At 39.5% G+C, this 72,089-nt stretch overlaps 1 protein-coding gene and 1 long non-coding RNA gene across 2 annotated transcripts; both read left to right on the forward strand.

Annotated features, from left to right (window-relative positions):
* The first annotated feature begins 9,808 nt into the window (after nucleotides 1-9,808).
* On the forward strand, nucleotides 9,809-55,562 carry IQCN (IQ motif containing N). The gene is made up of 2 exons (XM_031948212.1): nucleotides 9,809-9,860; nucleotides 46,769-55,562. Exons 1-2 carry the CDS (start codon nucleotides 9,855-9,857, stop codon nucleotides 55,448-55,450), a joined length of 8,688 nt encoding a protein of 2,895 aa, XP_031804072.1. The 5' UTR covers nucleotides 9,809-9,854; the 3' UTR covers nucleotides 55,451-55,562.
* A 12,516-nt stretch (nucleotides 55,563-68,078) lies between these two features.
* On the forward strand, nucleotides 68,079-69,483 carry LOC105749416. Its single transcript, XR_001120526.2, has 3 exons — nucleotides 68,079-68,196; nucleotides 68,583-68,722; nucleotides 69,313-69,483. It is a non-coding gene; the product is annotated as an uncharacterized LOC105749416 (long non-coding RNA).
* Nucleotides 69,484-72,089: the final 2,606 nt, after the last annotated feature.

Consider the following 72,089-nt stretch of genomic DNA (forward strand, 5'->3'; position numbering starts at 1 on the left):
CCCCAAAATCCCAACTACTGGGGCAAGAGTTCACTATTTGACAAAAATTGCTAGGAAAACTGGAAAGCAGTCTGGTAGAAATTAGGCCTAAGCCAATATCCCACAATATATGCTAAGATAATCACCAAATGAATAATTACCAAATGACACATATAAACTATGAAGAAATTACCTATGAAGAAAAATAGTATGTGACCAAAAAATTATAGAAGGGAAAATTTTGATCTTATAGTTGTTTGTTTTTTTTTCACAAGCAAAATCATTGCAGCTAAAATTAGAAGAGAAGTAGATAATATTTGGGGGAAGAGGAAATTATTTCATTGAAATTCTTTTATAAGAATATTATTTGCAAGATATATAAGGAACTGATTTAAGTTGATAAAAAATAAGTCATTTTGTGACGGATAAATGAACAAAGGTTATGAACAGACATTTTTCAAGTGAAGAAACCTAACCTGCCATAGCTATACTCCAGAATATCTTAGAGATATGCAAATTAAAGCAACTCTGAAGTTCCACTTCACACCCTATGAACAAAGATGACAAAAGCAGAAAATGACAAATTTTGGAAGGCGGCAGGAAAAAAAAAATGACCAGACACACCAATGCACAGTTGATGCATCTGTGAATAGTCACCTATTCTGGAAAGTAATTTGGAACTATTTCCCCAAAGTCACCAAAATGTGCATCCCCTTTCACCCAATAATATCATTCACTACTAGGCCTATTTCCTAGAGAAGTCAAAGAAAAAGGAAAAGAAATCCTGTGTACCAAAATATTTATAGCAGCTCTTTTTTAAGTGACAAAGAACTGGGGCTATAAAAAATAAATTGGGGTTATCACAAAATATGATGGAGGGGGTAATATGATAGAAAACCTGTATGAACTAATGCAGAGTGAATTGAGAAGAACCAGGAAGACAATTTATACGATAAAACAATATTGTAACAACAATCAAATTAAAAAATACTGATGACTTTTGTCTATTACAAATTCAGAGAACTGACAAGGAAGCATTCTGACAGAGAGGCAGTAGATTCTAAGTACAGACCAGCATATATAATTTTTGGATATGGTCCATGAGGGAATTTCTTTTGTTTGACTACACATTGACAATGGATTTTGCTTTTTTTCTTTTCTTCTTAATGACAGGAAGAGAAAACATATTTTTTTTTGCCTATAGACAAAAATACAATTAATTTTTTTCATATCTGAATACAATTTTATTTTTATTAAAGTTTTTTATTTTCAAAACATGCATAATTTTCAAAATTCACCCTTGTAAAACCTTGTGTTCCAAAATTTTCCCTCCCTTCCTTCCACCCCCTCCTATAGACAAGTGATCCAATATATGTTAAACATGTGCAATTCTTCTACATTTATTTCCACAAAAAATGCTTCAAGGCAAAAAAATCAGATCAAAAAGGGAAAAATGAGAAAGAAAACAAAATGCAAGCAAACAACAACAAAAAGGTAAAAATACTATTTTGTGATCCACATCAGTTTCCATAGTCTCCCTCTGGGTGCAGATAGCTCTCTGCATCACAAGACCATTGGAGCTGGCCTGAATCACCTCACAGTTGAAAAGCATGTCCATCAAAACCAATCCTTGTATAATCTTGTTGCTGTGTACAATATTCTCCTGGTTCTACTCACTTCACTCAGCATCAGTTCATGTAAGTCTCTCCAGGCCTCTCTGAAATCATCCTGCTGGTCATTTCTTACAGTACAATAATATTCCATAACATTCATATACCATAAATCTTTGCAGTAAGTTTTTCTGATAAATATCTTATATTAAAGATATGTAACAAATGTATTTGAATTTATAAGAACAAGGACGATTATCCAGTGCTTAAATAATCAAAGGATGTGAACAGTTTTCCAAGGAAGAAATCTGAGCTATCAATTGCAATTTGTTAATGCTTCAGAATAAAATAAAACAAAACCAATACAGTTAAACTTTTACACATTTACTAACTATGTGACTTTGGATAAGTAAATTAAACTCTTCTAGCCTGTTTCCTTATTTGTAAAATGGGGATAATCTTAGCATCTACCTCAGAGGCTTATTGTGAATATCAAATGAAATTATAGATGTTGCAATAAACACATTGCTGGATCCAGAGTCAAGAAAACATGAATTCACATTTTGCCTCACATACTTGCTGGTAATGAGAACCTCCTTGAGTCATTTAATTTTTTTCTGCCTCAATTTCCTCTTCTGTAAAGCAAGAATAATAATAGCATTTACTTCACAGGATTTTGTGAGAATCAAACAACAATATATAATGTGCTTTGCAAACTTTAAAAGTGCCATGTAAAAGCTAATTATTATGATGATGTCAAAGGGACTCTGGTCAAACAGACACAATAATGTTCTGTTGATGGAAAGATAAATTGGTTCAGCCATTTGGGTACGCAATTTGGAACTATGTACCCAAAGTTAATATACTATGACTGACTTGTACTACTTTGACTGAGAAATACAACTAGGCCTGTTTCCCAAGGAGAACAAAGAAAGTGAAGGATTCATATATATAAGAATATTTGTAGCAGTTCTTCTTGTAGTAGCAAAAAACTAAGTGCTTGCCAATCTATTGGGGAATTATTACCTAAACAAATTATGACATATCAAAGAAATGTAATATTATGCTGTAGAAAATGACAAAATGGAGAATTTCAGAGAAACCTGGGAAAACCTAATGTAGAGCAAAGTGGGGAGAACCAGGAACACAATTTATTAAATAACAACTTTATCAAGAAAACTACTTTGAAAGATTCAAGAATCCTGATCAATGCAATGACCAACCATGGCTCCAGAGAATAGATAACTCTTGTTAAATCATAGTCTTATTATGTGGAAGGATACCTATATTTTTGGACAAAGTCAAGGTGGGGGATTGTTTATTTGTATATTTGTTATAAAGGCTTGGGTTTTCTTTTACCTTTTTTTCGCCCAACGGGTTGGTGGGAGAGTTATGGGGGGATAGGGCCAGGGTATTGAGAGAGAGGAAAAGGAAATGGAAATGGTGGGGGAGGGGGAGACACAGAAATAGAAAAGGGAGAAAGGAAAGATGGAGGAAAAGAGAGGGAAAGATGGAGAAAGAGAAAGGGAGACACAGAGAAAGGGAGACACAGGGAGAGACAGAGACATACACATACAGAAAGAGAGGGAGGGAGAGAGAGGAGAGAGGAGAGGAAGAAGGCAAAAAAGAAAGATAAAGAAGGAAAGAAGGAAAGAGGGAAGGAGAGAGGGAAAGAAGGAAAGAAGAAAAGAAAGAGAGAAAGAAAGAGAGAAAAAAAGAAAAAGAAAGAAAGAAAGAAAAAAGAAAGAAAGAAAGAAAGAAAGAAAGAAAAAAGAAAGTAATTGAGGTATCTTTTTTTTAAATATAGAGAACAGGAGGAACCAAAATTAAAGAAAAACAATATGGCTTTAAAAACAACAGATTACTTTAAAAAAAAAAGAAAAGAAAGAAAGAAAGAAAAGCAAACTACAGATAACAAAGAACTGTGGGTTTTTTTAATTATAGCTTTTTATTTACAAGATATATGCATGGGTAATTTTTCAGCATTGACAATTGCAAAACCTTTTGTTCCAACTTTTCCCCTCCTTCCCCCCAGATGGCAGGTTGACCAATATTTGTTAAATATGTTAAAGTATAAGTTAAATACAATATATGTATACATGTCCATTCAGTTATTTTGCTGTACAATTAGCCTGTGAAGGAAATCAAAAATGCAAATTGACAAAAATAGAGGGGTTGGGAATTCTATGTAGTGGTTCATAGTCATCTCCCAGAGTTCTTTCCCTGGGTGTAGATGGTTCAATTCATTACTGCTCTATTGGAACTGATTTGGTTCATCTCATTGCTGGAGATGGCCATGTCCATCAGAATTGATCATCATATAGTATTGTTGTTGAAGTGCATAATGATCTCCTGGTTCTGCTCATTTCACTCAGCATCAGTTCACATAAGTATCTCCAGGCCTTTCTGAAATCATCCTGTTAGTCATTTCTTACCGAACAATACTATTCCATAATATTCATATACCACAGTTTACCCAACCATTCTCCAATTGATGAGCATCCACTCAGTTACCAGTTTCTGGCCACTACAAACAGGGCCGCCACAAACATTCTTGTACATACAAAAACCTATAGTTTTATGTACAATACTCATTTTCTGCTCTACCACGTATTAAGAAATGCATGTTCTACTTGATATTTATTAAATTCAACATGGAAATACAATTTGTTTAAAAGGAGGTAGTGAGTTCCCCTGCAGATCTTTAAGCAGAGATTAGATGGTACTTTTTGCAGAAAGGAGTCCTGTTCAGGTTCAGAGCCCAATCGATGGCTTTTGGGTCCCATTTAACTGTGAGATCTGCTGATCTGTGTCACTTCCTCTCCTCCCCCCACCTTGCCCCAATTCTACCAGAGTTCCAGTAGTAACCCTCCTCTGCTGTCCTCCCCACCCAGGGGTCCCAACTGTCATCTCAGAGGTAACATCACCTACTCCCTTGCTTGGGGATGGGGACAAGGAGTTTGTTGTCACTCAGCATCCTCCTCACTCAGGTCTCACTAACTCTCGCTTTCTCCATCACTCAGGATTCTTCAGCTCTCTCCTGCACTCCACCCCATTCTCTACCATTTAGACATCTTAACTACCCCCCCCTCCATTACCAAATCTTCCTCCTTCTTCCACCCTGTTTCTGAGCTCTTTTGTCAAGAGCAGAGTTCCATGCTTTAATGCTCTAGGTGCTTAATAAATGCTTATTCTCTTCTCTTCTTTCTCTCCCCCAACCTGTCTGGTTTCAGTAGGTAGATGGTAGCAGTTTGGGAGGACTCGGGATTGGCTAGAACCTCCACCAGGTCATAATACCCCTGCCATTTCCCGGATTCCGTGTGAAGAGCTTCGTTCTGGTAGCTGGGTCCAGGGCAGTAACAGGTGAGCCCCCGGTCTATGCCCACCTAGGTGGACAAGGTTGCTAGGTGCTAGTGCTCCTTCCTCCCTACCCTGACATCTCTAGGGAAACCTTGGTGGTCTATTTTGTAAAATGATTTTCTACTCCTTTGTCTCAATACTGGAAATGTATATGGGTTTTAGGTGCCTTGGGATGCCCACAGATGTTACCTGCTGGAGATAATCCCACTTTCCTTTTTCTTCTCCTTGACCCTCCCAAGACCTTGCTGGTCCTTTCTGTAAAATGGATCCTTCTTCTTGGCCCTTGGAAGCAGAAAGGATGCTTCAGAATGTTCTTCCCCACCTCCATCTGCTCCTGATCTCCTTCCTTATCCAGTGTGTCTGAACATCTTTCTATTGAATCCACATTGATTGAATACCAAGCTTTCATATTACCATCCAAGATCAGTTTGGGCACAGAAGCGCCTTTTTGAGGGAACAATCCTCTGTCACCTGCCAGTCTTGGTTCCCTGGGTCTTCAGCCTCTCTATGGGGGAGCAGGCCATTTCAGGGGCCAGAATCTATTTCAGAAATAGGGAGCCCTAAAATTGGAGGGGGCCCAGGTCTAGCCAGCTGGCTTCAGAGAGCCCTTAGGTCTCAGATGCTGGCTTCTTTCCAGCCAGTTTCCATTGCTTTTATCTAATCTAAAGGCGTTGTGGGAAGAATTATGGATGGACTTGGAATCAGGAGACATGTGGGTGATCGTGAAATCACTTGATCTCTTTACCTCACCTGCCAGATAGTCAATATTTATTGATTGTAGTCGATTTTAAAAGATTTTCAAGGCTTACATAAATAAAATTTTAAAATACTCTAAAGAAATAAATACTATAATGGATCTGTAATCTTGATTTAGTTCTTTGAATGATATCTATTGAAACTCTTTCTCAGGGCCACTCCTCCATGTCCTCTCCTCAAGTTAGCCACAGAGAGTCCACCCTATATGTTGAAAACCTTCTTCAATTTCTCCCAGTGCCACGAAGAGAAGAGAGCTCTACTCTTCTCTTAGCCAGAGAGCTCTCTGGCTATGACGTACCATCCCTTCTTCTTGGGACCATGGGACTAGGCCATCTTTGTTCTCTCGCATATGATTACTTTATACCTTTGTCAAAGAGCTTGTACAAATATTGTGCGTTAATCTTGCCTATCTTTGAAGCTGATTATTGATTACATGCTGCAACTAGCTTATATCCAACATGCTTCCTTCTATAGCCATTTTCAGTTTGTCCAAGATAGTGGGGTTCCAGGTCCTGGTACTAGAGAACAAATACTTTTATTGAAAACAAAGGCCTTTTCTGTTGTGAGGAGCTTGGAATTAGTCAAAGTGCTTTGCAGTTCCCTGAAAGCAATCTAGTCCTCTCTCCTTCTTCCTTCCAATTCTGGGCCCTCAGCTCATTGTACATCTCTACTGCCCATCCCAGACAAAGATATTATCAGATGAATTCATATAAGGGTGCCTAGTGAAGGGACAAATGGAAATCTAAATAGATGTTCTTCATCCTTTGGCCTTTTCTGTGTGGATAGACAGGACAAACTCCTTTGAATGATCTTTGATATTTTCAAGTTTTTACAATGTCCAGGTACTTGATGCAAACAACACACTGTCATTCACAAACAGAAGTCTCACAATATTGAGAGAATCCCTCTTTGACCTGTCCTCTATGTTGGATTTTTTCTGTGACTGGTGTATAGTGAACATATTATCCATGCTTGTTGCCTGTCTGCCATACATCTCAGAGTTGTGAGCTTATATTTCATGGGGGTGAGAGGGATGAACCCATTAACTAAGAGCTCTCTCTTCTCTCCTCATCTCACATAACTCAGATGCTCTTCCCAATTTTTGTCTCTCATCCCTATCTCACATGAAAAATGGTCCTTCTTCTTTCCTTCTCTCTGTTTCTGTCTCTCTCCATGTCTCTGTCTCTCTCTGATATAATTGTAAATTGTTTTTCCAGAATACATTAACTAATAGTGACAGTTTCTCCAACACTATTTTCAACTTTTGTCCTCTACCAATTTGCTGAGAGTGATGTAAATTCTGAGTTTTTTATTTGCATTTATCGCATCATTAGTGATTCAGCATAATATTTCAAGTGATTATTGATAGGTTTCGATCTTTTGTTACAACTAACATTTATATCCTTAGATCATTCCTATATTGGAAAATGTCTTTCAGTTTTAAATATCTGGGTCAATACTAGCCAATTTCAAGTATTAGACTTATATTAGAGATAGTATAAGATTTAGCCAATTGACTGTTTCCTTTTTTATCCTAGCTAGACTGATTTTGTTCCTGCAAAAGCTTTTAAGTTTTATTTGAAATTATCTAATTACTCTTTTATGTTCATCACTATCCAAACCTTGGTTTCTTAAGAATTCTTTACATAAAATAACCTTGATGCTTTACCTCAAAGCCTACAAATTGTCAAAAATGACAAAAAATGGCAATAATCAATTATGGAGAGGTTTGGAATAATAGGTATACTAATATATTGTTGGTGGGGTTGTGAAGTGGTGCAACCGTTTGGAAAACAATTTGGAATTATGCAAATAAAGTGACTGTTATATTTATACTCTGAACCAGAGATTCTGTTACTGGGCTTTTATATCCCAAGGAAGCCATGGAAAAGAAGAAAGTCTCCACGTACACCAAAATATTTGTAGCAGCACTTCTTGTGATACTTGAGAATTAGAAATAAAGTTGACACCCATCATTTAGAGAATAGCTAAACAAATTGTGGCACATGGATGAAAGATATCTTATTATGCTATAAGAAATGATGTGTACGATGAATTCATGGAATCCATGGAAACTTGGACAGATCTACATGCACTGATATAGAATGTAATAATCAAAGCCAACAAAAACAACATACACAATAAGTAAAATAATGAAATGTAAAGAAAAGCTGCACTTCAAAAAAACTGAATAGTAAATGTAACAAAATTATAAAGCTCAAGCAGGACTTAAATGAAAGGATGTGAGAGGATACCCCAAATCTATCACTTCGTAGAGACATGAAATCCAACAGATATAATACATTGAACATGTTTTCAGGCTTTCTCAATGTACTAATTAGTAGTTCCAAGTTTTTTTTTTCTTAAAAAAAAATACTATTTGATATATGGGATGGCTCCCAGAGAGGGGAAGGCAGAGAGAAAGTTGGGGAAATTCTTTCTATCCCCATACCTTCAATCATAGCTGTAAAAAGTGCTTCCTTCCATTCTCTATTTTTAAAAACATAATGTGACCTTTTATTTTTATGTAACATGTTCATTTTGAACTTACTGTGGTATATAGGGTAAGATGCTAATCTAAATCTATTTCCTGTCAACCTGCTTTTCATTTTTCCTGGTTCATGATAAACAGGGAAAACATTCCTGACTAGTTTATATCCTTTAGTTGATCAAACATAGGACTACTGTGTTTAATTTTTAAAATTTCTTTCTCATGTTAATCTGTTTCATTTTTTCTTCTTTAATTATGACAAAAGTTTTGGTAATTGCAGCTTTCTAGTTTGAGATCTGGAAACACCGGATCTTTTATATTACCACTTATTTTTATCATTTCCCTTGAGATACTAAACCTTTTTGTTCCCCCAGATAAATTTTGAAATAACATTTTGTCCAGTTCTATAAAATTTGATTGGTGTGTATGTTATGGGACAGGCCTGACTCAGACCAGCTTGCTGCTGTGGGTTCAGAATTGAAATAAAATGTGACTTATGGATAATTTGCTGATTAACAAAAAGAGAGCTGGAGCTTAGAAAGGATCTTCAGCAATAATACACTTTTTATTAATTTGGATATAGCTTCCCTGCTGTGGTGTAGAACATGCTTCATTTGTTCATTAGGAAACAGTATCAAATCTGAGGGTAAAACTCCAAACTTTTCTTTTCTTTTTTTTTTTTTTTTTTTTTTCCAAACCTAAGCCATAGGAAGCTACATTAGTGGCCAGAGCCTTATTCTCCGAGTCAATTCTAAAACAATCTAGACCAGCTTATATAGTAGATTTCTTCTATAATATTACATTAATTCTGTGCATTAGTTGGATAGCACTGCCATTTTCTTGTCTAACATACATCCCAACTTAGAACAATGAATATCTCTACTTAATTCTTTGTTGTTGTTTTTCAAAAGTAACAAATATATTAAGTATTCTGTGTCCCAACTTTTCATAAGTAGATACTTTCAAAAGTTTCCTATGGTTTCCTCATGTTGATTCACTCAAGGAATTCCTTTTTTAAACTATCTACAATTCTTATAGCACAAATATTATTCATTAAATGCTTGATAGAATTCATTTAAAAATCTGTATAGATGAGAGTATTTCTTTTTTTTTTTTTTGATAATCCACTTATACCTTATTCAGTTTTTCTTTCCGAAACTGAATTGCTTAAATTTTCAATTTTTGTTTTGTTTTTTGAATATTTTCTAATTTTGGAAGTAATCATTTCTTTTAAATTTTTATTTGCCAGCATATAGTAATTTCTGATTATTATTATTATTTCTTCTCTGTTCATTGCAAACTCACCTTTTTCTAATGTGCTTTTAAAATTTGTTGTTTTGTTTTTTTTCCCCTTTTTGGATCAAGTTAACTTAAGGTTTATTGATCTTTTTAGCTTTTAAAAAATGTACTAGTATTATCATTCTGAGATGATTTTTGTTTTCCCATTTTATCTATTCCAGTTTTTAAAATTTCTTCTAATATTTATCTGGGGTTTGTTATTTTGTTAATTTTCTAGTTTAAAATATATATATATATATATATATATATATATATATATATATATATGTTCAATTCACTAACTCTGTTTTTTTCTGTTTGTTAATTTTTCTTCCAGAAATAGTTTTTCTTCTGAGGACTGACTTAATTGCATTCTCCATATGTGGGTATGTTGTCACATTGTTATCATTCTTTTTTCACAGTTTCAGTTGTTTTTATGATTTGTTCTTTGATCACTTAATTATTCAGGTTATTGCTACTTAGTCTCCCTTGTGATCTGTATTTTTTAAAAATTGGATTCATTTTTAAATTTGCTATTTTCATTGTTATAGATATAAGAAAAATTCAATATTTCTGCCTTTTATATTTTTGTAAATTTACTGTGTGATGCTAAGAAATATATGTTCATATGAATATAATGTACATTTCATAATGTTCTCATTCAGAAGTCTCCTTAAGTCTTTTGAATATAATTTTTTCAGTTGTCTCTTGTGTTCTACACTTTACTTGTTTATTTTTCTATTAAATGTATCTAGTTTTGACAAAGGAACATTGAAGTCTCCTACAATTATTGTTACTATTTTTTTTTTCTTTTTACAATTTGGCTTACTTGTGAATTTATTTGGTGTATATAAATTTAATAACGATATTATTTCATTACTAGGATGCATTTAAATATAAAGTAATTTATTTTATCTGACTTAACATTGTAAATTTTTATTTGTTTTGTCTGAGAACATGATTACCTCCCCTACACCATTTCCATCTTTGGGGGAACAGTCTGAAAGCTTAGTTCACTTCTGACAGCATAAGTCCTAAATTCATGATGAAATCAGAACTATCAGATAAGTCCTTTTCTTAACTTCTGTTGGCCTGGGATTTTTGAGGTCACTCATCGTTTCTCAGAGCATGACTACTGGATATTAGAGTATTTTCTTGACTTTCAAAAGTTTTAAGGTCTTGGAGGCTCCCTCTTGTTCATCTAGATTAAAGAAGAACAAATACAAAGTCCAAGGACCCAGGCCCCTTTAAAGGACTCAGAAGACTCTTTCCTTATTCAATTGTCTCTTGTCAGATGTTAAAGCTGATGAGATTTTTTAATTTCTCCAGTCAATCAACAAACCTCCTCTTTAACATAATTAATCAACTAGACCCAGTTGCAGAATGTCCATTGCATGTTCCCACATTTCTTTGCATCTCTTTCCATCTCATGAAATTTCTCCCAGAAACAAGTTTTCTGGCCTCCTCCATGTGGAAACATAACACCTGACACATGCTGAACAGGTACCAAATACCTTCCCTTTATCTTGTATATAATAAATTATTGGATTAAAAAATATTTTGATGTCTACTTATTTGTTTGTTTATTACCAGTTTAAACATTTGGAAGTACCTGATACATTTCAGGTACTATACAGAACTTTGAGGATACAAATAAAAAAAGGAAAGACAATGTCTATTTTCAAAGAACTTAATATTCTTGTACAGCCTTCCCTTGCTTAAATCCAATTCACCTGATGTTATGGCGTCATGTCTTCAGAGACATATCAGTCCTCTTCAGGTCCTCTTCAAAAACAAAGGAAAACCAACAATCTAATGGGGGTGGGGGAGTGAAGACCTATAGTCCTCATAGTACTGTGCTTTGTTTTATTGTGTTTTGTAGATAAGTGTGGGGCTGGTTTTTGCTCTTTTTTGTTGTTTAAACAAATTGAACAACCTGTGGTAACTGGTCTTAAGCAAGTCTATGGGACCATTTTTCCAATAGCATTTGCTCATTTTGTGTCTCTGTGTCACGTTTTGATAATTCTTACATTATTTCAAGCTTTTCATTTTTATACATCTTTTATGATGATCTGTGATCAATGATTTTTGATGTTGCTACGATAATTGATTTGGGGCATCATGAACTATGCTGGTGTAAGATGTAATGGATAAATATATGTGTTCTGATGATTCCACCAATCTGCTGTTCTTCATTTCTCTCCTTTTCCTTGGATCTCTTTCTTTCCTGAGACACAGAAATATTGAAGAATATTACATCAACTTAGTTGATAAAGCAGTGGCAGGGTTTGAAAGCATTGATTCCAGTTTTGAAAGAAGTTCTATTATGGGTAAAACATGATCAAACAGCATTTCCTGCTCCAGAGAACTCTTTTGTGAAAGGAGAGTCAACGGATATGGCAAAATTTATTTTTGTCTTTTTTTAAGAAACTAGCCCCAACCTTCAGCAACTATCATCCTGATTAATCAGCATCAAAGCAAGACCTTCCACTAGAAGTTTATCTCTCATAAAGGCTCAGATGATGGCTTAACAATAAAATATTTTAAAAAAATTAATGTATATACATGGGTCCTTTTAAAGACACAATACTATTTTCTTTTTTTATTAAAGCTTTTTATTTTCAAAACATATGCATGGATGATTTTTCAACATTGACCCTTGCATAGCCTTGTGTTCCAAATTTTTCCCTCCTTCTCCCCACTCCCTCCCCTAGGTGGCAAGCAATCTATGTTATATATGTTAAGTCCAATATATATAAAATTGTATAAAGATATTTATACAATTATCTTGCTGCACAAGAAAAATCAAATCAGAAAAGAGTGAAAATGAATAAGAAAATAAAATGCAATCTCCATCCCGATAATTCCAGCGTGTGTACAAGGTACCATCATGTCACAAAGAAACTATTTTAACTTTAGATCCTTGTGTGGGGCAATTGTTTTTTAAAAAGTGACAATACATGCCATTAAGGATTCTGTAATCGAATGCATTAAATGAATAAATGAATGAAAGAAGAAAAAATAAATAAATAAAATGCAAGTGAAAAAACAACAAAAAGAGTGAAAATGCTATGTTGTGATCCATCCTCAGTTCCCACAATCCTCTCTCTGGGTGCAGATGGCTCTCTTCATCACAACATCATTGAAACTGGCTTCAATCATCTCATTGTTGGAAAGAGCCACGTCAGATTTGATCGTTGTATAATATTGATGTTGCCAACACAATACTATTATATACTTAATAGATTATAGTATAGCGTAAACCTAGTTTTTATATGTACTAGAAAACCAAAAAATTCGTGTGACTTACTTTATTGTGATGTTTGTTTTATTGTGGTAGTCTGGAACTGAACCCACAAAATCTTTGAGGTATACCTGTTCTCAAAAGGAAGGTGAAAGGAAGGAGGAGTCCCAGAGGGTATCTGACCCAGGGGACATGATAGAGATGATGATGGAGTAGAAATCAAACAGAATAGCTGGTATTTTGAGCCCTTATAAAAGGAGGATATGGGAGTTTTTCCTCTGTCCTTCAAATCTAAACAGAGGGGCAGAAAGAAAGCAACTGAAGGTACTGAAGAGGTGTGGGGGAAAAAATTGAAGCAACCTCCAAGATGATGAATTTCCTGGTAATGAGATTATCTGATGACAAATTTATCATAGATGGGTAAGATGAAGATGATGTGAGCAGAGGGGATTGTGACAAATGAATCAGTTTAATTGGGGAATTTAATCCATCAACACTTAAGGTTTTCTTGTCAGTCAACATGCATTTATTATGCACTTATGTGCCATTATTTTTACAATTATATTTGTGTATATATATATATATATATAATTATATTTGTATCTAGGGATACAAAATAAAAGGTAAAAACCAAACTAAAACCAAACAAAATCATTTTTACATATATATGTATATATGTCAACCATATAAATGGAAGGCACTCTTAGAATAAAAGGATGGTGGTAGGGTGAGGGTAGGTATGAATGAGGCATTAGGAAGGGCCTTTTGCTACACTTGGGATTTAGGCTGAGTCTTGAAGGAAGCCATGAAAGTTAGGAAACAGAAGTGAGGAGGGAGAGAGCTCCAGGCATGAAGGACAACCAATATGAAGATGGAGTTGGGAGAAGAAGTATTGTATATGTGGTAAAGCATGTAGCCAATATGATTGCATTGGAGTGTACATGATTAAGAAAATAACATAAAAAGACTGGACATGTAAATTGGGGCTAGATCTTGAAGGACTTTAAATGTCAAACAGAAAAGTTTGATTCTAGAAGTAATTGGGATAATCAGGTATTTCTTGGAGAATTGCTATAGATAAAGCTATAGCTTAGAAAAGGCATCTTGATGCCCATATGGTAGATGGTCTAGAAAATAGGAACAGAATTGGGGTGAGGAGGTCAATTTGAAAGGTATTACAATAGACAGACAAAAGATAATGAGGAACTGGATTAAGAGACCAATTGTGATTTGAGGAGATGGTAAAGCATACTTCTTGCCTGTTGGCAGAAAGCTGTCATACTGTAGATTGCAAGAATGGGGCTTACAATGTGTTATTTTGCTTTACATGATTACATTTACTTATTACAAGAAGAGATTCTACTGGAAATGATGGTGCATTGTTGAAAAATGATGCCATTGTATAAAAAAAAGAAAATTATGGAAACATTTAAAAGGAGGAAGATCAAGAGAAAGAAAATGGAGGCTATCCATTTTCTTGTCCATTCCAAAGCTTAAACTACTGCTGGCTCTGCCGTTTACTATTTGTATGACTAGGTAGATTAGCAGATTACTTCACCTTTCTGTGACTCAGTTTTCTCAACTGTACAATGAAGAGATTGATTAGATGACCTCTAAAATTCCTTCCAGCCCTTTATGGTCTGTTGTATTCAAATTCTCTTCATCATTCCCTGCTTAATCCTTTTTTTCTAGTTTGATGAAAAGATGGATCTTCTTATGAAAACTAATGGCTCCACTCATCATCTTAATCATGTTCCCTACTCTTTCCTCTGAAAGTTTTCTTCTCAATCATTCATTTTCAATCTCATCTTATCCACTAATTCCTCCTACAAACATGTCTAGGTCTTCCTAACCCTTAAAAAAATCTTTATTTGATTCTGCCAAACACTGAAAAAAAGGTGGGTTACACACTTCCTCACCTCCTATTGCTAGCGTCTTGTAATCCCTTTACAATCTGGCATCTGAATCTGTCACTTGATTAAAATGACTGCCTTCACGACTGCCATCAGTCTTTTAACTATTACTCTGATGAGCTCTTCTCAATCCTTATTCTTGACTTTCCCGTTGCTTTTGCCTGACAGCATCTGTGTCTTCTCACCTCCTTTGCTTCTATGGCACAGTTATGTTTTGAGAGTGCTGAGATCAGTTCAAATTGGCTCAAGAAAGCCAATTATTGAATTTTCAGGATGAGTATTTAAAACTCAGAAACTGGCAAATGCTTCAGAGCTTACTTTTTGATTCTCCTTATTGACTAGATGGAGAAAATGTTAATAAAACAAGCTGTATTAAACTTAAAAATGCATTGTCCGTACTTCTACCCATCTAAACTCCCCAAAAGCCAGTTGTTAACATCTATTAGTATACCATTATAATCTCTTGGTTCTTCTCCTACTTGTAGGACCAAGGCTTCTCAGTCTCCTCTGCTATTTCATCATCCCTTTCCCTTTAATTGTGGGTCTGTTCTGAGAGCTTTTCTTTCTATGTAGATTCCCTCCCTTAGCGACTTCACCAGACTCCATAAGTTTGTCAGATCTATGTTTCTAGCCCTAATTTCTCTTAAACTCTCTCAAACTCATCAAATTCAGCATGTTCAAAACAGATCTCATTAAGTTTTTGCCCAAACGTATCCCTCTTCTTAAACTTCCTATCTCTTTTGGTAGAATCACCATCCATATAGTCACCCCAGATCTGCAAACTTGGAATAATTTTTGACTTTTTTTGCACTTAATAGTGTTTTTTCCCAAATAATGATGAATGTTGGAGGGGCTGCGGGAAAACTGGGACACTGATGCATTGTTGGTGGAGTTGTGAATGAATCCAACCATCCTGGAGAGCAATTTGGAATTATGCCCCAAAAGTTATCAAACTGTGCATACCCTTTGACCCAGCAGTGCTATTACTGAGCTTCTATCCCAAAGAAATACTAAAGAAGGGAAAGGGACCTGTATTGCCAAAAGGTTTGTGGCAGCTCTGTTTGTAGTGGCTAGAAACTGGAAAATGAATGGATGCCCTTCAATTGGAGAATGGCTGAATAAATTGTGGTATCTGAATGTTATGGAATATTATTGTTCTGTAAGAAATGACCAGCAGGACGAATACAGAGAGGCTTGGAGAGACTTACATGAACTGATGCTGAGTGAAACGAGCAGGGCCAGGAAATCATTATATATTTCAACAGCAATACTGTATGAAGATGTATTCTGATGGAAGTGGATTTCTTTGACAAAGAGACCTAACTCAGTTTCAATTGATCAATGATGGACAGAAGCAGCTACACCCAAAGAAAGAACACTGGGGAATGAATGTAAACTGTTTGCATTTTTGTTTTTCTTCCTGGGTTATTTCTATCTTCTGAATCCAATTCTCCCTGTGCAACAAGAGAACTGTTTGGTTCTGCACACATATATTATATCTAGGATATACTGAAACATATTTAACATGTATAGGACTGCTTGCCATCTAGGGGAAGGGGTGGAAGGAGGAAGGGGAAAAATCGGAACAGAAGTGAGTACAAGGGATAATGTTGTAAAAAATTACCCTTGCATGGGTTCTGTCAATAAAAAGTTATTATAATAAAAAAAATAAATTAAAAAACCAAAATACATTAATAAAAACTTTTTTTAAATAGTGTTTTTCCCAATTATATGTAAAGATAGTCTTCAATATTAATTTTTGTAAGATTTTGAGTTCCAAATTTTTCTCCTCTAATTACTTCCATTACCTCTACTTAAGAAAGCAAGCAATCCAATATAGGCTATATCTATAACTATGTTAAACATATTTCTATATTAGTCATCTTGTGAAAGAAGAATCAGAACAAAAAGGAAAAAATCATGAAAAAACCCCTAAAATTTAAAAAGTGAAAATAGTATGTTTCAATCTGCATTCATACTTCTTTCTCTGGATATGGATGGTATTTTCCATCAGATTTTTTTTTTTGGAATTGTCTGAAGTTATCATATTGCCAAAGAGAATTAAGTCTGTCAAAGTTGATCATCTCACAATGTTGCTGTTACTGTGTACAATGTTCTCCTGATTGGGTTCACTTTACTCAGCATCAAATTATATAAGTTTTTCTAGGTTTTTTTTCCCCTGAAATCCACCTCATCATTTTTTACAGTACAATGGTATTCCATCACAATCCTATACCACAACTTGTTCAGCCATTCCTTAATTGATGGGTATCACTTAGTTTGCAATTCTTGGCCACCACAAAAAGAGCTGTTACCAATATTTTTGTATATGTGGGTCCTTTCCCCTTTCTCATTATCTCTTTGGGATATAGACCTAACAGTAGTATTGCTGCATCAAAGGGATGCACAGTTTTATAGCCCTTTGGACTATACATGACTCCAAATTTTTTTTTGGAGCTATTTTATAGCTCCAAATTACTCTCCAAAATGGTTGGATTAGTTCACAACTCCACCAACAGTGCATTATAATGTCCCAGTTTTCCTACATTCTCTACATTTATGATTTTCCTTTTCTGCCATATTAGCCAAACTGAAAGGTACGAGGTTGTACTTTAGAGTTATTTTAATTTGAATTTCTCTAATCATTAGTGATTTAGAGCATTTTTTCCATTTGATTTTTAGATAGCTTTAATTTCTTCATTTGAAAACTGCCTGTTCATATCCTTTGATTTGAGAAGTTAGGCCTTTATTAAAGAAATTTGCTATTAAAACAGTTTCACAGTTATGATTATTTACTATGTATTTTCCTCTATCTTTTACCTTTCTCTCTTTCTCCTTTCATCCTGTCCCTCCTAAGAAGTGTTTAGCTTCTGACTGTGGCCTTTCCCAAGCCACCCTGTCTTCTATCAGGACCTTCCCTTCTCTTATCCCCTTCTTCTCCTACTTCCCTTTTGGGTAAGTTTATACTCAACTGAGTGAGTATGCTATTCCCTCTTTGAATCAATTCTGCTAACAGTAAGGTTCAAGCATTATCCACACCCCTATACACACACACACACACACACACACACACACACACACACAAGCTGTAAAAGCTCTTTCATGCTTCTTTTACGTAAGATAATTTACCTCATTCAATCTTTCCTTTCCCCTTCTTCCAGTGAATTTCTTTTTATCACCCCTTAATTTTACTTTTTTTTTTTTTTAGATATAATGCAATCATAATCCATCTACAACCAGGTCCTATGTATATGTATTCTCCTTCTAACTACCCTGATAAGGATAAAATTCTTAGGAGTTACAAGGATCATCTTCCCGTGTAGGGATGTAAACAATTTAACTTTATTGAATCACTTATAATTTCTCTCTTCTGTTTACCTTTCTATGCTTCTCTTGAGTCTTAGATTTAATAGTCATATTTTCTATTCAGCTTTGGTCTTTTCATTAGAAATGCTTAAAAGTCCTTTATTTCATTAAATATCCATTTTCTCCTGAAAAATTATATTTAGTTTTGCTGGGTAAATAATTCTTGGGTGTTATCCTATCTCCTTTGCCTTCTAGAATATCACATTTCAAGACCTTTAATTTAATTTCAAGATCCATTAATGCAGAACTGATAAATCTTGTGTTACTATGGCTGTGGCTCTACAATATTTGAGTTGTTTCTTTCTGGCGGTTTAAATTTTCTCCTTGACCATGAAGCTTTAGGAGTTAGCTATAATATTTCTGGGAATCTTCCTTTTGGTATCTCAGGAAGTGATTGGTAGATTATCTCAATTTCTATTATACCCTTTGATTTTAGGATATCAGGGCAATTTTCCTTCATAGTTTCTTGAAATGTGATGTCTAAGCTCTTTTTTTGATCATGGATTTCAGATAGTCTAATAATCCTTAAATTATCATTGCTCAAACTATTTTCCAATTTGTTTTTTTCCAATGAGATATTTTACATTTTCTTCTATTTTTTCATTCATTTGATTTCATTTTATTATTTTTGGTGTCTGATGGAGTCATTAATTTCCACTTACCCAATTCTAATTTTTAATGAATTATTTTCCTCAGTAAATTTTTGTGCATCTTTCTCAATTTGACCTATTCTTTTTTTGTGCCCCCTTTACCATTTGGCTTATTTTGTTTTATAAGGTGTTATTTTCTTCACTATCTTTTGTGCCTCCTTTAGCAAACTGTTGACTCTTTTTCTTGACACAATAGATAAGAGCACCAGCCATGGGGTCAGGAGGACCTGAGTTCAAATCCAACCTCAATTACTAGTGATGTGATTTTGGGCAAGTCATTTAACCTCGATTTCCTCAAAAAAATAGAAAAAAATAAAGTTAGGTTCTCTTCCCAGGGTAAAGAGAGCACTATCTCAAGCTTCAGGATTTTTGTGCTGCTGTTTTCAGAGCTGGTTCTGGGGTGGGAGGATCTATATATTTTCACTTCTTCCAAAGTGGTATTATCTAAGGAGAAGTATGGTTACTGCTCTCCTGGCCTGTACTCTAGTCTGTGAATAACCATAAAAGCACTGTTTTCTGCCCTAGAATTGTGGGAATCCCCACTCTCCTATGTCCTCCAAGCTTTGGTGTGCAAGTGCTGGGATTGTGACCTGGAAGCAATAATGCAATAGTACCTGCACCCACTACCACCAAAAGATCTCTGTAAAGTCTTTTTGATCACTTGTTCAACCCCCTTCCCATATGTAGGCTGAGAGTTCCAGAAGCCACTGACTATTCAGTATCCCCAAAGCCTGCTACTGATTTATGTGGGCTGAATTGTATTTCACTATCACCCTGGTAAGGTAGACCATTACTGATGACTTGTTAGTTCTGCTACTGCAGAATTTGTTTTAAGGTATTGTTTTAAAATTATTTGGAGGGGACTTTTGAAGAGCTCAGACAAGTTCTTGCCTTTATACTGTTATATTCTACAAGTCCAAGTCTCTTGCTTTAAGGTAATCCTGGGGCCAATGGCCCTTCTCAGTCTCTTTTTTTCTTTGCAACATCTCAGACCTGCCTTCCCTTTCCCCTTTCATTAGCTACACTTAGGGTGATTGTTCCTTCAAGCTTCGTTCTATATGAATCTATTCCTTCTTTGAATCTAGACCCTCATGATCTCTCCTTGAAAATGTAAAAGGCTCGATATTTAACCCAGAATGTTGCCCAACACATTAGCCTAGAGAAGCTTTGAGGATCATTATTTTATACTCATTTGGGGGTGTAGAGCAAAGTTGCATCTCCTCTTCACAGTTTTAGGGGTGCTTTGAGGAGTTGAGAGTATTTCTTTAGTACCATCAACTCAAGCCCCCATTAGTGTATTTTCTTTCAAGATTATTAGCTAAAGCCCTCTTTGTAGATCTAGGCCAGAAACTGGAAACTGTGTGGATGCCCATCAACTGGAGAATGGCTGAATAAATTGTGGTATATGAATGTTATGGAATATTATTGTTTGGTAAGAAATGACCAACAGGATGATTTCAGAGAGGTCTGGAGAGACTTACATGAACCGATGCTGAGTGAAAAGAGCAGGACCAGAAGATCATTATATACTTCAACAACAATACTATATGAGGATGTATTCTGATGGACCTGGCCATCCTCAGCAATGAGATGAACCAAATTAGTTCCAAAAGAGCAGTAATGAATAGAACCAGCTACATACACCCAGCAAAAGAACTCTGGGAAATGAGTGTGAACCACTACATAGCATTTCCACTCCCTCTGTTTTTGTCTACTTGCATTTTTTTATTTCCTTCACAGGTTAATTGTACATTAAGTCCAATTCTTCTTGTGCAGCAAAATAACTATTTGGACATGTATATATATATTGTATTTAACATATACTTTAACATATTTAACATGTATTGGTCTACCTGCCATCTGGGGGAGGGGGTGGAGGGAAGGAGGGGAAAAATTGGAACAAAAAGTTTTGCAAATATCAATGCTGAAAAATTACCCATACATATATCTTCTAAATAAAAAGCTATTAAAAAAGATTATTAGCTGAGAATAATTTTAGTCAGCCAGACATAACTAACTTTTAGAAAGCATATTTACCAAAATACAAATCAGTTGGTATCAAATAGCAAGCCCACCCCAATTCTGTAATACTTTTTCAGTTAATTCAATTGTATCTGTCCCCATGTAAGTCTATTATAACTGATCATCACACAGTGTTGCTGATTCTGCTCACTTTACTTTGCATCAATTCATGTAAATCTCCCCAGGTTTTTCTAAAACCATCCTGCCTGTCATTTCTTATGGTACAATGGTATTCCATCATAATCCTAATCCATAATTTGTTCAGCCTTGTGCTACTTGATGAACATCCTCTCAATTTCTAATTCTTTGTTACCAGCTCATATAAATTTTTTTTTATGAAAAGTCCTTTTCTTTTAAGCCCTTTGAGATATAGATCTAGTTGTGGTATTATTATGTCAAAGATTACACACAATTTAACAGCCCTTTGAGCATAGTTCCAAATTGTTCTCCAGAATGATTGTATCACTTTACAACTTCACCAATAGTGTATGTATCTTAATTTTCCCATTCTCCCCCACATATGTGGTTTTCCTTTTCTATCATATTAACTAAACTAATCGATGTGAAGTGATTTCTTAGAGTTGTTTTAATTTTAATTTTTCTAATCAGTAGTGATTCAGAGCATTTTTTCATGTGACTATTGATAACTTTAATTTCTTCTTCAGAGAACTGCCTGTTCTTTGGCCATTTATCAGCTCTTATTTTCATAAATTTTGCCTTATTTATTGTTGAGTTCTCATTTTTGACTCAATTTCTATCCTAATTTTGACTTTTAAAAATTTTATTTCTTCTTTGAATCATTTCAGAGTTTGTTATTGTTGTCTCACTCTTTTTGGTAATTCAGAAAAAAATATTATTTTGATCTCTTTAAAATTTTTTTTTAAAAAATAATACTCATTCACTGTATATGGTCTTTTGTAGGATGCTTGCTCATTTTTCCTTGTTTCTTCATGAGTCACACTGTTGGGTTTATCTGTTTGGGAGCTGGGCTCATTCCCAGCCTTTCTTTCTTGTTACTTTATTTTTCAGCCTTTTTTCTTCTGAACTTGGCAAGCTGCATGAGGCTTCTTTCTGTACTGTTTTCATTGTTTTCCTTTCCTCTTTAGTGAAATACTCATTTTATCTTGTTTCAACCCTATGACTGAGAGACCTCAGCCTCAAATTAGGAGATACGGGGGTTTGTCTGGATCATGTATAAAATTCATGGGGAGTTTGCTGAAGCCCTATTTAGAGACCCATTTCCCTCAGAAATGGAATCCCCATCTCTTCTTGATGATTTTGTACTTCTAGGTACATTATTATTGTGTATACTTTCCATATATGGCTGGGTAGGATCCATGTTTTCTGTCTGTTTTGAAATTTGGGCATTCAGGTGGAGTCATTGATATGGAGAGAAAGAATAAAGTTCACTTCATCTGGAACTACAGACACAAGCCTATTGGGTTATTCATATTGCATGCAAGCTAGAATGGACATGATTCGTATTAGTGGATCTTTGTGTAATTCAAGCATCCCCTGGTATTTCAGAAAGATTTATATTGTGAATATCCTCATTCTTCTTCCTAGAAAACGTTTTTGTTTCTATAGATTTGGCACTTTCTTGTTATTTTGAGGTTTGGAGATGAAGAAGTACACATATGATACCATCTTGCTGATAATTTGTATGTTCTCCAATCATTTTTACATGAGCAAGATCTTGTCTAGCCACACCTTTCTTATCTTTTACTTGTGTGTTTGATTTCTTGCATCCAAGGGCAGCTAGGCAGCAGAGTAGATGGAGCACTGGGCTTGGAATCAGGAAAATTCATCTTCCTGAGTTCAAATCTGGCCTCAGGAATTTACTAGTGTTTGATTCCAGGCAAGTCACTTAATTTTGTTTGCCTCCGTTTCTTCATCTGTAAAAATGAGTTGGAGAAGGAAATGGCCGAGACAATTTACAACCATTTTGAACCAACACATAAAAAAAGTTTACTTTTTTTCCTCTCATGGTTTTTCCCTTTTGTTCTGATTTTTCTTTCCCAACATGATTCTTAAAGAAATGTGTATTAAAAATCAATGTAGAGACAGCTAAATGGCACTGTGGATAGAGCACCAGTCCTGAAGACAGGAGGACCTGAGTTCAAATCTGGCCTCAGATACTGGTTGTGTGGTCCTCAGCCAGTCACCTAACTATTGCTTGCCTTAATTCACTGCGGAAGGAAATGGCAGAAGCTCTCCAATATCTTTGTCAAAAAACCCTATGGACAATATTGGCATTCTACAGTCCACAGGGTCACAAAAAATTGAACATGACTTAATGACTGAACAACAACTAGGAGGTGACATTAATGGCTGCTTTTCAGATCAACCAATTCCAAATTCACTTCACTCCTCACCTATGGCTCACATTTTTCCTTTTTACTCACAAAAAGAATGGAAAGTCTTGCCTAAACTTGTATGGACTGATGCAAAGCAAAGTTAAAAGAAACAGGAAAGCAAGACTCCCAGCTACAATGTAAGGAGAAAGAATGTGAACAGCAAAAAATGAAATTGCAGCATTGTTTTATGACAAATCTCAATTCCAAAAAGAAACTGGAAAATATAGCTCCTTTGCTTCTTTGAAGACATAGGAGATCTTTTCCAAATGTATATAATACAATCTATGCTGTCACACATGGATGGATCCTATGGGTATTAGTTGACTGGTTGACTGGAAGATCCTTCCAACTCTCTACTGTATATGAATGGCTTTATGATAGCTCATTGAGCCTAGAAACAATAAGGAGCTTCTTGAAAGAGATCTGTGGCCAAAAGAATTTGGCCAAACCATCGAAGTAGGGAAAACTAAATGAAGAAAGAATGCCTATTGTTCAGATTATGATATCCAATTTATAGCCTGTCTATCAGAATATATCTCCGGGGACAAACAATAAAAATGGACAATTAGTCAGGCAGTCCCAGAATCAAACAGGGGAAGGAAGAACCATGTGGATTGCCTTGAGAAATTGTAAAATGTAATGACCCCAGGCTTTTCTGAAAAACAGACTGTTCAAAAAACAAACAAAAAAACAAACACCAGTAGCTTATCTATATTTTCATTTAGCTACAAGTCATAAAATAATACTGTCCCCGGAGAACTAGAAATGAGTATTACCCAAAGGTCAATGAAGAGATTCATGGTAGGTATGGACTGGCTGCCACGTGTAACATGTAAGAAACTTTGAAGAAGAGCTGGAGGGAAGGAAATGAACCAGTGAAACATAGGGGGGAAAATAAGATGGGTAACTTCAAAGTCAAGAATGCCGTGCATGAGGTAATGAGCCTTCCTTAGCAAGTGCATGTGTCTAAATTTTAAATGATAAATATTAAATTTACCAAGGTACTAATAAAAACTGTCTTGTTCCTGTCCCTTTTTGCACTTATGCACTTCTTTTGTGTACTGTATAATTTTTGTTTTACTTATTTACCTTGGTAAATTTTATATGAACTGTGCCACCTAGCTGCCCCTGAAGATTTGGCTTTGATGCTTAAAACTACAGATCTTTCTAAAAATCAGATCTAACAATGCAGGTTCTTCCCTAGCATAAGTCTTCAAACAAAAGGGTTCTAAGGACATCCTAGGTTCTAAGGGCCCTCCCAGCCCTGACATCCTGGGTTCTAAGCACATCCTGGGTTCTAAGAGTCCTCCCAGTTCTGACATCCTGGGTTCTAAGGGCACTCTCAGATATGACATAGTATGTTCTAAGGGCGTTCCCACCTCTGCCATCCTAGGTTCTTAGAACCCTCCTAGCTCTGACATTCTGGGTTTTAAGGGCTCTTGCAGGAATGACATTCCTATTCTAAAGGTTCTCCTAACTTTGATCTTCTCTACTCTAAGGATTCAGTTTGTCACAGACGATGGAAGAAAAGGATGGCAACAAGATACTAATCTTCAGTGATCCCTTTATAAAGTATGACCACCTCTCTCTGAGTTTAAAAAGCTAACACGATTGACTCCCCTAAAAATTGTCCATTCCCCTCAGAGTTTTAAATAATGAAACCTTTTAAGACAATTGGTGTATTTTGAAAGTTTAGGGCATAACTTATTGCCTGGATTTAGAAGGTCAACATGTGTAATACATTACACATATTTTTGGACTTTTTCAAATGCATTGATCAGTTTTTCTGGTTTTTTCCCTCTCTTTAAAAATGCTGTCATATGAGATAGCTTTCTGGGAGATAAAAGATACAGGAGTTAACTATGATGTTATAAACAAAATGACATGACAAAATTTATTTAAGAAAAAAAATAAAGTTTGGGTCAGTTAAGAGGGAGAGCAAGCAATCAGGCAAGAACCCAACTTTTCATATTTGGGGGAAAAGGAAGAAATTTTTCTCTTCTCTTCCACCACTGATCATAGCTTTTAGCAGAACTTATAGCATAGTAGGAAACATCCCAACCAATAACTGGATGTTTTCCAAGCAGATGAGGATACAGAAAAAGAGTTACTAGAATCTAGAAACACCTTCAAAGAATGGAACTTCTGGCAGCAAAAAAAGAGACTCATTTGTGGAACCAAGAAAGATCAATTGAAAGTTAAGCCACGGAGAAGATCAGACTGTGGAATCCAGATAATGAGTAATCCATACAGCAGAGATGTTGAACCCAGGAGAAACTTTGTGAGGATTCCACAGGAGAGAACAGATTTTCACCTAGCGGTTCTGTAAACAGACAATTTTTAAAAGTGTTTTTCCTTTACAAATCAGAGCAGTTTCTTTGGGACAGAGCTTGTGGGGTTACCTCTTTATGTCCTGAGATCAGAAGTTTTTCTATGCACAGTATGAGTATCAGTAGCAAAATTTTTGCTTTCTTAAAGTACTGTTGCCTAGTAATTCACAAGTGACTATGGGTAATGCCATATCTCTTCAAGCCACCAGGTGGTGATCTAAGCTCAAGCTTCTGAAATTCATTTCCATTGTATGTGAGCAAAGACAATCAAATTTTCACGTCTCCCTCTTTTTCCTCTTAATTTCTCCCCCACTCCCCAGTTTGCATATTTAAAGTCTAGTTCAAAACTGCACTAATCCTTTTGAGACACCCTATATATATTCATAATTTATATAAAGATATGCCCCATTTGGGACAGCTAGTTGATGAAGTGGATAGAGTATCAGATCTGTAGTCAGGAATCCCTGAATTCAAATTCTGCCTCAGACATTTGCTAGCTATATGACCTTGGGCAAGTCACTTAACCCAGTTTGCCTCAGTTATCTTATCTGTAAAATTATCTAGAAGATAGCTGTCACTTTGCCAAGGAAACCTCAAAAGGAATCCATAGAGTTGGATATGACTGAAAACAACAAAATTGCCCTATTTAGCCTAGCAAATTTGGAGTATCTGAAGAAGAATAGAGAATATGAGATATAAGGATGAGACTCTTTCAGGTATAGTTAAGTCATTCTTCATCTGATAAAAGTTATGAGGTTTTAAGTAGATATTTGTATATTTACATCATTTGCAGAGACAATGAACTTACTCTCAGGACATAGTTGCCTCCATCTTTCCCCAGGCACTCATTCATACAGATCAATCATTTGTACAGAAACTTGGAATTTAAAAAAATTAGAAAACACTGAACTTCAGAGCTCTTTAATGATTATTTGGCAAATTGCCATGGCCTGGTTATGACTCAGCCTACAGAGGCAAAGATTTAGGAAATGTACTGGTAGATCATCATAAGTTTGGATGAGGTCCCTCACTGAAGGGACCTAACTCTGTACTGAAAGTTATTGAGAGGAAAGCTTGAACCTTTGCTGTTTCTATTAGTTATCACTCTAATACGTCTGCTTTCTGTGTATTTTTGGTGCTTGAAGATAGATGCAGGATGAAAATCACAGCATCTTCTGATAGAAATTATACTTGGGAGTCAGTGAGGACCTCTGAAAAATCTTTGGGCATGGGAATGACATGGGCAGATTTATGCATTCAGAAGATTATTTTCCCAGTTGTGTGATGGATGGATTAGCGAAAGATCATTGAAGTATTGGATTTACAATTGGAAGGGATCCTAGAGGTTATCTGGTCTGACCCCTCATTTCACAGATGAGGAAACTGAAGCTCAGAGTAAATGGATCAAAGTCACATAGGTAGCAAATGACAGATCAAGGAAGTCAGGAGAGATCAGTTAGGAGATTATTATTAAACAAGATGCAGACTAGAAATTTTTTCCAGTCCCTTCTATCTCTCAAACCTTTCCAAAACAGAAATGATACACCAAAGATAAAGCAACTTTAGCTATTTCCATTGTTTTTAGGATATCAAGAATTCAAAAGAATGTTAAAAAAAAAATGCCCCAGACTCAAGAACTGATATTCACTAACCCTGAGGTTACTTAGCAACCCTTCCTCACCTCCCATGCAGTGAGTACTAGAAGGCTCAAGTACATGGCACAGGCTTACATCAATAATTCCTCCTATACTCTACTCCCCACTGGGGATAAAGTCTCTTTGGGTTTCAGCATCCAGTTTGGCCACTGCCTTTAAAGAGCAAACGACTGCTAGGGGCTGAAACCTGGAAGTACCAACACCAGTGCCAGGAAAAAACAGCCACTGCCAAGAGCAGCTTCGGCTAATCAGGAAAGCCAGGCTCTGAACTCCTGGTGCTGAGCCAGAGAACCTAGGAACAGAGGGACAGTATAGGACACTGTGCACAAGAGGAGCTAAACAGCACTCCACTAAGCATGATGGAAGAGCACAGCATCCAGCTGGGACCAGGACCCAAAAGTCACTTGGGCAGAGATCTAGGCTGGTAAACAATGAATTGCCCAGTGTGGAAGGAGACTGAGATACTCTGAGATCTAGCCCTCAAAGAAACCCCAACAAAGGAGAGAGATTCAGAAGTAAATGATAAAGAAAATTAGCTCTGTATGTGTGGGAGTGGGTGGATTATATGTAGTACTAAAGATTCCAGGAAGAACTATTCTTAAAACATAAACAGATAAATCAACAGAAAAAAAACAGTTAAAACAGAAGAAATATGGCTTTTAGAGTTGGTAAGTGAATTCAGGAATCTATGAATATGTATTGCAAAATGAAGGGAAAATGATCCAGCACTTGAGAAAGAGGACCCAGTGGAATTTGAGGAGAACATGGAGCCACAACATTGTTTCTTAGTGATTTAGATGAGAAATGAGAATTGTGAGAGCAGAATTTATGTGCTGTGCAGCAACAATAATGAACAGAATAGAAAATCTTAGATGTCCCATGGCAAGTCTCACCAAAGAAATGAGGGAACAATGCATTGGGAACTCAAACACACAGAAATGAAGGCCAATCTAAAGAAGAAAAGGAAAAAAGAAAGAAAGAAAAAGAAGGAAAGAAAGGAAAAAAGAATATTAAAAGAAAATATATTATGCAAACAAAATATACACATCTCAAAGACAGGATGCATAGAGATAACCTAAAGATAATAGATATTCCCAAAAGAATATGATAGGAAAAAAAAACCTTAATACCGTAACAAAAGAAAACTTCTCAGAACTTTTGAACATAGAAAATGAAATTCCAATTGAAAGAATTCATAGATCACCTTGGGGGAGGGGGAACGAAAACAAGGCTGTAAATTCCTAGACAGAGAAGTGATTAAATTTAATAATTCAGAAACAATCAGCTCTGTAAGCCATCTAGAAAAATACCTTTCAATACAAGAGAAAAGACATTTGAATAACACAAGATTATTCAATACTCTTTTAAAAAAAGGGGGGAGAGAATGGAATAAGGAGAGACTAGAACAGCAGTAGAGCTCAGGATATAGTTCAGGTTGCTCTTTCTTGAAAATTTGAGTTTAACCATATAGACAAAATATGGATGTTTCATAATGTAGAAGAGCTAGAACTATTTTTTAGAAAGAAAACCAAAATTCAAGAGATCATTAGCTTTTCAAACTCTCCAACAACAGAAATGCAGGAATGGTTAAGAGCTGATAGTAACAGCAATACACTGACAACAGAAAGATCACTAAGAGATTTCTTTCTACCCAAGGAGACAAGAATGAATATGATAATATAATGGAGGTAACAGAGAAAAGGCAGACAGAAAGCATTATGGACAGAACCTGTTGATATCTTGCCTACATGTGAATGCTTCCTTTGTTAGACTACATCTTGGCAAGGGACAATATGAGAAAGGTGAGGAGGGGAACAAGGGGATACAGAGGAAAGTAATGTGCCTGGGCAAAATTGAGGGTTTCTAATGAAGAAAAAGTAACTTCTGTAATCCCAGGAAAAAAAAAACCTACAGGAGAAAGTGGGTGAGAAGAAATGAAATGATTGAAAAGGGAAGGAAAGGCAATGGAAGAGGGTTCCACTGATGAACTTACTTTGGCAATGGAAGGGGGTTCCACTGATGAATATCACACATAGGTGTGAAGGGAGATGAGACTCTTACACTGCATAAAACCTGGGGGAAATCAGAACCCCTGAGGGCAACTGGCATCTAGAGGAGCAGGAGAACATGGATGTAGGGAGAAGATTTCTGGACAAATATAGAAAAAACGTCAACAAGAGATAGATGAGCTGGGGAGAGGAGCAGTTGTTGGTATGAAAGGGCGCCACCATGGCCTCTCTAACTTTTGTAATAACTGGCATTGTTCTGGAAGTGAGACACAATAGAAAAGGGGCATCTATGAGGTAAGAAAAAGCAGTGGCAGAAAATGCTTAGAGGACAGACCCTAGATTCTTTTCCTTGGAGGTTTTGATTGTATTAAGAATACAGAGAAAAGAGAGAAGTGAGATTATCATTTTAACTGTTTCCAGTTGTGTATAACTCTTTGTCTCCTCATTTTGATTTTTCTTGGCAGAACTACTTAAGTAGTTTTCCATTTCATTCTTCAGCTCATTTTACAGATAAGAAAACTGAGGCAAATAAGTAGAGGTGACTGACCTATGGTCACACAGCTGGTAAGAGTCTGAAGCAGATTTGAATTCAGGAAGATGAATCTTCCTGATTTCAGGCCTTGAATTCTAATCATTGGAATATCCATTTGCTTGTTATCTGCATAGAGGTTATAATTAAAATGAGAATGGATGAAATCACTGAGGAAGAGAAATTAGAATGAGGAAAGAAGGATCAGCCAAAGGTCTGGAAGATATCCACATTTAGGGTTTGAGAAGGAAAAAATGAACCAATAAAGTAAAACTGAGGAATATTCAGAGAGATAGAAGGTGAGCCAGGAGAAATTGGGATCAGGAAAATCGGAGAGAAAACCCAGAAGGGGCTGGACAGTTTCTTCTGGGCTTTGTCTTAAAGAGTGTCAGGACAATCTTATTTTTTATGTAATCCCTTCTCCTCCTACCATCTCCAGCTGAATGCAGCCTCCTCCTCTCCTTTCTGAAATCTTCAATCTCCCAACCACCTTTAAACATGCCCGGTCTCCCTCATTCCTTAAAAAAACTTTTGCTAGATCCTACTATTCCATCAAAGTCTTATCTCATATCCATTCCCCTTCCCTTAGAAAAAGGCATTTTTACTATTTCTATCCATATTAAAAGATACTTCAAGTCATTATTAATCAGAGAAATGCAAATTAAGACAACTCTGAGATACCACTACACACCTGTCAGACTGGCTAGAATGACAGGGAAAGATAATGCAGAATGTTGGAAGGGATGTGGGAAAACTGGGACATTGATAGATTGTTGGTGGAACTGTGAATACATCCAGCCATTCTGGAGAGCAATCTGGAACTATGCTCAAAAAATTATCAAACTGTGCATACCCTTCGACCCAGCAGTGCTACTACTGGGCTTATACGCCAAAGAAATTTTAAAGAAAGGAAAGGGACCTGTATATGCAAGAATGTTTGTGGAAGCTCTCTCTGTAGTGGCCAGAAACTGGAAACTGAGTAGATGCCCATTAACTGGAGAATGGCTGAATAAATTGTGGTATATGAATATTATGGAATATTATTGTTCGGTAAGAAATGACCAACAGGATGATTTCAGAAGGGCCTGGAGAGACATACATGAACTGATGCTGAGTGAAATGAGCAGGACCAGGAGATCATTGTACATGGCAACAAGAAGACTATATGATGATCAATTCTGATGGACGTGGCTCTCTTCAACAATGAGATGAACCAAATCAGTTCCAATAGAACAGTAATGAACTGAAAACCAGCTACACCCAGTGAAAGAACCCTGGGAGATGACTATGAACCACTAGAATTCCCAATCCCTCTATTTTTGTCTACCTGCATTTTTGATTTCCTTCACAGGCTAATTATACACTATTTCAAAGTCCGATTCTTTTTGTACACCAAAATAACTGTTTGGACATGTATACTTATATTGTATTTAATTTATACTTTAGCATATTTAACATGTATTGGTCAACCTGCCATCTGGGGGAAAGGGTGGGGAGGAAGGGAAAATTGGAACAGAAGGTTTTGCAGTTGTCAATGCTGAAAAATTACCCATGTATATATCTTGTAAATAAAAGGCTATAATAAAAAAAAAAAGAAAAAAGCATTTTTGCTTGCTGCCTCCATTTCCTCTCCACCCCCTCCCCAATCCTTTGAGATCTGATTTTCTATCTCATCACTTAATAATAAAAATAACAACAAACATTTATACAGTATCAGCTATGTACCAGACACTGACTAAGCTCTTTACAAATATTTCATATGATCTTCACAACAACCTTGTGATATGGGTACAATTATTATCCTTCTTTTATGGATAAGGGAACTAAGACAGACAGAGGTTAAGTGACTTGCCCAAGATCACACAGCTACTAAGTATCTGAGACTGGATTTGAACTTAGAGTCTTACTCTGAGTCCAGTATTCTATCCACTGCACCACCTAAATGTCTCAAGTAAAACTGTCCCATGAATTATCAATGATCTCTTAATCACTAAATCATACACTCTTTTCTTAGTCTTCATCCTTCTCAGACTATTTGCTGTAGTTGATACTTTTGGCCAGTCTCTCCTTCTGAATTTCTGTCTCTCTGTCTCTGTCTCTCTCAGTCTCTGTCTCTCTCTGTGTGTGTCTCTCTGTATCTCTGTTTCTCTCTCTCAGTCTCTGTCTCAGTTTCCATGTGTATGTTTCTGTGTGTGCGTGTGTGTGTGTGTGTGTCTCAATCTCTGTCTTGGTGTCTCCCTCTGTCTTTTTCTGTCTCTGTTTCTCTTTCTCTGTCTTTCTTGTCTCCCTTTGATTCTGTCTCTCTGTCTTCCTTTCTGTCTCTGTATTTTTATCTCTGCCTCTGTCTCTCTTTTTCTCAGTTTCTTTCTGTCTCAGTTTCTCTCTCTAGGTGTGTGAATCTCTCAATTTCTCTCTTGGTGTCTCCCTCTGTCTTTTTCTGTCTCTGTCTCTCTCTTATCTTTGTCTCCTTATCTCTGTTTCCCTGTCTTCCTTTCTGTCTCTGTATTTTCATCTGTCTCTATCTCTGTCTCTTTCTGTATCTCTGTCTCTTTTCATAAACACTACTCTCTCCTTGTGCACCTCTTACATTTTGACTGCTCTTTCTCAGTCACTTTTGCTGGCTCATCACCTGCATCATGTCACCTGAATGTGAATGTTCTTTATTCTATCTCTTTTCTCTTTTTCCCTCTTTTTCTCTTGTAACCTCTTTAGTTCTTAGGAGTTAAACCCATGGAAGCCTAACCAAGATAGAGTGTTCTATCTCTCTGCAGATGCCTCCTAGATCTATATACCCAGTCCCTATTTCACTTCTGAGCTCCAGTGTCACTTCATATCATAAAATGCCTATTGGACATTTCAAACTTGATAACGTAAAGACATCTTCTTAAATTCAACATATCTAAAACTAAGCTCATTTTATTTCCTGCTAGACCTCCTCTTCCAAACTTTCATAGTTCTTTTGACAGCAACACCATCCTTGAGCATCTCAAATTCATAATCCTTGCATTATCAAGTGAGACCATATTTATATTCCCTTTTCTCTTCTTTTTCCCAACCCTAAAATCCAATCATTTGCCAATTCTTGCTTTTTTTCTCTTCACAGCAAAGCCAACTTCTCTCAAGTCCCTCCCCTTAATTCAGATCCTCATCACCTCTCATCTAAGTTATTTCCTCCTAATTGCTTTCCTGATCCCAAATCTCTGGATGAGTGAAGTCCATAAGAACTGCACTTCCTATGTGCCAGGAATTGTACTAAGTGCTGGGGATACAAATACATGTAGATATGTTTAACACATATTGGACTACTTGCTTTCTAGGGGAAGGAGTAGGGGAAAGGGGGGGAAATTGGAACACAGGGTTTTTGCAAGGGCTAATATTGAAGAATTGTCCATGCATATGTTTTGAAAATAAAAAGCTTTAATTAAAAAAAAAAAAGCAAATACACGTAGAAAGACAGGACTTGTCTTTGAGGCATTTACTTTTTAATGGAAGAAGACAACATAAAAGGAAGATGGGTAAGAGAGGGAAGATAGCCACTCCTGGGGCATGGTAGAAGTAGTCTGGAGTATAGCATGGAGGGGAATTAAAATGACTGGTATGGGTGCCATCTTTAAATGGAGGTTCTGGAAAGAGGCATCTACTTTATGGTCTCTCACCACCCCAGTGCATCCTACACCGATCTCTTTTTCACCAGCTGAAGTGGCCTCCAGACTGGTTGAATGATAATGATAATGGCTAGCATTTATATGTCACTTGGGTTTATCAAGTGTTTTTACAAGCATTATCTATTTGATTGTCACAACAAGCCTTGGACATAGGTGCTATTATTATTTCCATCTTACAGATGAAGGAAACTGAGGCAAATAGGTCAAATGACTTGCCTCAAATCACACTACTATTAAGTTATCTGCGCTTGGATTTGAACTCATCTTCCTGACTCAAGATCCAAATCAGCTGCCACTTAGTGATAATAAAATGTATAAAGTCTTCCAATAAGCTTTTAAAGTCTTACACCTACCTTTCTACCCTTCTTGGATATGATTCCTATCTATAGCATGTTTGCACATATTTATTTGATGTTGTCTTCCTCATCAGATTTGGAACTCCTTGAGGGAAGCAATATCTCTTGTATCCCCAGAATTTAGCACAGTGCTTACTTAGCACATTAGATGTTTAATATTTATTTTTTAATATAATATTTAAAATAATATTTTTCTTTTTTTTAAATTAAAGCCTTTTATTTTCAAAATATGTAACATGGATAATTTTTCATCATTGACTCTTGCAAAACCTTGTGTTCTAAATTTTCCCCTTCTTCCCCCCACCTCCTCCCCTGGATGGCAAGTAATCCAATATATGTTAAACATGTTAAAATACATGTTAAATCCAATATATGTATACATATTTATATGATTATCTTGCTGCACCAGAAAAATCAGATAAAAATGGAAAAATAAGAAAGAAAATAAAATACAAGAGAACAACAAAAAGAGTGAAAATGCTAGGTTGTGATCCACACTCAGTTCCCACAGTCCTCTCTCTGGGTGCAGATGGCTCTCTCCATCACAAGACCATTAGAACTGGTCCCAATCATTTTATTTGTTGCAAAGAACCACATCCATCAGAATTGATCATCATATAGTCTTGTTGTTGCTGTGTATAATGATCTTCTGGTTCTGCTCATCTCACTTAGCATCAGTTCATGTAGGTGCTTAATGTTTATTGAATGACATGATTCCTTCATCTGCATTTTGCAATGACTTCTTTGTTCCTCACTCATGACACATAGCTTACCTTTCAGCCTCTGCATTGGTCCTCATCCTCCATACTTGGATTGCGTTCCCTCCTTCCCTGTATCTCATAGAGATCTCCCTTTAAGATACTCCTAGACACTGTCACCTACATAAAGCCTTTACCCATACCCACAAGTGCTAATGTTCTTTTTCTTAAACTACCTTGTATCTAACTACCTTTTTGTGTGTACACACATATTTTTTGTATCATGTATATTTTTATTGAATTTTTTTTATTTTTAAAACACATGCAAAGATAATTTTTCAACATTAGCCTTTGAAAAATCTTGTGTTCCAATTTTTCCCTCTTCCCCCCATCTTAGCTGGCACATACACATATATTTAATTACATTTATTCTGTATATATTTTTATGTATGGAACAGAGAGTGGTAAGGATGCTATCCCTGGCTTGAAGGGAAGCAGAATAGACATCTTTAGCCTCTTCTTCCCGACTATTCCATCGCTGTCCTTCTCCATGTGAGACTTTCATATCTGCTAGGAAGGAAAGCAGGAATTTGGAGATGAAAGCCACTTTACTCTTCTCAGAGAGAGGAGATACTGGACTAGAATTATATCAATCAGCTCTCTTAAATATGATTCATCATTCTAGGGGATATGATAAAATCTGAGTTAATTTTTTATTGCTTTGTCATATCTATGGACAAAGGGAAGCCCAAACACTCTATACAATGCTTGACAACCCTTCCCCACAAAAAGATCAGTTCTACCATAAACACACATAGCCTATGGCAAAGAAAATCATTAGTCCAAATTATAGCAAAAGAGAAATTGGAGAAGGGATTGTAAAATCTCTGTGTTTTATATATATAATTATATTATATAGTATTCTATGTTTTGCAGTTATATAATTGTACAATGTAGCACATTATTATATGATATGTTACATTATAAAATTATGTGATGTAGTATATTATTATATGGGACATAATTATATGCTACATTGTAAGACACGTGTGTGTATATATATATATATATATATATATATATATATATAGCCAGAGAAGGAGAATATATAACAAACAATGCAGAAAGAAGGAGATCTCCCATGAGGATTAAGATAACTTAGTTAAGAAAGTATCCTGAATGTCACTCAAAGGGAAACTTTGTAGCAAGCTGGGGACAGAAACATGATGAATTCTGCCAGCTCCTCTCATGTATCTCTGGAGTCTTTTGCTTCAGCAACCTAAGAGGGACTGGCCTCTGACATCTTCTCTCTCAAAGCGCGAAACGAGAAGGGCTCAAACCAATCTGACAGAAAGCTTGATAAATCCCAAAGAAGACTGACCCTGAAGACTTCTAAAGGGTGACTGACTGAGAACTGAAGCTCTCTTATCAACTTGAGCCTTGTACAGGGCAGGACAGGGCATCCATCTCCACCAATGAGAGAGTCCCATTACCAAAGGACTTTGGGGCAGAAGTTAAAGATGTATTTGTTGTCTTCTCTGTTAGAATGTAAGTTCGACCTGCATTTTTGATTTCCTTCACAAGCTAATTGTACAATATTTCACAGTCTGATTCTTTTTGTACAGCAAAATAACGGTTTGATCATGTATACTTATTGTGTATCTAATTTATATTTTAATATATTTAACATCTACTGGTCATCCTGCCATCTAGGGGAGGGGGTAGGGGGTAAGAGGTGAAAAATTGGAACAAGAGGTTTGGCAATTGTTAATGCTGTAAAGTTACCCATGTATATATCCTGTAAATAAAAGGCTATTAAATAAAAATAAAAAAAAAGAATGTAAGTTCGTTGTGAATAAGACTATCTCATTCTTTGGATGTGTTTTCCAGATACCTATAACAAGGCCAGATATAAAGAGGCAATACATATGTGTTTACATATGTGTGTGCATGTATGTGTGTATATGCATGTATCCATGCACATATGTCCAATATCCTACATAGAATGTCATCTATACACAAATGTACAATATCTTATATAGCATGGATGTTAATGTGTTTTATATATGATATGTTTTATACCACAGTTTATCATATATTTTCTATGTGAAATTATGTGATATGTATACTTGTTGCTTCTTTGATTACTTGTTCTCAAAATTGGTATTCACATGTTAATGTGTTTTATATATGATATATTTTATATCGTATTTTATCATATATCATATATATGATATTATGTCATATACTTGTTTCTTTGATTATTCTCAAAATTATTCACATGTTAATGTGTTTTACATGATATATTTTATATCACATTTTATCATATATCATATTTTATATAAGATATGATGTGATATATATATATATATATATATATATATATATATATATATATACTTGTTTCTTTGATTATTTGTTCTCAAAATTTGAGTTCTATCTGTTGGTCTTCATGTAAGCTTCTTGAGTGATTCTTAGAGCCTCCCAGTATGGTGAGCCCCTCTTGAGGTTTATAGTGACCATCATGCTTAGGTCAAAACAAAACTCTTTAATAGTGGGAGTCAGGTTTTCATGAAATACATGGGGGAGGGTGTTGGGTTTAGTTTTTTGGAAGTGAGGTTGGAATGAGGATGCATGAGACCAATCCTGAGTAGAAAGGGGATTGAGAGGAGAACGTAACAATAGCCATAGATGACTAGGAGCAAATGTAAGATGTTTTCTTGCTAATACAAGTGAGGGACATAGCCAAAGCAATTTGTTGTTCAGTTTTTGCCAGCTTTTCATGACAACATTTGGGGTTTTCTTGGCGAAGATACTGGAGTGGTTTGCCATTTCCTTCTTTAGCTCATTTTACAGTTGTGGAAACTAAAGCAAACGGAGTGAAGAGACTTCCCAAGGTTACATAGTGTCAAGGTCAAATATGAACTCAAGTGTTTCTGAGTCCAGGTATTATCTAGCTGCCTAATAGTAATAGCAAAGGCTCAGAGAATCCTAAACTGAGCTGAAAAAGTCTAGTAGGAAAAAAATAAAATAAAAATTTGAGCCGCTCTGAGCCAGATCTGCCCTTGACTAATGTTTAGAAAAATGAGCAAACCATCCAGCCTTCAACTCTGAAAAATGGAAAGAGTAGTGGGTTTGAAGTCAGAGGAACTGAGTTCTAACCTTGAGCTTGTTACTTGTATGATCCTGGGAAAGTCACATTTTCTTTGTAGAACTTCCCATCTGGAAAATAAAGGCACTTGACTAGATGAGCTCTAGGTTCCCTTCTACCTTTAAATCTCTCTTTTTTTTACAATTCCTTGAAAACCAACAATGGCTTCTCTTTCCATAGCATCTGACTCCCTACTTTTTACTATCACATGGAGATTAGAGCTGTGGCCAAGATAATACAGGGTCCTTTCTGAACCCATTTCCCTAGTGCTACCCTACTTCCACTTCTATTCAGAAAAATATTATTATTATTCAGAATAATATTTTATTCTTATTTAGAGAATAATAATCAAATTAATTCTGAGCTGAGATCTAGACCATTGCTATTGGAAAGAATGTGACAATCTCCTGTCGTCCCAAGCCAGTTTTCCCCTCTATTCAGAATCCCAGTGATCCAGGGTCCACCTGGGTTGCCAAAGAGAAAGAAGCTCTCTTACCACTCCTTACACTCATATATATAGGGAGCCCTATACCCTCCTCCAGTCTTTTATGTCCTCCTCTTCCATCGTTCCACGGAGCTTCTGTTCTGTTATATATTCTTCTTCTTCTTATACTTCTAAGTGGTAATTAGGTGGTTAACTGGGTATAGATTTAGGAAGAGCTGGTTTCAGATATAACCTCAGTCACTTCCTAACTCAGTGATCCTGAGCAAGTCATTTAACTGTATTAAGGTTCAGTTTCCTCAACTGTAAAAAATAATAACACCTATCTCTCAGGTGTTGTTGTTCTGAGGATCAAATGAGATAATATTTGTAAAGCTCTCAACATAGTGCCTGGAACATTGTAGGGGTTTAATAAATGGTTATTTCCTTCTATATTTTTGCCATCCCAAAAACCTGGATCCAAAAAAAAGACAGGGTATTCCTGGCTATCTTTTTCTGTGTTGGTCGTACCTTTTCTCATGTCTGTCACACATTAGGTTAGGAGAAGTAGAAAAAAGAAATGCTTTTTTCCTCATTGCTATTTCCAAACCTTCCCTATCATTGCCACTCACCAGCCTTTCATCTGAGGAGGTTGACCCATCCCTAAATATAACTGTATTCAAATCCCTTCTTGGTTAGTATTCAGATTCCAGTAACAGTTATCTGCTCACCTTCCTCTTTTCTCAAGGAATTAAATATTCCTCTCCCCGACAACAACCTCCTCTTACATTTGACACTTCAATCTATGTGTTGATGTCCTTTGCTTCCAATTCATCAGCCATTTCCTCATCTCACAGCCTTTTAGCCACATATAGGGATGGCTTGATTTCATCATCTGTGGCTTTACTACCTCCACAAAGGTAATTGAAAATATTCCCTCTAATCATCCTCGCCTAGCATGATGGGCTCTGCAGCTCTGTAGACTCAGGAAGGATTCTGATGGCTGCTACCAGGGAAACTGAGAACTTGGGATGGGTAAAAACACCAAGAAGTCAGAGACAGACCTATTACCTTTTGTTTTTCATGGATTTTGCCCCTGGATGAAGATTCTCAGTTCATTCTATCCCCCTGTGAGACTGGGAGCAGAAAAGTGGAAACTGAGAGCTGTCAGGGTTCCAAGTGGCAATGTGTCCGCAGCTGCATCCGCTTACCATAATACCAAAGTACTTTGCCATCAAAGGTGAGACAGCTCCTGGAAAGCTGTGCCAGCTGAACTTGAGACCCTATGGCAAAAACAGGACTAAGACTTTTAGGGTATTCATATAGACGAGTGGACCATCAACCAAAATTTTATTATTTCAGAGGAATATTCTTTTTTTTTTCTTTTCTACACCTCTAGATTAATAATAACAATAATAAATGACAATGCATAGCATTTTAGGGTTTGCAAAATGCTTTACATGTTGACTCATTTGATGAGAGGTTTTAACATGGAATCTTTGAACTTCTTTTGTATTTAATTTAAAAAAAAACTATTTCAACAAATTGGCACAGAGGAAACAGGGATTTTTTTTTTTTTTTTTTTTTTTTTTTTTTTGCTGAGGCAATTGGGGTTAAGTTTGCCCAGGGTCACACAGCTAGGAAGTGTTAAGTGTCTGAGGCCAGATTTGAATTCAGGTTGTCCTAACTTCAGTCAAATTTTTTAAAGATAGTTTTTCCTTTCATTTTTCCAAAATCTGTCTTGCTTCAACTTAACCTATTATTCCTGGTTCCATCCTTTGATGTCGAATGAATGGGATGTAGATGGTACAAAGGAGGAAGAATTGGTAGATTCTGTTTGAAGAACAGAAAGAACAGTAAGAACAATGTCACTATCATAGAGTATTATATGGAGAAGAATAAGATGTAAAAAGTTTAGAAATGTAGGAATGGGTTAGGCTGTGAAGAGTTCTAAAAGCTAAGAAGAAGGTTTTATTTTTGATCCATTGTAGCTTATTGAATAGAGGAATGACTGGCTATCTGCACTTCAGGAAAGTCATTTTGGCAATTGAATGGAAAATGGACTGGAGTGGGACTTGAGTTAGGAAGACTAACCAGAAGGATATTTGCAGATGATATGAAGGTGAAGAACCCCAAGGACAACCCCAACATGCATGTGGGGTCACCTACCATAAGCCTAGAATTAAAATTGGGTAAGGGGAAATCAGCAAAGTTACAAGAGATCAAGAAATAATAAAACAGAATATAAAGAATTTTAAAATAGAAGAGAATGTGAAATATCTCATAAGAAAAACAACTGATCTGGAGACTATATCAAGAAGAGAAATCATAAGAATTATCAGACTACCTGAAAGCAATGATGAAAATGGAGAACCTTGATACAATAATACAGGGAATATTTTTTAATTGTTCTGAAGTTTCAGAATAATAAGGGAAGTAAAAATAGAAAAAAAAATCACCTATTATCATCGAAAGAGCTCTTATGAGAAAAACCTACAGGAATATCATAGCCAAATTCAGACCCCTACTCTCATCAGGAAGGGGTTAAAGAGGAATCTTAATACATATATACTTACACACATACATACATATACATACATAGATATAAAAGTCTTCTAAATATAAGAAGGCAGGAGGATGAAGAGGGATAAAAAGTAAGGGAGGGATTTTTAGATAAAACATTTACTTTTAAAATGGAATAAAAATTTTCTCAATTTGTAAAGAAATAAGAGAGTGAGGAAATAGGATAGTAATGTATAAAACGGGGTATTAGATCTTTGTAATAGGAATACTAGGAGGGAAATAATAAGTAACAGAAGGGAAAGATAGCAGGTAGAAATAAAACAGGGAAGTTAGGAGAGATAGGAAAATAAAGGATATACACAAACATAAAATAAAAATCAGGAGAAGAATTTATTATGTCAAAAAAAAAGCAGAGGTAATAATCATGATCTTAGACAAAGTTAAAACTAAAATAAATTTATTCACAAGAGAAAGATAGGGAAACTATATGTCAGCCACAGCAATCAGTATTGTTTTAGACTATTTAAAATAACTAGACAGTTTAAGGAATATTGCTGTGGTGTAGGAAATGGTAAGTTGGTAGAGTTAGAAAAATATAGAAAGATTTGGATTTATAAAGGAAGATGTTATTTACCTTCAGAAAAATAGAGAATAAAAAAGCATAAAATAGTCTCACATAGATACATATCAATATGTATGCATATGTATGTGTATAATTGTAGACATTTATGTATATGTATGCATACATGTTTTGTGCATCTGTATAGCTGTATGTGTGCCTATATATAAACATATAAATATAAAAGTACTTAATGCTTTTTTTTGAAGGGGGGAGGAGAGGAGGAAGGGGAAAAAAATAATAAAGTGAACCATGTACAACAGAGAACAAAAGAAAACCTACAAGGAAAGAAAGATAGACAGCTCTGAACACAAGATGTAGTATTTAAAAAGTGCAGGCTTTCTTGAAATGGAAATTTATTGCTTTATGTTTTGAATTCTCTCTTATGTTCTGCCTGTGCACATGGTAACATTTTTCTTTTCCTATTTTGTATTTGTTTAAAATAAGTAAATAATTTTAAAAGGAAAAAAACCCCACTATAGTTTGGGAACCCCTAGCAATGTGTTTACTTTTATGAGTTGGCTGGGGACACAATTAATTCAAACTAAAGATATTTCATGAAATAGTATAGAAATAAAATAGCAATAGAACATTTCTCTTATAAACCCAATTCACGCAGTTCTACAAATAAAGACATTAATAACAAAAATGGATACATCTAAGGAACATTCATGAAAGGGCCCCCATACAGGGAAAATGTTCAGTCAGCATACCTGAAGAACATACATGATCAAGACAGACATATGGAGTATCAATTCCTAACTGATTCAACAGGGCTGGATGTCTTTGATGATGTCATTGTGCCGCTCTCCATGGGCCTACCTCCAGCTGGTCTCATGTGGAGTGAAATACGAATTGACTAAGGAAACAAAAGTATAGTCTTCCAAGAATATCAATTTATTAAGCAATGCATGCCAAACAAATAGGGACCAGGCCCCTTTCTCAGCTAATGGTTAGACCTCCAATACAAGGGAAGGCAGACTTTTATATAACCAAAAAATACTTAGTCAAATAAGACCAATTAATTAAAGAGAAACAATACATCAGGTAATCTGATTTCCAACTGGAGGAAAGATTAGGAACTAATACATTTTGTTGAGTCTGTAAGCAATAGATACAGGTGGCTCAGCTTCCCAGTCATACAAGTGGTTCAAACAATGCAATAAAATTTTCTTCCAATTCCCACAGCTGAATAAAGTTTTCTCACAAGACAGAAGTTGGACTTCTGGAATTGAATTAGAAATGGAAGTGTGCTATCTTCAGAACTGAGTCACAAGATAAAATTAGTGTGTTTCACTCAGTTTTGATTAAACTAATTAAACTAAAAAACGATTAAACAGTTGCTATTCTAATCCCTTCAATTCTTCCAATTTTCTCGATTTCCCTCTTTTGATTTGTGGGGCAATAGGCAATCCACTCCCCCTATTAGATCACTCATCTATAAGCCAAATTTATAAGGTTTTTCATATATCCAGAATCAGAATTACAGATTATGTATCAAACTACTTAGAGAGCTAACAAACTAATTTTGAAAAGGGAAAATTATATATCACCAACGTAACCATAAAAACTTAAATATGAACACTGTGAAACAAAAGGACAAAGAAATAATATAATAATTATCAATATGAACTAACATTAAGTCTCTTTATCCTAGTAACCCACTCTCAATAATCAACACATTTTGAGTCTCAGATATCTCATGATGTCTTTGGTTCCTGGAAATCTTTCTTTCTTTCTTTTTTAATTAATTATTTTGTTTTTTCAAATACATGCAAAGATAGTTTTCAACATTTACCTTTGCAAAACATTGTCTTCCAAATTTTTCTCCCTCTTTCCTCCTCCTCTCCAAGATGGCAAACAATCTGATATGTGTTAAACATGTGTAAATCTAAACATATTTCCGTATTCATCACGCTGTGCAAGAAAAATCAGGTCAAAAGGGGAAAAATGAGAAATTTTAAAAAACAAGCAAGCAAGCAAGCAAACAAACAGAAAAAAGGTGAAAATACTATGCTTTGATCCACATTTAGTCTCCATTGTTCTCTCTCTACATGTGGATAATACTTTTTCATCACAAAGCCTATGGAATTGTCTTGAATCACCTCATTGTTGAGTCCATCACAGATGATAATCACATAATCTTGTTAATGTGTACAATGTTCTCTTGGTTCTGCTCACTTCACTTAGCATCAGTATATATAAGTCTTTTCCTGGAAATCTTTTCTTGCACATTCTAGAATAGAATAGAATTCTAGGATAGAGTTCCTTCTCAGGATAGCTTTGAAGGACCTCTGTTCTCTGGTCCATATCACTTTTAGCGGTTCCTAGATAGTTCTGTCAAAATCTGCCAGTAACAAGACTTAACATATAGTACAATCTCTATAATTTGATTCTTCAAATCTATAACTTTAGAGAATGTCAGGGTTTTTTTAATTAAAGGTTTTTATTTACAAAGTATATGCATGGGTAATTTTTCTAATACTGACTCATGCATAACCTTTTGTTCCAAATTTTCCCCGCCTTCCTCCCACCTCCCTCCCCTAGCTGGCAGGTAGTCTAATACATATTAAATATGTTGAAATACATGTTGGATCCAATATATTTATACATATTTATGGTTATCTTGTTGCACAAGAAAAATCAGATGAAGAAGAAAGAAAAACTGAAAAAGAAAAAATGCAAGCAAATAACAACAAAGAGAGTGAGAATGCTATGTTGTGGTCCACACTCTGTTCCCATGGTTCTCTTTCTGGGTGTGAATGGCTCTCTTCATTACTGCACAAGTGGAACTGGTTTGAATCATCTCAATGTTGAAGAAAGCTACATCCATCAGAATTGATCATTGTATAGTCTTGTTGTTGCCATGTATAATGATCTCTTGGTTCTGCTCATTTCACTTAACATCAGTTCATGTAAGTCTCTCCAGTCCTCTCTGAAATCATCCTGCTGGTTGTTTTTTATAGAACAATAATATTCCATAACATTCCTATACCATAATTTATTCAGCCATTCACCAACTGATGGGCATCCATTCAGTTTCCAGTCCCTTACCACTACAAACATTTTTGCACATGTGGTTCTCTTTCTCTCCTTTAAGATCTCTCTGGGATATAAGCCTAGTAGTAACATTGCTGGGTCAAAGGGTGTGCACAGTTTGATAACTTTTTGAACATAGTTCCAAACTGCTCTCCAGAATGGTTGGATCCATTCACAGTTCCACCAACAATGTATCAGTGTCCCAGTTTTCCCACATGCCTTCCAACATTCTTCATTCTCTTTTCCTGTCATCTTAGCCAATCGAGAATGTCAGGTGTTTTTTGTGTTATTTGCTGTTTTTATCTTTACCTAAATCCTATACCCAATAGAAGAATTCAAAAGGATTTAATTACAAAACAAAACCTGTTGTCTTTCAAAATTAGCAGACATACTTTAAAAATGGAAGAAAATTTCACTTTCTGTACTTTAATTATTAATCAATATTCTATGTAAAATACTTAATCTACTTAATAATACTAATTTACTTAATTTTTTAGAATCTAAAACATATTCAAAGGCTGAATTTCTATACAAGATACATTTAGAAGCCAATCATATGCATATATATGTATATGCATACATATATGTGAAGTTCTTAGAGAAAAAAATTGAATCCTGTTGTTTTCTCAAAATTAACTATTCCATTTAATTAGAAAACTTTTACATTGTACCTTTGTTTTATGACTTGGTCCAATTCCTCCTTTTGGAAGGTATTCCTATATTATAATTTGACCACAAACAGATTAAAATTATTAAATTTTTCATACTTAACATCTTATTTAAAAAACTTAGATATGTTCCAGTATCAATTTATTAATTAATAGATTTAATAATATACTTAAGAAAACTTCTACAACTTAAGTGCCCCTATTATAGAAATTTGCTATAAAAGAAAAAGAAGGGACATAGTGAAATGTCAAGGTTTGTGCCCTCACGGGCACAGACTGATTTGAAGTATACCATTACAGGGGAAAAAAAAACCCTCCCTTATCTCTGTTTGAGTCTAGGCATGAATCATTTCTGACGACCAATCGTGTGGTCACAGGGTATCAAAAGCAAGGCTCAGGATTAACCAGATGAGGGAATAGGAAATTCAGAGAGGATAATAGTATATCAGAAAATCTGAGTCAAGGGGCTCTTATCTTATACCATACAAAGCAGATACCCAGGTTTAGCAGTTTTCAGATTGCAGTACATGGCATGTTTTACTACTGCCTTCAAGACAATTCAGACAAACATTCCTTTAATCAAAACTCAAAACAATAGTAAATTATAGTCCCAACAGTTTTTACCTGAAATAGCAAAATTTCACTAAACACAACTTAGAGCTGGAATAGCTTTACTTAGGTTTTCCTTGCAGTTAACATTTCATTTGTTCTATTTTTTCTTTAAATTAAAACTAACTACATTCTGGTGTTTCAGACATATGGCAAATTCCTGATAGTTGACATAGTAATGTATTGAAGTTATATCTATAAACCACTCTACACATTTTCATAATTCTTGTATGTGACAGTCAAAAGTTTTCAGTTGAAAATTCACTTTTTATTATAGCAACATTATTATCTATTTTAAAACAAAATATACTTTGTTAAGTATTTGTTTTCAAATATCTTAAGAGCTTAATTCATAATCCAATAGCACTCAGATTTAAAAAGGTTATTTTTCTAACAGCATTTCTGATACAATGATACAATGTTACAATATAATATATTAAACTGAAATGGTTTTCCACAAACACAACCAATGCAACAAAGATCAGAAGGAAAGCAGAAATCTGAGAAACAATTTTATGGCAAGTGTCTTTGATAAAGGTCTCATTTGTCATACACATAGAGAACGGAATCAAATTTATAAAAATACAAGTAATTCCCTCATTGATAAATGATCAAAGGATATGAACAATTTTCAGATGAAGTAACCAAAGCTATCTATACTAATATAAAAATGCTTTAACTCACTATTGAATAGAAAAATGCAATTTAAAATAACTCTGAGGGTACCCGTGTACACCTGTCAGATTGACTAATTTGACAGAAAAGGAAAATTATAAATGTTGTAGAAGATGTGGAAAAATTGGGATGTGACCCGAACCAGTAATTCTGGAGACAATTTGAAACTATACCAAAGGGTAATCAAACTGTGCATACTCTTTGAGTCAGAAATAGTACTACTATGTCTGTATCCCAGAGAGATCATAGACAAGAGAAGAGGACCTATATGTACAAAAATATTTATAGTGACTCTTTTTGTGGTGGTAAAGAATTGGAAATTGAAGGAACGCCCATCAGCTGGCTATGGATAAAGAAGTTGTGGTGTGTAAATGTAATAGAATACTATTGTGATATAAGAAATGATGAGCTGGTTGATTTGAGAAAAAAATCTGGAAAGACTTACATGAACTTACATAAAATGAAATAAAACCAGAAGAACATTGTGCATGGTAAGAGTGACATGCAGTGATCCATTCTAAAATGACAAGAAAAAATAATGATAAATGTTGGAGGGGATATGGGAAAACTACACTAATGCATTGTTGGTGGAGTTGTGCATTTAATATCTGTGTGAGAATATTTCACTTAGTTTCTTTCCAGTTCAGTTTGCTAATTCATAAAATGAATGCAGTTCCTATAGAACAAACCTCATGAGGTTGTCAGGATGAAATGAGATGATGCCTATAAAGTGTTCTTTAAACCAAAAATCTAAATGTCTGACATTAATATGATTATTATTACACATTCTTCTAGGCAAGGCTGACTTCCCAGTTTACCAAAAATATAAAGGAGTCAAGACAACCCAAAAGTCAAGGGCTAAACCACACCCAAGACTCTTATCCTCCTAAGCCCCTGTCGATCCAAAAGGTTCAAGCCATCCAGGTTCAGCTGCCGGATGATATTTACCATCAGATTCCCGCTTACTATCTCGAGCCCCATATGCTCAGGTTTAACTCCAAAGCCCAGCCTTTTAGTAATGTGCTGGTAGATGAGATGGACATGATGCTGACTAAAGCAGCCACAGTCATCCAGTCAGCCTGGCGAGGTCACCATCTTCGACAGCAGATGTCTATAGAGCTAAAGACAAACAAGGCAATGGAGAACGTTCCAAATGCCTGGCATCCGTTTCCTGTCCATCAGCATCTGCAGTCTGCTCAGGACCTGGAGCACATGGGCCAGGAGCGGGTCCAGGCCTTCAGAGGGACTTCTTATCCACAGAACACTTCTGAGACAGTCACTGAGACTAGTAAGGACCATAAGCTGCCCTGGAGACCACTGGTTCATTTACATCAGCAGAGATTAGGGATTTCTACTACTGGGCTCCATCCTCCAAAGAGTACAGTGGACAGATGGACACAAGTCTCCTCCAAGGAGGACATTCCAGTTACTGAGAAAATTAACCAGTCATATTTAGGGAACAAAGTATCCTGGACACAGTCCCAAGATTTGCAAGGGGCTAAATCTGAGCCCTCCAAACCTCATAGATATTTCAGTAATAGAAAGACCAAAGTCCAATCCCAAATGAATTCTACAGATAAAGCAGCCAAGACCTCTTCTCCGATATATGCTACAACGGAAGAGGTCAAGATTCCATCCAAGGAACAATCCACAGCTAGATTTCCCAAGAGCCTTTTGCAAGAACGCATAAACGGAGCGACTAAGGACCCATCTCAGGCAAATCTGGTGGCTGGCGTAAACAAGACCTCATCCCATTCCCAATTCTCAACTAAATTGACCAAGGTCCTATCTCACACAAATCTGGAAGCAAGAGGAACCAAGGCTCCACTCCAGACCCACCCCACAGCCGGATTGACCAAAGTCTCATGCAAGGAATGCATAGCATCTGGAACAACCAAACCTTCATCCCAGTCACATCTGGCAGCTGTAGTCCACAAGATCCTGCACCAGACACACTCCACAGCTGGAGTGACCAAAGTCTCCTCCAAGGAATGTCCAGCATCTGAAACAAGCAAGGTCTCGTCCCAATCCCATCTGGCTGCTGTAGTCCACAAGATCCTACATCAGACACATACCACAGCTGGCGCAACCAAGGTCTCATCTAAAGAACACCTGGCAGCTGGAGGAAGCAAGGCTCCAGCCCAGACACATCCCGCAGCTGGATTAACCAAAATTTCATCCAAGGAATATCCAGCATCTGAAATTACCAAGACCACACATCTGACAGCCGTATCTAACAAGATTCTACTCTATGAACAACTCACAGCTGGAGCAACCAAGACCTCATCCAAGGAACATCTGGCAGCTGTGGCCAACAAGATCCTTCACCAGACACAACCCACTGTTGGGACAACTAAGGCTCCACCCCTGTCACATCTGGCAGCTGGAGCCATTAAGGCTCCACACCAAGCCCATCCCACAGCCGGAACCAAGGCTCCACCCCAGTCACATCTGGCAGCTGGAGCCATTAAGGCTCCACACCAAGCCCAGCCCACAGCTGGAACAACCAAGGCTCCACCCCTGTCATATCTGGCAGCTGGAGCCATTAAGGCTCCACACCAAGCACAGCCCACAGCTAAAACAACCAAGGCTCCACCCCTGTCACATCTGGCAGCTGGAGCCATTAAGGCTCCACACCAAGCCCAGCCCACAGCTGGAACAACCAAGGCTCCACCCCTGTCACATCTGGCAGCTGGAGCTATTAAGGCTCCACACCAAGCCCAGCCCACAGCTGGAACAACCAAGGCTCCACCCCAGTCACATCTGGCAGCTGTGGCCATTAAGGCTCCACACCAAGCACAACCCACAGCTGGAACAACCAAGGCTCCACCCCTGTCACATCTGGCAGCTGGAGCCATTAAAGCTCCATACCAAGCACAACCCACAGCTGGAACAGCCAAGGCTCTGCCCCTGTCACATCTGGCAGCTGGAGCCATTAAGGCTCCACAACAGGCACAAGCCACAGCTGGAACAACCAAGGCTCCATCCTTGTCACATCTGGCAGCTATAGCCATTAAAGCTCCACAACAGGCACAAGCCACAGCTGGAACATCCAAGGCTCCATCCAAGGAACATCCAGCAAGAGTATCCAAGGCCCCAACCCAAGAATACTCCATAGCTAGAGCCAATAAGACCTTATCCCAGTTACATCTGGCACCTGGAGGGACCAAGGTCCCAACCCAGGCACACTCCACAACTGGAGTAGCCAAAGTCTTGTTCAAGGAGCCTCTGTCACCAGGAGCAAGCAAGGTCCCATTCCAGTCCCATCTGACAGCTGAGGTGACCAAGGCTCCTTCTCAGGTCTATTCCACATCTAGGATGAGCAAGTCTTCTTCCCAGACACATTCTATAGTTGGAGTGATCAAGACCCCATCTCAGGCACATCTGGAAGTCAAGGCAACCCAGGTCCCATCCCATGAATACTTAGAAGCTAAGGCAATCCAAGTCCCATCTCAGAGCGATTTGAAGATCAAGATGGCCCACGGTCTACCTCAGCCATATCTGGAGACCCAGGTCCCATCCCAAGTCCAACTAGGGACCACAGGGACAGAGACACCATTGCAGGTACAGATGGGGTCACTCCTATCCAAATTTCTATCCTGGAGAGACATGGACATGAGCAAAGCTCAGGCTTTCCAAGAGCAGGGAGGAATGATGGCAGTTCCAGAGATGGAAAATGAAGAGAATGAGGTGGAAGAGTCCCAAGTGGCCAAGACTAAGCCTTCTCAGGAGCAACTGGGCACTGTGCTGTCCAAGGCTCTGTGTCAGGGAGAGGTGAGAGCAGCTTTAACCAATGCCTTGTCCCAAGAAGTATTGGGCCCTAGCATGGCCAAGACTTTGTCTCAAGGGATTTTGGGGCCGGTGTTGATTAAAGCCCTGTCTCGGGGGGCTTTGGGAACAAGTGTTTCCAGGGTCCTCTCCCGGGGGGAGCTGCGGGCAGAGGTGACCAAAGCCATGTCCCAAGGGAAGCTTGGGGAAGCCCTAGACAAAGCCCTGACCAAAGATGAGAGGGCTGCCCTCAACCAAGCCCTCTCCCAGGGGGAGTTGAGTACGGTCCTCAGCCAGGTTTTATCCCAGGGTGTTTTGGCAGCCATGGCAAGACCTTTGGATATAGGAGCTGCTTCAAGCCCCTCCCTAAAGGAAGTGGGAGGTGGGGTCCCGCAAGCCACAAGTCAAGTGGATGTGGGAGAGACAAAGCGAACCGTCTTCTCAGTAAGCCCTGGCCCATCATCAAAAGTTGTCATCTCAAGGGAAAACACTTGGCAGAAAATCTCCCAAGAGACACTGCTACCTGTGGACAGCAGCGATGTCAATGTGAGTCTAAATCATCCCGAGGAGCCTATAGCCAATAGAGTGGCTCCGAGTCTGGCCCCGGGGAACAGAACCAGTGGGGTGACCTTGGGTCTCCCCTGGAGAAACTTGCTTAGGGGGGTGACCCCCAGCCTTCATCAGGATTCTGAAATCAACGCAGGAGCTGGGCCAAGTATCCACCAAATATTCCCACCTGGCGGCCTGGGTTCGATCCTGCCCTGGGGGTCCATGGCCAGCGGAATGGTCCCAAATCTGTCTCAGGGGACGGTGGCCAGTGAACTTGTCCAAAGTCTATTGCAGAGTTATGAAGTGGTCTCCACTCTGGACAAGGCCAGGGGGGAGATACCAAATTTGCCCCAGGAAAGTGGAACTGGCGGGGTCAAGCCAGGCCCACAGCAGCCATCTGTACCTAATGAGGTGACCCCAAGATTACAACAATCATCCAGGACTAGCGGGATAGCGCCGGGTCTACCCCAGGGACCCATGGCCAGTGGGGTAATTCTAAGCTTGCAGCAGCCACCTGGGGTCAGTGAGATGACTCCAGGTTTGCACCAGGTATCTGTAATCAAAGGAGTGGCTCAAAGCTTATGTCCAGTCTCAGGAGCCAGCAGAGGGGTACCAAGTCAGTTTCAGGATCCTAGAGACAGTGAGACGGCCCCAAGTTTATACCAGCCATCTGTAGCCAGTGAGGTCTCAGCTCTACATCAAGGGCCTAAGGCCGGTGGTTCCCAGAGATCTATGGAAAACAGGGGAATTCCAAATCTAAACCAGGCCTTGGTAGCTAGTGGAGTTACCCCAACTCTCTCCAAAGTATCTATAATCACTGGGGTACCCTCAGGTCTCTATCACAGATCTATGACCGCTGCTATATCCCCAAATATGTCCCAGATGACTGGGGGCAATAGAATGGCCCCAAGTCTATCCCAAGAGCCTTTGGTCAGTGGCATAGAGCCAAGGTTACCCCAAACGTCTGTGGCTCATGGGGTGACCCCAGCCCTACAGCAAGGGCCCGTGGCTGGTGGACTGGTTCCCAGTCTATATCCAGCTTCAGTGATCAGTGACATATTCCCAGGCTTCCACCAGGCATCCATGATCAGGGACGTGACTTCAAATCTGTATCAGGCATCTGTGGCCAGTGCTTTAGGTCAGAGTGCATGCAGGTCCCCCATAGGAACTGGGATTCTGGATCCACAAGAAAACTTGGCTCCAGATAGGTTGGCCAGAAATCTGTCCTGGAGCTCCATGACCAATGAGATACATTCCAAGCTGGCCAGTGGGGCAGTGCTAAGTCTCTCCCAGGCGGCTAATTCTAGGCTACCCGTCCCAGACTTCCACCAGCTGGCCCAAACCACTGGTTCAATGTTGCAACACACTTTGAAACCCAACTCTCTGGCCCTGAGTGTGCACCTAAGTGAACAGCTGGGGAACAGGATGGACACGAAAAGCCTACAGCAGGGACCCATGTCTCCGTATCTGGGCGTGGTTCCAAGTCCACATCCGGTAGCAAAGACCAGTAGAGTGGCTCAGAGTGGACCTGAGACAGCCATGCCCAGTGGGGCTCCCTCAGATCTGTATAAGGAGCCCGAGGCCAGTAAGGTGACCCCCCTTTTACGCCAAATGTCTGTGGCCAGTAGGATGGAGCAAAATCTATATCCCGTATCCCTGACCAGTAAGTTGTCCCCTACTTTATGCCAGGGGTCCATGGTTAGTGCATTAACCTCGAGTATACAGCAGGTGTTTAGGGACAACAAGTCAGAACTTAACATACACCAGGTGTCCACTACTAGAGGAATGACCCAGAGTCTCCACCAGGAGTCGGGGGTCAGTGCCGTGGGCCCGAGTCTATATCAGGCTTCCTTGGCCAATGAGATAGCCCTGAGTCTACAAGGGGTTGTCCCCAGTCTGCATCAGGAGTCTTTGGTTAATGGAGTACCCCCCAATCTATATCAGGAATCCATTAATCCTAGGGTGGATTCAGGCACAGCCTGGGATTCTGCAATCATGAAAGTACCCCCAAATATGTATCAGAAACATATGCCTACTAAGAGCACCTCAAATAATTCCAGGGACCCTCTAGCCAATCTACACAAATCCATGGCAAAAGGTGCGTCCCTAAGCCTGCCTCTGGGCTCTTCAATCTTTGGAGAGGGGCAAAGTGACATCCAGGAAGTTAGAGCTGCTCAGGAAGACACAAATGCACAACACAACTCCATGATCACAAAGGTAGAATCCCATGAAGTCCAGAAGTTCAAGAGCTACAGGGTGGGCCCAAATCTGTCCCAGGATGTAATTCCAAGTTCACACAGGAAACCAGGAGTTAATGAGGGGACTGCGTATCAGAAATCTGGGGTCACTGCACTAACCCCAAGTATGCACTGGCCATCTGAAGTCAAGGAGGGGGTGTCCGATGTGCACTGGGGACCCCGGATCAGCGAGCTAGCCCCGGATGGGCATATGGGAGCCAGAGCCATTGAAATGCCTCCAAATATGTACCAGGAACCCAGGTTCAATGAGGTGTCCCTCAATGTGCCCTGGGGATCTGTGGTCAGCAAGGTAGCCCCCAGTAGGCAACAAGAGTCTGCAGTCAGGGAGGGGATCCCAAGTGTGCCTCAGGTAACTGCGGTCAGGGGAGTGGTCCCAGCTGTGCATAGGGAATCTGTGGTCAGCGGGATGGCCTCAAATGGTCTCCCGATCTCTAGGGTTGGTGGGGTTGCCCCGAGTCTGCCTCAGGGACCTGAGGTCAGTGGGGTGGCCACAAGTGGGCCTCAGAGACCAGTGGTCAGTGAAGCCATTCCAGACATGAGTCAGGAATTGGTAGCTGGTGGAGCGGCCCCAGCTGTGTACCAAGGATCCGTGCCCCAAGCAGTGTCTCCACAAGTGCTTTGGAGATTAGCAGCCAGACAACTGGTTCCAGGTCTATTACAAAAGTTTTTTCCCAGTGGGGAGGACCCAGGGATGAATCAAGGTTCTATGGCCAGCGGAGAGACTCCAGCTATGAAACAAGGATTTCTGTTTGATGAGGTGACTCTAAATGTGAATCAGAGACCTGTCTCCAAACCGGAGTCCCCAGGAGTACAATGGAGTTTAACAGCCAACCAGTTGGTACCAAGTCTATTCTACAAGTTTATGCCCAGTAGAGAGGACCCCAATGTGGCCACAGGGATAGCTCCCCCCGTAAATCAAGATGGGGCTCCCAATACACATCAATCATCCATGGTCCCCAGTGGACACTGGACATCTGGATCCAGCGAGGCAACACAGAAGGTGAAGGAGAAATCTGTTGCCAGTGGAGCAACTCCTTCCGTACACCAGGGACCAATGGTCAGTGGGGCGGCTCCGAGTCCACATAAGGAACCAAAGGCCCCGAGTGCACTTCAAGGTTCCAGAGGCAGTGGAGTAGCCCCAAGTAGCCAAGAATCTGGGACCAATAGGATGATTTCAAGTCAAGAATCCAAAAGCAACACTGCAATGCAGAATGTAAGGTGGGGCTCCATGTCCAATGCAGTAGCACCTAGAGCACAGCAGGGATTCCTAGGTGGCAGGGTAGCCTCCAAATCAAGTTTGAGATCTGTGACCTACAGGGTAGCCTCAAATGTGCAGCAAGGATCCCTGCCACGGGGAGCAGTCCAGACTCTGAGCTGGGGTTCTGTGAACAATGGGGCAATTCCAGGTCTAAGTCTGGGACCTATGAACTTAACCCCAAGTGAAGGTCAACAATCTGTAGCCAGCAAAGTCACCTCGAGTGAAGAGCAGGGATTTCCAGCCAGGACCGTGGTCCCAAGTAAGAAGTGGGGACCAGAAGACAGCAAGATGGCTCCGAGTACGCTCCAGGGAACCTTGAGCACTGCGGTGGTCCCAGAGGCAGGCTGGATCTCCGTGAGCAGGAGCATAGCCCAGAGCACACATCAGGGGTCTGCAGGTGGTGAGATAGCCCCTCTCGGACATCACAGAGCCACGGCCGGCAGAGGTGTCCCAGGGGTGACCAAGGGACGCGCAGCCGGCTGGGGAAGCCCGAGGACGCATCAAGGGTACATAGTCAGTGGCAAGACCCCGAGCGTGAACTGGGGCTCTGCGGCCAGTGAAGGATTAAGAGTAGCCCCAAGCCAAGAATCTGTGGCTAGTGGGGTCACACCAAGTATCTATCAGAGGTTCCCAGAAACCGGGGGGACCCCAGGATCTATGGCTAGTGGATTGTATCAGGGATCTTCTAGTAGAATGGCCCTGATCTACGGGAGATCCATGAGCGAAGTGCCTCCACAATACCCGGCTAGCCCCGGGACACCGAGCACACAACAAGCAGATATGGCCAGTGTAAACCAGGAACCCGGGGCCAGTAGAATCGTGCCAAATGGGCTTTGGGGGCTCATGACCCAAAAGGTAAATCCCTGTGTTGTGCAGCAGCGGTCCAGGTCAGGTCCAGAGGAAGAAACCCCTTCTCCAAGGGAAGGCCCCAGCTGGCCACCAGAAATAGTAGAGGCCATTCAGCATAAGGCGGCCTCAGTGATCCAGGGAGCCTTCCGGGGCTACAAAGCCCGCAGGCAGTTGAAGGACCAGCACATGGCAGCCACCCTCATCCAGGCCAGGTGGAAGAGCTTCCAGGTTCGGAAGGCTCTGGCTAGCCAAATAAAAGCAGCCATCAAGATCCAGGCATTCTGGAGAAGCTTCCAAACCCGCCAGAGGCTGATGAATCAGAGGTTCATGGGGGACGCAGAGGCAGAATGGGAAAGCCTGGACAAGCAGATCTTGCCCCATCGCTGCTTCCACTCCTGCCAGCCAAGGTCCTGTGCCCTCTGCCAGGCCTTACAGAGGAAGGTTCATAATGGTCCCACCTGCCTGGCCCTGCTCACGCAGCCCAACTCCAGGACCTGCCACATCTGCCAGCACACATTCCAAACGAGGATGCTCCATGGCCTGGGCCAAGGTCCTGAGGACCTGCGCGGGCGGAGGGCGGGCTCATTGCCCATCCAGAGATCTCGCCTGCTGCACGACCAGCTGAAGGCAGCAGTGCTGATCCAGGCGCTCTGGAGGGGCTATCAGGCTCGGCAGGCCCTGAGTAGGCAGCAGGCAGCAGCCATCAGACTGCAAGCTTCCTGGAGGGGCTGCATCACCCGCAAAAATCTCACCGAGAAAGTCATGCTCCTGACTCCTACCTTGGCCCTAGGCTAGACGGTCGATCCACCTGCACTCCGAAGGGTGGGCGTGGGCTGGGGGTGATGGGAGAAAGGTGGCTCTGGAAAGCAAGTCTTTCTTGGGATGAACTAATAAAGCCTTCCAGTGTCTTGATCTAAAGCTGTCTGTGCTGTTAGGGTTGGGCTAAGTGGGAGAAAATGAGAGTTCCTAAAAGGTTTTAGGGTACCTGAGGGCAAGGTAGGAATGGGGGCTCCACATAGCACCTGCTTAGACAACCTATTGCCTTTGCAAACTCCTGTAACTCCACTCAAGCAGTGCCAGTTGGCTCCTAGAAATACAGGAGGGTGGGTGCTAGAAACTGCAAACATTAAGTGCCATAGGGCAAACTTTCATCAATGATCCCTCCGAGTGGACACTTTTATTATTTTTTAAGCTATACATGTACATTCATTTTCGACATTTTTCCATATGAGCCATATTGGGAGAGAAAAATCAGAACAAAAGGAAAAAACCATGAGAAGGGAAAAAAAATTGTATGCTTTGATTTGCATTCAGTGTCCATGTTCCCCTTCTGGATGCAGACGACATTTTCTATGCAAAGTTTATTGAAGTTACACTGAATTGCTGAGAAGAACTAAGTCTATCATAGCTGATCATCACTAACTGTTGCTGTGCACAATGTCTTCCTAGTTCTGCTCATTTCACTCAGCCTCAGTTCATGTAAGTCTTTCCAAGTCTCTCTGTATTCATCCTGCTGGTCATTTCTTACAGAACAATAATATTCCATAACATTCATATACCACAATTTATTCAGCCATTCCCCAGCTGATGGGCATCCACTCAGTTTTCAGTTCCTTGCCACTACAAAAACGACTGTCACAAACATTTTGGCACACGTGAGTCCTTTTCCATTTTTTATGATCTCTTTGAAATATATTCCCAGTAGTAGCACTGCTGGATCAAAGGGGATGCACAGTTTGATAGCCCTTTGGGCATAGTTCCACATTGTTCTCCAGAATGATTGGATCAGTTCATGATTGAGTGGACACTTTAAAACAAGACACTATACTGCTTTGAAGAATCCATAGGAGAACAAGTCACAAGGGCAGTCCAGGAGAGAACACAATGAAGAGGCAATGGACCAGCTGCAAAATCTAAGTCAATGACATGTAGAAACTTCATGTACTTTTTACTTCTTCCCTTTCCCATTCCTATTTAAGCTGGTTTGGCCTCCTGGCTATAGTTTGCTGACTCCTAGTCTCGATTTAAGAAAGTGACAGAGAAAATGTTAATAATGAAACTTAAGCTTTATAGTGTGCTGTGCTTATATTTCCCTTGGGGAGAGCTGGTTGGTAAATCTTTTCCAGTACACCCTTGCAGAGAAAGTACCTTGCTCAGGAGAGAGCAGTTGCAGAGAGAGGAGCTATGGAAGAAAAATAAGCCTATGGGGAACAACAGAGTTTTGCCCAAGCTAAGGTGCTGTAGAATTCTGTAGGATCAGAGGTAGAAATTTCCTTAGCCTCATGTATTACCGATGGCTGTGCCTCTATCAGAAAATATATTGGAGAGAGGTTTGGGAAAGCAATGTTTTGTTGTGACTGTTCTATTTGCTATTTCAGTAAATGATTTAGCTTTGGGCTAATTGTGTTCATTCTCTGGCCATTGGAGATAGTAAACATATCAGAGTGCAGAGTCACAGAGTGCTTTCTACTTGGGGTAGTCATTACCAAAAGAACCCAGCAGGCAAATGTGAGTGGGGAGTCGGTCTTGGGATAGTCTAAAGAGGACCCCAACTGGCTTTCCATTTTAAATTTTGGGCCTAGTTGAATAGAACTCATGCGAGTAATCCAAGGAGGTAGAGAATGCTTCCCAGTATGTGCACATATGTGCAAATTGGAAACCTAAATCTGTACATGGAGGGGGTGAGAGGTAAAGTGTTGGTAGTCTGAGCTCAGAGTGCCCCCTGGTGATCTAAGCTAAGATTACAATAAGTCATTTGCCTCTTTGGAAGGACCTGGGCAATGAGTAAGGAAGGCTCATGCACTAGTCTTTCCTCTCCACTGCCCATGTAAGACAGGTGCATCACAAAACAGGAAAATTGACTGTGACAATAGCATCTATTCCTTACCTACCCTCTTTGCCAGAAAGACAGGTCCAATGATGGAACCTCAGTTGTGAGTCCCAGTTTACCATTCAAGCCCCTGCTTGTTCTCCAAGGTAGGATGATGTGTCTGCAGGATTTCTTTTAATGTTACAGATCACCCAGTAAAACTATGGTCTAGGGACCAGGAATCCTCCGTAATTCTGAAACGTCTTACTTATTCCTAGGATCAGAGTGACTCTTTTGGAGAACCAACTATACAATGCTCAGTTCAAGCATCTATCTACTACACTCCATTAACCAAACTTACGAGTCATATAGAAATCTCATAGTAAGAAAGCATTTAATTAAGACATGAAACAGCATAAAGAACAAGAAGTTGGAGACTGAACGTAAATTAACACATTCTATGTTCACTTTTTTCTTTTTTTTTTTTTAATGTTTTTTTCCTCTCGTGGTTTTCCCTTTTGTTCTGATTTTTCTCTCCTAACATGATTCATAAAGAAATATGTATTTTAAAAAAGAGCAAAGATCATTCTCTACACTTATACACAAATAGATACAAACTCATAGTATAGCATCCCTAGAATAATCGAATTCCCCCTTTAATCCCACTAATATCCCACAGAGGAAGTCATAAAAAAGGGACATGTCCCCAGGGACAAGAGTTTAGCATGCAGTGCCATCTGTTTCCAAGAGAGACCCCTGTTCCCCCTACTACTTTGGTTCAGGAACATTTAGATCAATCTCATACATTGAGTACCTCTAGGATACAGAGAGGACCAAGAGGATTAATGAGAAGGATAAAATCTTCCATACTACAATTGTTTCATGTCCCACCTCTGAAACCATGAGTTGGAAGGCATCGATAACTGAGACTGCATGAAACAGAAGTTTCTAGGATGAAAGCTTCCAGGCACTGGCAATTTCAAAAAAGGGCAAGAGGAAAGAGCATATCCAGAAAGAGCTTACCACAAGAGAGAATAGGCTCTTAAACTACAGAGTCACACATAGATTTTCTCATGGTATTCTTGTGAACAAGATGGAAAGATGTGACATAGCAATAGTTCATCAAGATCAAAGAGTATTCATTAATGATCCCCAGTGGAATATCCCAGGGATCTATTTATCCTCAGATGCTTAATATTTTGATAAATGACTTTGAGATGACATGCTTCTCAAATATGCAGATATTACAAAACCAGAAGGAATAGCTAGGGTGATAGATGACAATTGGCATTCCCCCCAAAATATTAAAAGGCTAGAACACTGGCCAAAAATCTGGTAAGATCAAATTGAATGGTAATATTTAACAAGTCAATTTCTTTTGTAAGATAAGAAGAAACAAGTCTAGATGACAGTTTGTCAGAAAAAGCTTTGAGGACTTTAATGGTCCCCAAACCTGACTGAAGTCACCAGTATGATATTGAGGCCAAAATGATGGCAAATGCTATATTAGTCTGCGTTAAAGAGACACATAGTGTCCAGAAATAAGAATCTAAGTTCTGGGGCAGAAAGGAAACTTAAAGGACAGTCAATCCAATTCCAGGATATTACAGATAATGAAACTGAAAGTATAGTTGTAAAGACCCTTGCCCAAGAAAATGTTCTTTGATTTTGGCCATTCAGCAATAGGCTGCCTAGAGATGAAGTGAGCTCTCCTTCACTGGAAGAGGTCAAGGGAATTCTAGAGAATCATTTGGCTAGAATAGAGGGGGATTCCCAAACCTTGTATCCCTAAGCTGGACTGGTTCATCACTGAAGACCCTTCTAATTCTGGGTTTCTGTGACTTGTCCAAGGTCACCCTAGGCGGTAACAGTCACAATTCAACCCATTTGTGTTTTATACATGTTCCATTATTACACTATTGCCTTTCTTCATTGAGATTCAGTTTTCTCCTCTAGAATAACAATGCATTGGCCTACCAACAGGTGCACTGCTATGCACTAGCCATAATGTCCACAAGAAAATGGGGATACAAAGAGGAAAGGGTCCCTCTCTTCAAGAAATTTACATTGATGGGGAGGAGAGAAGGAGTGCAATAGATATAGATATGTATAACATTTATTTATTCACACATGCACATAAACATATACATATGTGTGTTTACACATGTAATATGCATATGCATTATAAATATAAAATAAAAGCAATTAGTAATTAGGGATGGTGCTAGCTTGTCTTGTTCTGCTAGAATAGAGGTGGTGAATTATTGACATAGAATGAAGTCTACACTCTCAATTGATTTCTTTTGCTTAACTTCAGTGACATAAATAGCTCCTGGTATCCCTCCTCTTTATGGCAAAAAGTATTTTCAGAAATAATCATGAAGTGAAAAGAATAAAAATGATAGAAAAAATGTAAACAGTGAAATTTTTCTTTTATTAAACTTGGAATATATAATCATGCAAGTAAAAAAATTTCTAAAAATACAAAAATGTATCCTAAAATAAATATAAGGGGAGGAGGGACTCATACTGATTTGGATGAACAGTCTTCAAACTTTTTAATAGTATTTCATTTTTCCCAATTACATGTAAAGACAATTTTAAACAATTTTTTAACCTTAAAAATTTTTTTATTAAAACTTTTTAATTTTCAAAAGATATGCATGGATAATTTTTCAACATTAATCCTTGCAAAACCTTGTGTTCCAATCCCCCCTTCTGTACACCCTCTCCCCTAGATAGCAAGTAATCCAATATATTTTAACAATAATTTTTTTTAAATTTTAGTTTCAAATTTTCTCCCTCCCTTTTTTAACTCTCCCCTCCTTAAGACATCAAGTAATTTGATATGGGTCACATATGTGCAATCATGCAAAACATATTTCCATATTAGTCATGTCTCCAAACTTTTTTGGCATCCTATCAAAGTTTTTGAATATATGTACCTAATATTCATATTTATTTTTTAAAAATATATAGATGCAATAAATAAATAAATAAATATGGATGCACTTCTTGCTGTTCTTCAGTCATGGCCAACTCTTCATGACTCCAATGGAGGTTTTCTTGGCAAAGATAGTGAAGTGGTTTATTATTTCCTTCTCATTCTAGCTTATTTTTACAGATGAGGAAACTGAGGCACACAGTTAGTGACTTGTCCAGGGTCACATAGTCAGATTTGAAAGCAGGTCCTCCAAACTCCTAAGCCAGCATTCAACAGAATTCATACTTCACCACCTAGCTGCCCTATAAATGTGCTATAGTAGCAACAATTTATATACATTGTAAACAGAAATAAAAAATAAAAAGGACTAGGTAAAAGATGAAGCAATATTTAACTACCAGAGCCACCAGAGTCTTTTGAATATGTGAGCGAAATGGCCAGATCTACATGTTAGGAGAATCATTTTGACAGCTGTGTGGAGAAGGAATTAGGGTAAGGAGAGAGAAAGTAGGGGGGGTTCATTTAAGGAGCTATTCCAATAGTCCAGAGGAGAGCTTCACACTCCATCAAAGTGGTGGCTATGTACATAAGACAGATAGCATTTAATGTGATTTGCTTAATTGAACTTTACAGATGTTGCATTTTAAGAATTCTCACACTTTCAAACTTTTTCATTATTATTAAATCTGTTATGGTGATCTGTGATCAATGATCTTTGATGTTTGTACTGTAATTGTTTTGGGGTACCAGAAACTATGCTCATATAAGACCATGAACTTGACTGATAAATGCTGAATATGTTTTAACAGCTCCACCGTCCTGCCATTCTCCCTTTCTCTCCCTCTCCTTTGGCTATTCCTTGAGACACAGCAATATTAAAGAACATTACATCAACCTAGTTGACAAAGAAGTATAGGATTTGAGAGGACTGACTTCAGTTCTGGAAGAAGTTCTCTTGTGGGTACAATTCTATCAAACAGCATGGCTTGTTACAGAGAAATCTCTCATAAAAAGAAGAATCAACAGTTGCAACAAATTTCATTGTTGTTTTATTTTAAGAAATTGCTACAGCCACCCCAAATTTCGGTAACAGCCAAAATCATCAAAACAAGACCCTTCATCAGCAAAAAGATTACAAGTTTGCTGAAGGCTCAGGGGATAGTTATCATTTTTAGCGATCAAGTATTTTTAATTAAGGTATGAACACTGGTCTTTTTTCAGATATAATATTATTGCACCCTGAGAGGTGCCTACCAGACTGAGATTTTGATCTGAGAGGCAGGGAGTTGGGCGAGAGAGCTGAGTCACAGTGGGCAAATGGGGAATGGTGGAATTTTGTTGGAGACAAGTCACCCATCTTTCCACTTTCCAACTGGTTGATCATTCTCCCTTGATTCCCCTGGAGTCTTATCCTAGCTTCCACTTTAGAGCTCAGCAGTATCAGTGATTTCCAAAGTCCTTTCCATTCCTTTCAAGCCATATTCCCATAATATGGATGGATAAACATTTATGGATTTCCTTCTAGACCCTGTGAGGAGATTCCCTTCACCAGCGCAAAACAACACCTGCCCTGGGACCTGAAAAGTTACCAAGTTTTCTTCTTCCCATTGTACACACAGGAAAATTGAGGCTGAGAGAGTCAAATCACATGGCTTGACTGTGTTCTTAGAGCTGTCAACAAGTAAATCTTCTATTCCAACTCAAGTCATTCCTGACTTTATTTAGGTCTAGCATTTTCTATCTAAACTTGTTGTTCCATGTTCTAAGGCCACCCCTATCTCTGACAGTCCACATTTTATATGAGAGGTTTGTCCAGTTTTGAGCTTTGGTGGTCTAAGATTCCTTCTGCTTCTGACAAGTAAATCACTGTGAATGACAGATGAAGTGGGTAACAGAGAAACAACTCCCATATTTACCAGCATCCCCTATGTGTGGCTGCTCCTTCCATGGATAACTCTGTGGAGATGAAGGAACTGGGCTATCTCTAAGGATAGAGTGGTCTTTAGATACTCAAGGGTCCCAGAGCATTCTCGGGGGATTTAGAATATCCATGGAAAGTGTAATGGTCTGAAGTAGTTATATGTGGTAAGAGACGCTAAGATTGTCTTTAGTGAGGGAGAGAGGTCTGGACTATTCTTCTGGATGTAAGGACCTACAGCTTACCTGGAGAATATGGGCAACCTGAGTCATCCTAATGAGACAGGGAGAAAAACAGAGCTGATCCTAGTTGTGTGAGGGTCCGAATGTATCCCTAAGGAACATAAGGGACAGTATTATCCTTAGGAACTAGGAAAGATTCTTAGAGGGAATAGAGGGTCCAAGATGTTTGAAAAGCTTGGGTGTCCTTAAGGAGTTTGAGGGGCCCAGAGCAACTCTTAAAAGTATGAGAGGTCTAGGCCATACCCAGAGGTTGTGAAGGGCCTTGATTAACATTAGAGCCTTATGGGGCAGTCAAATGGTGCAGTACAAGGAGTATCAGCCCTAGAGTCAGAAGGCTCTGAGTTCAAACTGAGGCAGAAAGAGGAGAGAAACTGTGGCTGAAACTAAGAGATTCAATGTGATGTGGCAGAAAAAATTACTGGCATTGGAACCTAGAAGCTCTGGATTCATATTCAGACTTTGCTATTAACTTCCTGTGTGAGCTGGGGCACATTATTTCCCCTGGGTAAAATGAGTAAGGCAGCTGGGAAGTAAAGTAGATAGAGTGCCCTGCCTGGAATCTTCCTAACTTCAAATCTGGTCTCAGGCACTTACTAGCTGTGTGACCCTGGACGAATCACTTCACTGTGATTGCCTCAGTTTCCTCACCTTAAAATAAGGAGAAGGAAAAGGCACCCCTGTATCTCTGCCAAGAAAGTTCCAAATGGGGTCACCACTGAACAATAAAATGACTGAGTATTAGTAAATGAACTCTAAGGTCCCTTTCAATTCAAAGTGACTGTTCCCAGACTATTCCTGAAAGATGTGAAATTAAAAAAACCTCTTAGTGGGCGACTGAGGGACCTACACCTCCCAGCATAGCATTTCCAGTGGACTTATAAGAGGTGGGGGCCCTTGTGTTGAAAGCCCTTTTGTTATCCTTAGGGAGTTGCTATAATTTTTAAGGTTATTGGTCCCACCCTTCCTTCTGAGAGGGCCAGGCTGAGCTCTCAAGCACTCACTAGGAAAGGTTGAGCAAGTATGAAATTCTGGCTCCACCCTTTCCCCAGGTGGACGGTTCCCCGTTCCTCCCTACTTCCCTTCCCCCTGTACAACACCACCACCGACTCCACCACCACCACCACTTCTCTCAGTCCATAGCCCACTCCCATCCCGAGGTGTCCTAGTACCGGAGGGCAGCACCTGTCCACAGGTGTGCGAGGGCGGGGGAAGCCAGGGGAAGGCTGAGTCTGTATAGCTGCCTGTGTGCTGGAGCCCCAAGCTGAGTGACTCACCTCAGTGGAACTTGTCGCGGACCAGCGGACAGGCGGCCCGAAACTGGCAGCCCCGTGTTCTTCCCCAGGTGGGCCCCCAGCTGAACTCTTCTCCTAGCCATGCCGGGCCAGCCTCTTCTCTTCGCCCTGCTGCTGCTGTCCTGGAAGCTGGATGTAGTTGGAGGTAAAGGCTGGGAACCGGGGCACTCTCTCCTAGCTAGACGCTTGGGTAGTCTGGAGGAGTTAGAAGTGGGGGGGAGGGGGAGAAGGGGAGAGAATACGGGTCTGACCTAACCTGCCACAGATGCGCCTCCTCCCCACTCCGCGCCCCATACACCCAGCAAAATGTAAATGACGTTAAAGAAATCACTCAGTTTATCTCGTTCTTCTTTTCCCCAGGCAGACTTCTTAAAATGTCTACTGGCTATTCCTGAACCCACTCCAGGAAGTGTGCTGCTTGGTATCAAATAATTCCTGGCAGTTGCAATTTAAATCGTTTTCTGTCTGTCCTACCTGGCACAGGACAAGTGGCCATGGCCCAAGACTTGGTCATCCTAGACTCACAGACTGCTAGAACTAGAAGGAATCTAGCAATTAGCCCTCCTAGTCTATCTCACCCCTTTCCTAGATCACATTTTCTTGTTTTTATTTCTGCTTACTATGATGTCCTGAACCCTCAGTTCTCCAGGAAGGGTTAAATGAACACTGACCTGTTTTTTTCCTTCCAATTCAGCAAATATTTCTTTCTGTTTTGGCAGCTGGGTGGTGCAGTGGATAGAGCAACAGCCCTGAAGTCAGAAGGACTTGAGCTCAAATCTGGTCTCAGACACTTAACACTTCCCTAGTTGTATAACCCTGGGCAAGTCACTTAACCCCAATTGCCTCAGCAAGAAAAAAAAAAAACCATCACCCTCCTTTTTGAATATTAGGCGCTATTAGCTACCACAACAGCAAGAACTTTGGACTTTTATTTGGGCATGACTGAAGCTGAATTCAAATCTGGCCTCTGACACTTACTACTATATGACTCGGGGCAAGTCACTTAACCCTGTTTGCCTCAATTTCCTAATCTGTAAATGGAGATCATAATAGCATTTACCTCCCAGAGATGTTGTGAGGATTAAATGAAATCTTTGTATAGCACTTTACAAACTGTAAACCTTAAGTGCTAACTTATTATTGGCTTTGTTACAAGGCATTCCTTTGGATAATGGGGGATATCATCATTATTATCATTATTAACATCATCACCCTCATCATCCTCATCACTATCATTATCATCATCATCTCTTACTGCCCAACTAGCTGTCCCATGTAACAAATAATTAAAAAGAAGAAAAAGACAGATCAGCAAAGTTAACCAACATATTCAATATTTCACATCCACAGCTACTCCCTTCCCAAATGTGGGAGAGTCTTCTCTTTTCTCTAGGACAAAGCTTGATCCATATACTTACCCATTAAGTTAGTTTCTCATAAAATGTACCTCAAGTGATTTTTATAAGCATAGTCCTAGACTGAGTTCTGGTTACAAAAGTATGCATAAACTGATATGTTCACGAAGGACAAAGGAGGAAATCAGTACCTGCTTTAGGAAGGGGTGAAATGGAAGAGAGCTTCTTTGACTAGAGGCTGGAAGTCGAAGTGGGATGTTAGGGGTGAGGGATCAGGGATGACTTTGTAGTAGACAGCACCTGAGCTGGTTGGGGTAGACTGCAATGGGTGAAGAGAATTGTGTTCCAGGTTGGGGGAGGAAGGGGAAGTGGGGTCTGTTTGCATGAAGACAGAGTCCCAAGTCATAATGGGAAATAGCATGAAATTAAAACAGGAAGATAGGTTCCAGGTTAGGAAATGCCATACTAAGGAATTCTGTCACTTAGTCTCTCAGTTCCTCACTTATAAAATGGGGATAATCAAAGCACACACCAGGATTGTGTGGACCAAGTGATAATATTTGTAAATTTGCTTAGCACAATGCCTGACAAATAGCAGTTTCTTCTCTCTCTCTCTCTCTCTCTCTCTCTCTCTCTTTGTCTCTGTCTCTCTGTCTCTGTCTCTGTCTCTGTCTCTCTCTCCCTCCCTCCCTCCCTCTCTCCCTCTGCCTGTCTCTCTATCGGTTCTTTCTGTCTGTCTTGCATTCTCTGTATACACACATACACTCACATGTGTGCTATTATTTATTATTATTAAATGTCAGCAGTCATTAAAAAAGATTTAGACATTCATGGGTTACAGATATATTCCCAAGGAGAGTTAGGGAAAGCTGGGGGTGATACCAGGTAGTCCAATGAAGAGAACCCTGAATTTGGAGGGTTAGGAAGTCTGGGTTCTAGTCTCAACTCAACAAATAAGTCAGTTGTACAAATCACTTCCCGTTTTTGGTCTCAGTTTGCTCCTTTCTAAAATAAATCTGTACTTCAATTCTCTCCATTGTTTCTGACAGAGTCATATGATTTCAGAGGTCTGTGTCCGCTATATCTGGCATTAGAAGGTACAATAGTTAGGGACAAAGGAGAAAGAGAGAAGATTAACGGGGAGGAGAAGCAGAATCCCTGTGATAATTTAAGAAAATCATACAGTCTCAGCCAGATGTTTGAACCTTAGGTGTTTCCGGGAATACAGCACTGAGCTTGGATTCAGAAAGAACTGAGATTTAATCCTGTGTGAAGACATTTTCTATATATGTGCAATCCTGGGCAAATCCATTAACCTCTGCCTGCCTCACTTTGCCCTTAAATGAAAAAATAACATCTACCTCCCTGGGCTGTTGCGGGGATCAATATGAAGTCATATTTTTGTTAAGTGCTTTGCAAACCTTCAAGTGCCATAAATATACTAGCTTGCTATTTATTAGCCCTTGGAAGACACACCTGGCCAGGCTGGGCATCCAAAGGTCTGGGAGAAAAGTAGTGTCTGGGGAGCCGGCCAGAGCTAGAGAGAGAAAGTAGCTGGATTTAATTAGATAAAGAAATATTTACTCACCCACACCCTGGGGCAGGTCCACCTGTGGAGTTCCCTAACAGGGTGGGTGGGGATGAAAGAAAAGACCAGTCAACCACAAAATAGTAGTTGGCCAAAACTGCTGTCCCTTTCACTCCTGACTGCTCAGGGCTTCCCTTTATGGTAGGTGGGAAAAGCCCTACCCTGTGACTCAGGTGAATTTAAGGCCCTTTTCTTCCTTGAAGCTGTTCTCAGAGCCCTCCCAGCTCTGACCTCCTGGGTTCTAAGGGCCCTCCCAGCTCTGACATCCTGGGTTCTAAGAGCCCTCCCAACCCTGACATCCTGGGTTCTAAGGGCCCTCTTAGTCCTTATACTCCATGTTCTAGTGACCCTCCCAGTACTGATATTCTGGATTGTAAGGGCCCTTCCAGCTCTGACATATTATGGCTTTTGGATTCTGGGAACTACAGGACTTGTTGGGTCACTCTGACAAGCTAGATAAGAACTTTGAGGGCAAGGATTAGAAGGAAGCCTTCCATCATCACTCAGTTATACTACCAACTTTGCCCTATATAGGGTGAATCATGACCAGGGATCCAGAAGGTTAAGCCATCTTCTAGGACAGGAGCTCTATTTTTAAAGGGTTAATTGAGAAGAAGGAACCTGGAAGTCTGGTTTTTTTGGAGTGGGGGAGGGAAAGGACTGGAGAGAGGGAAGGAAAATTTCTAACCTATGAGGATTTAGTAGATCTTCTCCATTCTTTCTTTAGGGCATAAATCTTCCAACTCTATCGGGAATATCTCTATCAGCTTTTTCACCACTTCCCACAGTGAATCGCCCTCCACTCCCACCTCCCACAGTGGCTCCTCCTCCCCTCCCACCTCCCACAGTGGCTCCTCCTCCCCTCCCACCTCCCACAGTGGCTCCTCCTCCCCTCCCACCTCCCACAGTGGCTCCTCCTCCCCTCCCACCTCCCACAGTGGCTCCTCCTCCACTCCCACCTCCCACAGTGGCTCCTCCTCCCCTCCCACCTCCCACAGTGGCTCCTCCTCCCCTCCCACCTCCCACAGTGGCTCCTCCTCCCCTCCCACCTCCCACAGTGGCTCCTCCTCCCCTCCCACCTCCCACAGTGGCTCCTCCTCCACTCCCTCCTCCCACAGTGAATCTCCCTCCATTCCCCCCTCCCACAGTGGCTCCTCCTCCACTCCCCCCTCCCACAGTGGCTATTCGTCCACGCCCATCTCCCACAATAGGTCCTCTTCCACTCCCCTCTCCCACAATGACTCCTCCTCTACTCCCTCCTCCCACAATGGCTCCCTCTCCACTCCCACCTCCCACGCCAGCTGGTCCTCCTCAACTCCCTTTAAAGGCTCCTCTCCAAACCCCAGCGCTTCTTTTGGAGCTCCATCAGCTGTTACGAGTATGGCAACCCCAGGTAAGGGGTCCACCATTCTGGGGATCAGTGCCAGTACAGGTGAGGACTCAGTCCTGTTGGGTTACCTTGGGGTCAGACTAAGACCAGAGAGGCTGGTCATCATCTGAAAGGGCACCAGGCGGCGCTGCCGCCTTGTGGGAACTCAGGAAGGTGTCAGGGCAGCCAGGGTAAAAGTGAGCTCAGCTAGGAAGGATGGCAACCAAAGGAGAGATGAAGGTGTGGGTCAGACTTCAAAGTTCCCAGCTCTGCTTTAAGCATCCTTCCCCTTTACCTTAGTCAAGGGGCCTTGCAAGGGCAGCAGCAGTTGGGAGAGGGGGGAGGGAGGGAAGACATTGATGGGGGGAGAAGAGCCTGACTGGGAATTTCCCTTCCCACCCCCACTCCAGGGGAGACCCAAAGAAATCCCGGTGTGGTGATTGTGGTCTGCCTTTTCGTGTCCATTCTGGTCCTGGGCTCGGTGATAGTGGCTGTGAAATGCTTCAGGAAGAACATAAACGGCTTTGAGAAGATGGATGAGTTACCCATGGTCTCTGCCTCCGAGATCACCCTGATTCCTGTCCAATGAGCTCTCCTGCTTCCCTCCATCTCTCCCTTCCTCCCCTCCTTTCCTCCTTTCCCCTCCATTCTTTCTCTTCCTTCTCCTTTCTCTAACCCCTTCTCTCCCTCCTCCTTTTCTCCCTTCTCCTTTCCCTCCCCTTTTTCTTCCTTTCCTTTCCTTTTCTTTCCTTTTTCTCTATTTCCCCCTCTCTCCTTTCTCCTTTTTTCCCTCCCCTTCTCTCCCTCTTTTCTCTCCATCCTTTCTTTTCCTCCTTCTCTCCCTTCTTCTTTCTCTTCCCCTTCCATCACTCCTTTCTCTTCCTATCCTTCTCTCCTTCCTTTCCCCCCTCCACCTTTCTCTCTTTTTCCCCTTTTCTTCTTGCTCCATTTCTCCCTCACATTCTGTCCTATCCTATGGCTACCATCTCACCCTGGGAAAATACTCCGAGGAATAGGTTGAGAATGTGTGCCCCTGAGACTGGTAGCTCAAGGAACCTCCAGATCTGGTTTTCTGTCTTTTCCTTACCCCAAAAGGGTAGCTCCACCCCCCCGATGACTCCTGTTTATTTTTTTTTTCAGGAAACTGTTTGAGAGGAGGCGCCCTTTGCTAGACTGACCCCTCAGTGACCACAGATGGCCATGGGGGATGGCTTTTGAGGGGCTATTGGAACAGCTCCTGCTCCTCATGACCTCTCCCCTTTCCAAAAGGATATTGGTGTCTGTCATGCAATAAAATGAAGATGGAAATGAGACAGAGGCTCATCCTGGATCCTTTAATTCCATATATACCTCTATTGTTAAAATTGGGACCCCCACTTTTGGCTTTTGATGAAATGAAATAACATTCAGTGCTTTGTAAACTTTAAAGCCCTATATAAATGCTATTATTATTTGACCTGAGCATCCCCAAACCAAGGAATGAGGCTAATCCTTCTCACTCTGATGCGTCACTCTCCCCTCTAGGAAGCAGAACTTCAGATCAAGAAGCCATAATAGTGTTGAGATGAGTCCTTTGGACCTCCTCTTATTCTTAGAGAAGTCAGCATCTTACTCTTGGTCCTAGAGACCAAGAAGGAACTTAGTGTGTTAGGAAAAAAAAACCAATTTACATTCAGGAAAACCTGGGTTTAAATTTTTGGTCTGCCCCTGACTAGCAATGTGACCCTGAGAGAGGCCCTTCCACTCTTTGCCATAATAATAATAATAATAATAATAATAATAAGAAGAAGAAGAAGAAGAAGAAGAAGAAGAAGAAGAAGAGGAGGAGGAGGAGGAGGAGGAGGAGGAGGAGGAGGAGGAGGAGGAGGAGAATTTTGATTATGACTAGTATTTATTGAACACATTTAGTTGTGCAAAACACATTATATATATTATCTCCTTCAATCCTCACAACATCTGAGGTGAATGCTATCATTTCCATTTTTCAAGATTACTCATCTGTAAAATGACTTCCTGGGAAATTCAGCTTTCAGTTTAAGCCTTCCTCTTTGGGGTTCCATTTTCAAACCCCACTGGCTCTCTTCCCTTTCATTTAACTGTTTTGGGAAATATCTTACCCAAAGTCTCACAGCTGGGTATGGGGCAAAGGCGGGATTCCTACAGGGAAGGGAACAGGTCTGAAGCCCAGAATCAGAACCATATGTTAGTGTTCAGAGGACTGGCAAGGGTCTAAGAAGTGAAAAGAGAACGGCCTCTTTTGATTGGTTCTTGCTTCTGAATCTGACCTGCTTCTGGCTAAGGATACGTGTTCCTGGAGCACTAACAGCCCCATATGTCTGACAAGACTGGAGGGCTTGGACTGAATTTTAGAATTCAGTAGAAATCTAGGAGTTCGGGGGAGGGGGTTGTAATGACCCCATTCTTTCCCCACTTGGGCTCTCCTCCACTCCTTGGGCATTTAGACTGACACCCACAGTGTGCAGAGACTGAGATTAGGGCCAGCTGGGGTTACCCTCGGTCATTGAATGGCTGGGGGAGGGGGAAGCCAAGGAGCCTGGAGGGACTGACCCAGGTAAAATATTAACCAACAGCTTCGGGAAAGGCAGGGGCCAGAAAGGTCTGAGAACCTCCCCCCTCCAGCCTGTCCCTTTCTCCTTGGCACTGGGTCAGGTGCCACCCCTACCACTTCCTCTGTCAAAGGAATTGACTGACCCCGGAGGGAATCCTGGCTTCAGGTATGACTCTTTGTCTCCCCTCCATCCCCAGCCCCCAGCCCAGGGAGCAGCAGGGCTTCCTGAAGATGTTCCCTTGCCTTTCCTCTCAGGAACGGAGGCCAGTGATCTTCTCTTTGGGGATAGCCTGTCCCCCCTCCCTTAAAGGGTCAGAATTCAGGCAGGTAAGCCCGAGTTTCGTTCTCTTCATTCAGGGCACTCCATCAGTTCTTCCTATACGCTCTGGGCACTGAGCTAAATGGCAGAAAGGGCAGAGAGGCAGGTGCAGTGGATTTGGAATTGCTCTCAAAGGACTTGGCTTTGAATCCTGCCTCTATTTTCTCAATTCTATAATGAATGAAGTTAGAATATAGACAATCTCTTCAGGCCTGAAAATTTCCCTGGGGGAGTGGGAGAAAGGGAGAGGATTAAATATTTATTTAAGCCATGTACTAATAATCACTTTTACAAATACTCTCCTTTGAGGCACATAACATAAGGTGGGTGCTGTTATTAGCCCCATTTTACAGCTGGGGAAACTGAGGCAAACAGCATCAATGACACAAAGCCAGTAACTGTATCAGCACAATTTGAACTCAAGTCTTTCTGGTTCCAGGCCCATCATCCTATCTACTGTACCTCCTAACTGCCCTCCTGTTGGGAGGAAGTTAATCAACATGACCCACAGATATTAAGAATGCTTGTTGACTTGGCACAAGAGATAGTGAAGATCAGTGGAGAGTGTACTTACTTGGAGTCAGAGGATCTCAATTTAAAGGTCCTGTCATTTACTACCTATATGGCCTTGGGCCTCAGTTTCCACCTCTGTATTAGGAGGTCTAGATGGCCTCTGAATGCCCTCCCAGCTCTAAATCCAGAATTCTATAAACAATCTGTCATCACTTCCTTCTTGTATACCCAAAGTCCTAGTCCCTCACTCCAGAATGTCACATTTTTCTCCCCCGCCCCCTCTATTCCCCACTCTCTTTCCCTTGCTGGGAACATTCACACACACACAGTCACGCTCTGGGTCTCTGGCCCCTGCCAGCTCACTGGCCCAAATCATCCAGAGTCCTCAGAGGAGGGTGGAGGTGGAGGCTCCAGGGATCCAGCACACAGAAGGTTAAGGAGCAGTGTGGAAGGTGGGGGTGGGGGGAGCCTGGCTGGCCAGAGCTCATTCTTCCTGACTGCCTCCCCTCAGAGAAT

The sequence above is a fragment of the Sarcophilus harrisii genome, chromosome 1, assembly GCF_902635505.1.
Source record: "Sarcophilus harrisii chromosome 1, mSarHar1.11, whole genome shotgun sequence".
NCBI classification, from domain to species: domain Eukaryota; kingdom Metazoa; phylum Chordata; class Mammalia; order Dasyuromorphia; family Dasyuridae; genus Sarcophilus; species Sarcophilus harrisii.